The following is a 72,089-nucleotide window of genomic DNA, read 5'->3' on the forward strand; positions in this document are numbered from 1 at the left end:
GCTTATCGCATGATCGTGCGGAGGACATAATTATTGTCGATCAATTATTTCCCACAACCATTCCTCCCCCCTTTGGGACGCAGGCGACCGTCCCAAATTCCGCACGTAGGTGGAGGGTCGTCCTCAAGCTCTGGGGTCATCGGCGGCACGTAGCCAGGAGTCGAGTCAGGAGGACACTGCGCTGCTGCTACCTCAAGTTGTTCGTTTGGCGCTGCGTCGGGTACGGAAGAGTCAGGTGCGTCCGAATGCTCCTTGGATAGTTCCGTTTCAGCGGCCTCAACCGGGAGGGGGGCCAACAGCCTCACGTTGCGCTTGTAGATGCCGCTGCTTGTTCGTATGTCAGCGACACGTACGACGCCGTCGGGTCCCACGTAGGTTTTGACGACCAGGCCCATGGGCCATCGTCCAACGGGTAGGTTGTCATCACCGACTAGTACGATCTGGCCCGTCTGCAAGTTTGTAGTGCGTTTCGTCCACTTCGCACTACAACGTAGCTGAGCAAGGTACTCAGTTCGCAAACGGGACCAGAATTGCTGAGCGAGTTTCTGGACTCGCTTCCAGCGAGTTTTGACACCGGCCGTGTCATCGTCTCCAAGCGGGGCAGGAGTGGTGAATGAGTTGAATTCCCGATTGTTGTGAGTCTTGCGAAGCAGACTCAATTATCGGGCCGCTCGCACGAAGTTGCGGCCGTTGTCCGAGTAGATCGTGTCCACGTAGCGACACGAATCGCAGTAAAGCCGAGATGAATGCCGATGTTGGCGGATCTTCCACTACCTCCAAATGTGTGGCTTTGGTAGTGAAGCACACGAAGATACAAACGTAGACCGTTCTACGCTTGCCTGATCGAGCACTTGAAACGACTTCGAAGGGGCCACACAAGTCCACGCCAGTGTGGGTGAAGGCCGGAGACACGTTGACGCGAGCAGACGGCAGCTGTCCCATCTGCTGGGAATATTGTCTTGGGCGCGCTCGGGCACAAATTACGCATCTCGAGATTACCCCGACGACTGTTCTCCGCAGGTCTCGCATCCAGAATCTCGCACGGAATTCGGCCATGATCAGCTCAGTTCCCGCATGGAAGTTGTGCTCGTGCAAATGGCGGATGATTACACGGGAGAAGGGATGCGACTTTGGTACTAGGAAAGGTGCCTTGGCGTCGTCAGCCAGATCTGAGTTTCCTAGTCGTCCCCGCACACAGATGATCTTATCCCTTACTATCGGGTCGAGATGCTGCATCGAACCCTTGGGAGCGACTGACCCGGAGTCTTGCATCTCCTTGACCTCATTGGGAAAGCACGTAGCTTGCATCACCCGTACTATCAGTTGGAGTCCGTACTCCAATTCGTCGAGTTGAAGGGGTCCTGATTTTTTCTCCACGGAGGATTTGGGTGCGCGTAAGTTGAAGATTGCTCTACCGAGCCACGCGAAATGTCGTCTTGTCATGATGAACGAGTTGTGGTGCTTGTACTGGGATAATAAGTCATCACAATCGTTCCCCACCATGGCCGTCAACAATAGAGGAGCGTCGACAGCTTCCTCCAACGCAGTCACGTAGTTTAGTTGAGGCATAACTGGCCTTTCATCATTGACTATGAAACTCGGTCCGTTCAGCCAAAAACTCGCAGTCTCGCTGTTTATGAGCTTGTTGGCAGGAAGTCCTCTGGCCACGAGGTCTGCTGGGTTGAGTTTCGTCGGCACGTAGCTCCAATCCAGACGATTCGTGGCAGCGTGAATTTTCTCCACCCGGTTCTTAACGTAGACTCCCCACTTGGTGTTATCGGAACGTATCCAAGCCAGTACCACCTGAGAGTCAGTCCACCAACGGGTTTGGCTTATCCGGGTGCCAAAGGCGTCCTTTATTTTGGCATAAAAGCGAGCTAGGAGCAGAGCTCCTTGCAGTTCGAGTCGCGGCAAAGTCACCTCTTCGATGGGTGCCAGTCGCGACCTGGAGCACAGCAACCGAGATTGCGGGTTTCCTTCACCGTCCAGAAAGCGAAGGTAAATGGCGCATCCAAAAGCCTTCGTAGAAGCGTCGCTGAAGCCGTACATGATCGCGTCCTGAGGTTCGCTGGGCAGCGCCATCCTTGGGATTGGGAGCTGTCTGAGAAGCGGCAGGTGGCTGGCGAATCCGTTCCAGCTTTCGATCATGCGAGGAGATGCGGCTTCATCCCATCCGAAGCCATCTCGCCAGAGGTCTTGTAGCAGAATCTTTCCGGTGACTATCACTGGTTGGAGGATCCCGATAGGATCATACAGCTTGCCAACTTTGGATGCTAAACGTCGTTTCTCCAATGAACCCAAAGGCTCGTAGAACTCATCTTGGACTACGAGCTGGAACGTATCCTCTGTAGGGCACCAAGCCAGGCCGAGCAACTTGATGGCCTGCTTCTCACCAATCTGTAAAGTTGTATCGCGATGTTCCATCGGGATTTTGCTGGTGATCTCTGGTGAGTTGGATGCCCACTTTCGCAATGGCATCCCGCGTATGTTGAGTGCTCGCTCGACGCTTGTCCACGTAGAACGATGATTGGATGGCGTCAGCTGTCTGGGGATCGGAAGTCCGCACTTCCTCCCCGGCTTCGAACAACGCCCTGCAAGCCAAATAAGACGAAGCAGCCTCACCGTACGTAACAGTGAGGAGTCTGAATAATTGCATCGTGTCCTTTGGCTTGTCGCGCCACAGAATGCATTGCATCCAAGTGTCGGGCTCGGATACCCATACTTGACGGTACATCTTCACGATGTCGGCAGTTGCCACCACGGTTTGAGTACGGAAATCTAGCCAGATTCGGAATAAGTCAGGCTGGATCACGGGTCCTACGGCTTGGAGGTCGTTCAGCGAGATTCCCGTCGTCGATTTCGCGCTGGCGTCGAACACAACGCGTAGTTTTGTGGTAGTCGAATCTGGCTTGACCACGCAGGAGTGGGGAATCACGTAGCGTACTTTGGGGAGCTCCTCCGTTGATACTGGGCACATGTGGCCCAGCTCTTGGTACTCTCGCATGAACTTTCGATATTCTGCGTAGGTGGGCTCATGGCTGGCGAGACGTCTTTCTAGGGCTAGCAAGCGGCGTCTTGCTTGCCCCATTGAATCTCCTAGCTGGTTTAGCTCCCCCCGTAAGGGAATTTGTACGACATATCGTCCGTTCAAACCGTGGAGTCGGCGGCATCATTTGGGAGTTCTTCGATTCTCCAGAATCGTTCAAGGATCTCCTTCAAGTCATCGACGGACGTAGCTAGACAACTCTGTTCGTATAAGTCGGCTCAATTGTCGTCAGTAGACATAATCTTCACCCGTATTTGTTGAGTGATCGGGATTTTACTTCCCACGCCACTCAGCGTCAATCGTGCGGGTAGCATCCCTAACCCAAGACGTTTGGCCGCGTTCTTGGTGATTGCCTCGATCTGGCTGCCGGAATCGAGCACACATCGGATCCGTTGCCACATCCCCATGTTGTCCTGGATGAGTATCGCGACCGTAGCGAGTAGCACGTAGTTGTCCAGTAGCGGGATGTCTTCCGTTGGTGAAATGTCAACCGAGGCACGTCTTGATTGGCAAGAATCGGCAGCAGGATCACTCGATGAATTGGCGCCCGAAGGGGGGTCATTACCATCCTGTGGGGTGGATTCATCAGGACGAGGCGCAGGACAAGCACGATGATGCACGGAGCCGGAACGAAGCACGGAGCGGGATTTCCTCGGGATGTCGCGAGCACCAGGCGGCAAGTGGCAGGCACTGGGCGGCGCGGCAGCACGAGGAGGCACGGAGCAGGAACAAGAGGCGGCGCGAGCACCAGGCGACAAGAGGTAGGCACTGGAAGGCGCAGTAGCACGAGGAGGCACGAAGCGGGAGCGGCGATCCACGTAGCGGGGACGACTCGGCACGGCGCGAGCACCAGGCGGCAAGTGGCAGGCACTGGGCGGCGCGGCAGCACGAGGAGGCACGGAGCAGGACCGAGAGGCGGCGCGAGCACCAGGCGACAAGTGGCAGGCACTGGGCGGCGCGGCAGCACGAAGAGGCACGAAGCGGGAGCGGCGATGCACGTAGCTGGATCGACTCGGTACAGCGCGGGCACCAGGCGGCAAGTGGTGGGCACTGGGCGGCGCGGTAGCACGAGGAGGCACGGAGCAGGAACTGAGCGGCACGGTGATGTTAAAAGGAACAGAGTGGGCACATACCTGTACACAGCTTGCATGACTTGGCAAACCTTGGACACCGGGCGGCAGGCGACAGTCCCTGGGCGTTGCGGCAGCACGAAGAGGCAAGGAGCGGGAGCGGCGATGCCCGGAGCTAGAGTCACTCGGCACGGCGCAGGCACCAGGCGGCAAGCAGCGGGCACTGGGCGGCGCGGTAGCACGAGGAGGCACGGAGCACACACGGGGCACGAAGCGGGAACGGCGAGGCACGGAGCTAGAGTCATTCGGCACGGCGCAGGCACCAGGCGGCAAGCAGCAGGCACTGGGCGGCGCGGTAGCACGAGGAGGCACGGAGCGGGAGCGGCGAGGCACGAAGCTGGAGTCACTCGGCACGGCGCGGGCAACAGGCGGCAGGCAGCAGGCACTGGGCGGCGCGGTAGCACGAGGAGGCACGGAGCACACACGGGGCACGAAGCGGGAACGGCGAGGCACGGAGCACACACGAGGCACGAAGCGGGAGCGGCGAGGTACTAGACTGGAGCGGGGAGGCCCGAAGCGGGCGCGTGAGGGCACGGAGCCAGCAAGTCATTCCTATGTTAGCTTGGGGTGTGCGTGCAGCATGGTGTGGTGCTTCTTGCCACACACTTGGCACCTCCGCTCGCTAGGGCATGAATTGGCCGGATGTTCCTTCGAAAAGCAATTCATGCACTTTCGGCGGTCCATAATGTAGTTAATGGATTGCATTACGGACCGCGCGCGCAGTTCTGGGCACACGGTCGTGATGTGGCCCGCCTCGTCGCACGCGTAACACCGCCGCGTCCCAGCCCTCTGACCCCCCTTGCTTACCTTTGCAATGTTGCTGGTGGGAACAACGGCTGGCTGGGTTGCCGATGCCTTCCGCGCAGGCTTGGGGGCGATGACAGCGGGCTTCGGGGCGTCGGTTGCAGTCAGCACCGTCCGTGTTGCTCGCTGGTTTGTTCCACGCGCTCGATCCGTCCTGACCGCCGTATCCTCTTTGCGCTTGGGCTGGTAGTAGATCTTGTTTGCCAAGCCGTCCAGCTCCCCACGCAGCTCAACCCACGTAGGGATGAGATGCTGGTCCGCTCGCCGTGTCACGCTCGCAATGGTGTCAGCGTCCAGCTTCTCCATTACGAGCGCGACAATCAGCCCGTCTTCCACCACGGAGGTGGAGTCGTCAGCATCGGCGATCTGGCGGGCGGAGGCCACGGCCGTCTCCACCACGTCGATGATGCGCATCAGCGCGTTCGCCGATGGGGCACTCATCCGTGGCAGTTCTACAATCCTTCGAATGTGGCCCATAAATGCCACTCTTTTCTTGTAGAACCTCTCCTCCAGCTTGGCCAAAGCTTGCGTGAACGGCATTCCAGCGTTTTCGAATGCCTCACAACTATGCCTCGCGATGTCGCACCGCTCGAGGCACTTTACCAAGAAGGCGAACTTATCGGAGTCCTCCGTAAGCCCAGCCACGCGCTTCTCGAATCGGCTCGAGAACGCGGGCCATTCGGAGGGCGAACCCTCGAACTTGGGCAGTTCTATGCGAGGCAGGTGGTCTGCTCGCGATGGCTGCCCCGCCACCGTGGTGTCCAAAATGGACGGCTTGGAGGCGGCTCCCTCACGGCGCTTGGTTGCAGCCGCCATGGCTGCCGCATAAGCCTCCGTGAAGGGGCCCCTGCGCGGATGGGGGCCGGTGACACTTTCGACGCGCATCAGCGCGGCGTTCCCGTCCCGCCACAGGGACGCCAAGATGTCCACCTTCACGGCGGCCACCTCCGGTTTCATTTTCGCATCGAGGCTTGCGGCCACCTCCTTTACGCTGCCCTCTAGGGCGGTAAGTAGCCGCAAGGCCCCGGCCACGTTGCTTTCGTTATCGTTATTCATAACGTAATGTCGAGACAGAATTTTGCACTTTTGCACTTTTCACGAAATCACGTCGGGGTCACCAATGGATCAGCGTGAGCGTAAGTTCTGTTCGCACGGAGCGAAAAACCGGCACGAAGCACGAATACTAGCAATCACGCGGCGTTTTGAAGCGGCAGGGTTTTCGGAAGCAAGGCACGGGAGCCAAACTGCACGTAGCGGGAGTCAATATAAAATATCAATTTTATACTTCTTTGCTAAGAGCTTTATTTTCACGAAGTTGACGTGGCTTATCAAAGCAAGCGAAAACAGAAAAAAGAGGCCGTCGATCCGTTGATCGTCGGTTTTATAGTTAGAACGCCCCCCCTCCACTTGCTTACGCGTGGGAGAGTTGCCAGTAGCAAAAGCTCTCCCACGCACTCTCTCTTGTGACGTACCGGCACGCGCCCAGGTGGCAGCGGGAACTCAAAATTCCATGTCACGTCTACGTTTCTCCCGTCTCCATCCGTTTCCACCCCTCATTGGCCCACACTTTTCAAACGATGTGCAACACCGTTGATACGCTTAGCAGGCCATCCTACTCCCACCTTCGACCCCGGACTTTCGTACTCGCTCTTTTGGGACTTAGTCAATTTTTGAAATAGTTTTCATTTTTGCCAAACTTAAAGAAATAATGTCGATTTGATCAATGACCTTGTTGGTCATTCAAACTTAGTTGGTTCAATTTCAAACTTATTATAAAACTAATCAGATTAAACGTACTTAAAAAGCATGTCCATAATGCACTTGAAATGATTTCAGCACATTTTACAACGGAAATAAACATAGAAAAGAGATTATGCGTTCGATTCCATCATTTTCAATATGATTTACGTCCATGTATTTGAAAATAACAATGAAAATCAAATTCACACTTCGACCAGATTTTCAATCGCTCCGTGCCAAGCGAAACCGCCTACATCATTGTGGGATTTGGTTGTCCTGTGGACAAAGTTTATTGCGGGTGGATAAATTATTTTTATCACCGATTTTTCATGCAATTGTTGAATAGGCGAAACCTCAACCCCGTACAAAAAAAACATTATCAAATTAAAACAATTTTAGGACAGATAAACTTTCGCCACACGCGATTTCTGTTCAACGATCACACTTATTTTTGACCACCATAGTCTCAAACCCAAGCTCACAGTCAAGCTGTCAGGGGAGCGTTCAGTGATGGCAGCCGCCGTGACCGCTTGGTACGCGTCGAGTGCAGTGATAATAAAGTGCGTAAAATAGTGATGTTTTCAGTGTTATTTAGTGATCATTATCGTTAAGAGTGAAGATTTTGTACGTGGGCTTGCTTTGCGGTTCATATTCGGCCCGAAATTGGAAGTTGTAGTGTTGTTTACATCGCTACTCTTCCGCATGGTGAGGTACTGCTGCTGCTGGCGTCCGATCCGATCTCGAGGAATTCATCGGTGGAAAACGGAAAAAGATGAGTATTTTATCATATGTTATATTATTTATCCATGTTAAGTGTTTTATATCTCTTTTTATTTGCAGGAGCTGTTTTGTATGGAGTTGGTTTTGGCTACCACTTGACCTATGTGGGTCCGACGGCGTACCTCGGAATCGCGTTAAACTTGGCCGGATCACATTTCCAGTGTTATTTTGTGTGTTTAGTGATATTAAGTGAATTTTAATATTAAGAATAGTGTATATTAGCGTCGTTAATCAATTAAACAGAAAATAAATATATGTTGTGAACAATGTATGGAACTGGCGGACTTATGTTTGCATGATGACCATCACTACACAGGGTACTCGGGGGCCGCCATTACTGACCCATGCGCATGCGCAAAATCGCCCACGAGGGCATCTCAGACCCGCTGGTTGCGTGTCACAACCAGCGCCAAACCAGCGCCAAACCAGCGGGGTTTACAACATTTTTACGCGTCGCGTGACATTTTCTGCCTCCAGGGCGGTGATAAGCTGACATTCCAGCACGCGGTCCGGCACGTCACACGATCTTCCGGGTCGTGGAGGGGATTCGCATATTTGATGGTCGCACGGAGGACATCATCAATATGCGCTTATCGTATGATCGCGCGGAGGACGTAATTATTGTCGATCAATTATTTCCCACAACCACATATGTTGTTTGTTAGAATATTGTTGCAACGCAACAGGCTTTCTTTCCGCCGGCAGGAGAGATTAGACACACGTCTTTCTTGAACACTTCTATTTTATTTTAAAGAGTTAAAAAATTAAACGTACTTTCTCCGCTGCCCGAAATGAAAGACCCGTTTGTCATCTCCGGTGCATCTTTTATCGCTTTCGCATGCGTCACGCGACAACCTCGGCCCTTGACCTTTTAGCCGAGTTTCGGGATCGGGCGTTGCCCCATTCCCGATCAGCTGTGATCGCCGCTGTCCGCCCTCACTCATACGCCTACGCGCCACTGCACCGACTCTATGCGATCTATGGGAGCGATCCCGCAGCGCCCTCTTTATGTCATCATTAGAACTATTTCGATCGGACCGTTGCAATACACAACACTGCCCCCCAAGTGCTTGAAATAGCTCAAGCACTTTCCGTCGGTCCGATGTCGAGCAGCGCTATTTTGACAGCCGGCCTCTCTAGTATTTTTCCGCTCGCTAGCCGCACGTGTACCCGTCGAACTTGTTTATCCTTTGATAGTTCAGCCTTTACGATAATTCCCTTCGGCCAGCATCCTCGTGGTAAATTGTCGTCTACAACAACCACTACGTCGCCCTCCTTCAGTGGATTTACTTTGCCAAACCATTTCGTTCGTCTGGTGAGTGTTGGCAGGTACGATAACACCCATTTCTTCCAAAATTTATCGGCGTGTAGCTGTGAGGCTTTCCAGTTGTTCCGTAGTGCTTCCGGCGCATCGTCGAATGTGGTTAGCGGTTTTACTCCCGATGATGAGCCCAGTAGAAAGTGGTTCGGGGTCAGGGGTTCATCTTCCTCACTATCCAGAGGTACGTGGGTTAGCGGGCGTGAGTTGACTATGTGCTCCACTTCAGTCAACCAGTTAACGAGGGTAGCATCCGTTGGTGTTCGTGTCAGCTGGATATTATTCAGTGTTTTCTTCACTGACTGCACTAGCCGCTCCCATGCGCCGCCGAAATGTGGTGATGCTGGTGGGTTAAAAACCCATTTAGTATCACGGAGGTTTATCTCGTCGATCAACTGATCCATGTTCACCTTGTCAATCGCTTCCTTCAACTCACGGCTTGCGCCGTTAAAGTTAGTGCCCCTGTCGGAAACGATCTCTATCGGGGTCCCTTTGCGCGTGAGGAAGTTTCTTAGTGCCATGATGCAGCATGATGTGTTAAGTGAGTTAACCACCTCGATGTGGATTGCCCGGACCGTCAGGCATGTAAACAGAACTCCCCAGCGCTTTTCTGTTTTTCGGCCGTTAACCACTGTCATCGGTCCGAAATAATCGATCCCGGTGAAGGAGAACGGGCGGCAAAAGGCTGCCAGTCGCGCGGTGGGTAAGTCGCCCATCATTGGAGGGTCGGGTAGAGCACTACGAACTTTACAAAACATGCATTTGCTTCTTACCCGATGACAGGCACTCCGCAACGCCGCTATATCATATTTTTTCCGAACCTCGTTCATCACGGTCTGATGATTGGCGTGTCTGTAGCGGCGGTGGTAATCATCGATCACTAGGTCCGTGAGATGACCGTTCTTTGGGAGAATGATTGGCCGCTTGGTTTCCTCGTCTACTTGCTGACAAGCATCAATCCGGCCTTTTACCCTAAGTATTCCCTTTTGGTCCATATATGGGCTCCTTCGGTAAAGAATACTTGATTTTTCAATTATTTTTTCACCCTTTTTAGCTTGTGATGTTTCGCTGAGGCGGTGATATTCCTCTGGGAACGCTTGCCGTTGTGCCTCTCTGATGATCGATACTTCGGCCAATTGCAATTCCGTGTGAGTTAGATGGCCGCGCTCACGAGCGGCTTCCGGTGCACGTAAGTTCATGATGAAGCGCCAAACTAACGCGACTGACCGATGAAGCCTTGTCCAGCGAGAAAAGCGATCGAACTCGATGCACGGCTCGACGGCTTGATGCACGGTGACGGTGTGGCGTTTCTCTTCTTCCGTTGTCAGGTGCGTCATCCTTTCTATTTCCCACTCGTCCTGTGGTCTATGTAGGAATGATGGTCCAGCAAACCAGCGGCTGGTTGTAAGATGTTGGTCCAGCTTGGACCATTTGGTGCAGTCGTCAGCGATATTCGACTTAGTCGAAACCCACTGCCACTCGTCGGGTTTAGAGTCAGTCAATATTTCGCCAACTCTCTGCGCTACGTACGTGCTGTAGCGCCGATGATCGGAGTTGATCCAGCACAGCACGTCCCTAGAATCCGTCCAGAATATCCTTCGGTGAACTGGGATACGATGACTTTCGCTGAGGGCTTTTGCTAGCCGGAGCCCGATGACTGCTGCTTGTAGCTCCAGCCGGGGAACGGAGACGTACTTAAGCGGAGTTACTCGGGTTCGTCCTCCGATCAGAGCTACCTCTATCCCTTCACCTGCCTGGAATCGGAAGTAGGCAACCGCTCCAAACCCATCTTTGCCGGCATCCACGAACACGTGAAGTTCGAACACGTGATGATGAACGAGAAGATCCGGTCCTGACAGCAACATGGAATTAAGTGAAACGCCATTCACCGACGCAGCAGCATCCCACACTACGCGAACCTTGCCTGGCTTGTTGGGGTTGACCACTGGGAAGATCGGAAGGTACCAGGTGCGAGGGTGCTTTGTTACTTTTTCGCTTTCCAGCAGCTTCCGAATGTAACCTTTTCCCAGGTGGTCTGAGATAATTTGGTTCATCCTGTCGCGCAAGAATGGTTCGCGTTCCATACGTCGTTCAAGGCAGTCAATACGCCATGAAGGCCATTGAACGATTATTGGGGAGCTTGACATCATCAAATCGCCAGAGCAGTCCTGTCTCGAAGCGATCTTTAGCTAATCTGGTCAAGCTGTGGAGAAGATCTGTTGCCCGCTGCTCGTTTTTGCAAAGAAGTCGAGAATTAGTATATTTCGGACTTTCTAATTCGAAACTTTCTTTCAGCGCGACATCCATGCGAGCTTCCAAGTCGTCACATTCGCACAGACTGATGTGGTTAACACTTAGCTGTTGAGGCTGTCCACCTCGTAGGCCGCAGCTACCGGATAGTACCCAACCCAGGCGGGTCTCGATTGCTATTGGCTCCTCCGCCGCTCCTTCCACTGCCTGCAGCGGGCGCATTAGGAAGGCACTGGAACTTCCGATTAGGATCCGTGGTTTTGCGCTGTGATATGATGCAACTGGCGCCGCCGACAGATGAGGATATCTGCTCACCAGTTTCTTCATGCTCACAGATTGCGAACACAAATCCAATTTGTCGACACTGCGTACGCTAGGTATCCAGTACTTTTTATCCTCTGGTCCGGCGCCGGATACCTCGATGGCTAGCTCTACTGATCCCTGCTCCGTTCTCTGCTGACCGCCCGTCCATTTAAGACACATAGGTCCTGGTCGACCTTCCAGACCAATTTCTGTTAGTAAATCATGCTCGATCAGATTTACTTTAGAACCGTCGTCGAGCAAGGCAAATGTACTTAAGCTTCCACCCGGTCCGTGTATCTTAATCGGAAGGTACTTCAGCAAGGCGCCTCCTTCTGCTAGGTGTGTCATTTGGGCTACTTCCGGTCGAGGTTTCGATTCACCCGTGGAGTGGAGTGCTCGATTATGCTTGAGTGTGCAGCCTCCTTTACCACAGGGTTGTATGATCCGGCAGGCTGAAGAGTGAAACTTGAGACAGCTCTTGCACAGCTTGTTTCTTTTCACATGTTCCCACCTTTCGGTAACCGGCATGGCCCAGAAAGCTTCGCATTGCAGTAGCGACATGCAATTGCCTTCCTCGCACGGACATTGCGTCTTCACCTGCTTCGCTTTGGAGTCTCCCACGGTATGAACGTTGATCCGTGCGACGTGCTTTTTTTCCTCGTGGGGCGAGCGATAAGTGGAGGTAGGTTTTGTAACTATCAGTGACGCGTTTTTTATTTGTTTCATCCACTTACCGAACTCTTCTAGTGTCACAGTCTTTAGCGTCAGACTATGAAGGCCCCATAGCAATTTTACCATTCCGGGAAGGCGTTCGACCAGCTCCTGCAGGATCGGACCATCGAAACGGTTTTCGACGCCACTCGTTCGCACCGTTGAACAAATCTCCTCGACGATCAGTCCGAAGTCGATGAGCGTTTCGACCTTATCCGCCTTCGGTTGTGGAGCTTTTCTTATTTGGTCCAGTAGTGAATCCACGATTATCTCCGGTCGCCCGAACATCGTTTGGAGGGTGTCCATAACTTCTTTCAGATTCGCCGCATGCCGCAGGCGACACTGCACAGCCTTTAGTGCTTTACCTTTAAGGGCCTGCTGCAAACGTAGAATATTTTCTCCGCTGGAGTACCCGCACATCCGCGTGGTTTCGTTGTAGCTGGCTAGAAACATCGGCCACTCCTCCGGGTTGCCGCCAAAGGCAGGAAGTTTGCCGGAAACCGCTTGTCGCGCCGACAGTTGAGCTCGGCTTGGTTCACCATCTGCCGACTGGTACATCACCGTCGAACTTGGTGGATGGTTCCAGGTCAAGGTTTCACTTCCCCTGGGCTCCATTTCTTCGCCATTTTGGTCACCGGCCATTTTTTGCGACGTGGCCTGCAAGATGCGTTGGAGCTCTTCGTTGTTGGCATCGATCGCCATTTTGAAGATTTTTGAAATCTCCTTTATCATCGTGTCGTCCATTTTAGATGGTCGGAGCGATGATGATGCTGCGGTTGGATTCTCCGGTGTCGGGGAACGCAGTGTGAAGGGGGTCCCGGGAGCCAGATCCGCCGTAGTTTCTTCCCCTGGCACGATGCACCGTGCACATTGCCAGTCCCGGCTGAATACGGAGTCGTCCTCGTTCACGCATCGCAAGTGGTACCATACGCCGCATTGGTCGCAAGTTACCACGCCGTCCCTCGTCGTACCGGAGCACACACCGCACTTTTCTTCTTCCATTCTATTCTTACTGTCTTGTCTTCGCGCACTGCACTTACTTCCGCACGCGATTTGCACTATGCTGCCCACTGATCGTGCCGTCGGGTCGAGCAAGCGCAAGTTTATGATCTTCTTCTACTTTTCTTCGCACACCGCCGTCGCTGCCCACTAGTCAGGTGCCGTCGGGTCAGCCACGCGCGATTTTTAACTCCTGCGCGATACCGCTCACTGGTCACTTTGCCGTCGAGTCGGCACGCACGAAATTTATGCTCGCGAAAGAACTTATGTAGGGGTGGATGGGGTAATACGCACCCCTTAAGAAAAACTATAAAATTTTCTATTAAGTTGGCTCTTGATTGTTGATTTTATCACTGAATAGGATTCATAAAGGTTCAAACTAGTTACCAGTTGAAGAATGTTTGCTTTTTTAGCTAAGAAAATCGTAATTTTTTCAGTTTTAAAAAAGTTCAATTTTTGATCGATCTGTATCTGGTTGAGGCAAAACGCACCTGTGCTAGGGGTAATACGCACCCCAACAAAGGGGCAATACGCACCACAACAAAGGGGCAATACGCACCATAACAAAGAGGCAATACGCACCACAACAAAGAGGCAACATCCAACGTCAAATAAAGATAGTTTGTTTACAAACTGGTGCATTTTACCCCGACATACTGGGTGCATATTGCCCCCATTCATAGTTGAACACATTTTCAACTAAAATATGAGTAAATCTGTATTTTTTCCGAAATTTTCATGAACAGTCTCAAGCACTGATTCTCAATTCACTAAATTTCGTATTCCTCGTGGGTAAATATAGGTTTTTGCACTTAATATTCCTTAGCGGAATGGTACGTCACATTATAACAAAAACTGTCTGAGCTGAGAATGATTTTGTTTTGCGTTTATTTCGCGTTTCTGTTGATGTAGAGCTGCCAAACTCACAGGGTGACCATATTTTAGATTGATCTTACAGGGTGACTACTTTTTACGCGTAAAAAACTCGTCTTTCAAGGGAAATTGGAAGGGGTGCGTATTGCCCCAGGGGTGCGTATTACCCCAGCCACCCCTAGAAAGTTTAATTTTTTAAAATGTTGCAACGCAACAGGCTTTCTTTCCGCCGGCAGGAGAGATTAGACACACGTCTTTCTTGAACACTTCTATTTTATTTTAAAGAGTTAAAAAATTAAACGTACTTTCTCCGCTGCCCGAAATGAAAGACCCGTTTGTCATCTCCGGTGCATCTTTTATCGCTTTCGCATGCGTCACGCGACAACCTCGGCCCTTGACCTTTTAGCCGAGTTTCGGGATCGGGCGTTGCCCCATTCCCGATCAGCTGTGATCGCCGCTGTCCGCCCTCACTCATACGCCTACGCGCCACTGCACCGACTCTATGCGATCTATGGGAGCGATCCCGCAGCGCCCTCTTTATGTCATCATTAGAACTATTTCGATCGGACCGTTGCAATACGCAACAAATATATTGTAACAAGCATTATAAATTTTATGTTATCATACCTTGCGCAGCTTGCAAATTACCAACTCTTTTCCTCGACGACACTGTGTCTTTCATAAAAGACATTTGGTCCAGATATTCATCATTCCACAAGGGTTGGCTTGTTTCTGCTGCACCTGACCCAGTTGGCTCGTTTTGTTTTTGTTTTTTGGTGTAGGTGTCCCTCATATATCTCCATCTATTCCTTCCTGCTTCGTCTAAACAAATAAACAGTAGAGTTTAAAAAATATCTAATATTAAATTTTATTTTCTATCATATTAGGTTTTTGTCAACCGGAATAAGCTACCGGGCGTTGGCATTCACGTTTAGAATACGGTTTCGAAAATAATTTACGAAACGTGCGATGCCATATGGGACACACTACATGAAGAATTTATGCCGTTCCCAACAACCGCAGCACTCAAGCAGGTCTCACAAATGTTCTACGAACGATTTGGTTTTCCTAATTGTGTTGGCGCCATCGATGGAAAACACATCAGGATAAAATGTCCTAACAATAGCGGGTCTAATTTTTTTAACTATTAAATTTTTTTTTCGATACATTTACAAGCTGTGGCTGATGCCGACAGACGGTTTATTTTTGTAGATATTGGAGATTATGGCAGACGAAGTGATGCAGGAGTTTTCAATAGTTCAATATTATATAGACTATTAGAAACTAATAGGCTAAATGTTCCTTCACCAACACCACCCCTAGGCACAGATGAGGAGTTGCCCTTTGTACTGATTGGGGACCAGGGCTATCCATTAAAAAAGTATTTATTGCGCCCCTACGCTGGTAATAATCTAGATCCTCAAAAAGAATTTTTCAATGAGAAGCTTAGTAGCTCAAGAAATGTAGTAGAGTGTGCATTTGGGCTCCTTGTAGCTAAATGGAGATGCTTGGAAACTGAAATACAGCTGGACCCAGACAATGTTGATAAAGTGGTCAGAACAGTTTGTTTATTACATAATACAGTCGACTCTCGATAATTCGAAGTTGGAGGGACCCAAAAAAAAGTTCGATTTATCGAGAGTTCGAATTATCGAGAGTGGTAGGAAATAACATTTATAAAACACGTCTTATAAACACAGATTTTCTTTATTTAAGGTGAATATGTAAACAAATGAATTCTTATTTATAAAAAAATTCGACAAAGTTTTCAATTATAGTTGTATTTACATAAAATAATCTGTAATTTTTTTTTGTTTCAAAGCATTGTGTTTAAATTGGTCTATGACCGGGCCGCTACACGAACCGCAAACTCCAACCGAGAACTTAAAAACCGTATAAGTTTACGTCAAAATCTTTTCGGTTCGTGTAGCCGCGTTTTGTGGTACCAATGCTGTCGCCAGTCAATGCAAGCGAAAAGTTTCTGACAGTCTATGCATGTGTCAGTCTCTGCTGTTTTTGTTTTTGTTATCAGTTAGCTCAAAAAGCTGCCTTCGAAGCAAACAAGATATCATCTTTAGTTAACACAAAAAGTCAAATATGGATAATCTGTTGATGAGTGAAGAGTGGCTAACAACCCTATCCAGGGTCATCGAGTTAAGTACCCAAAACTCTCAACTCAAATATATGTAAGAACCGTAATCTTACACTAACCGTTCATATTTTTCATAAAAAATGTCCGTTCTCACCTGACGCGCGTACAATCTCTTTGATTCGGTTCCGCTCATCTTGCCTTGTTTACCAGCGAATTCCGGATGAATATTTTTAGATGAAATTAGCTGGAGAATTCAAAACCACATATATTAACAATAACAAAAATACAATCGCACACACAATTTGAGCACGAAAGTCACTTTACTTTTTTAGTATTTCGCGGTTATTTGTTGTGCTACTTTCCCACTTGATCCTTACGTGGTGCCGCTTATCATTCGAGTGACTTCCCGCTCTCCGGTTTGCCAAACCCTTTATCTCGGGAGCCCTTTGTTGTTATCCAGCATCCATCACATAATCCCCTTATGCATTTGCACCGGGTGCCACATTGCCGAAAAAAAAACCTGCCAAGTAACCTTAAAATCCAACGGAAATGTAATTTAGTATCATCACAGGCAGAGACGAATGACCGAGGAGGTCAAAGTCTGTGAAATTAAAAAAAAGTTTCATCGCAGGGAAATAAATCTCAAATTAAAAATTATAGCTATAAAATGACAAAATATTACCGTAACTACAAAAGAAACACGTAAATTTATCACCATATGTTCGTTTATTTTGTTTTTGAGATTTGTTATGTTTACATTTATTTCTTTTTCGTCTTCTTCTTCTGACGCATTTGAGTTTTCGGTTAGCTGCCAACAACTTCGCGGGTGCAGTTTTCAGCTCACGGAGCTGAAAAGTTTTTGACGTAAACTTCTTGGTTGTTCCCCTCTTCTCGCCGAAAAGTTTTTGAGTTTGCGGGTCGTGTAGCGGGGCTCTGACATTTTCAATTGTAAATATTGATTGAAAAACAACGTCATTGCTGACACCTGACTGGAGGCAGAAGTCTCGTAGCTTTTTTATTGATCTTTCTGCTTCTTTTACCGTTATCGGTGGCAGCTCCTCGGATTCGTCTTCGTCGTCGTTTTCTTCGTCTTCTACGGCCAAAATATCAGCATCCGATAAAGAGCCCCACACGGCGATGTCATTGTCGACCTGTACGAACTCGGCGAATGTAGAGTCTTGTAATGGGAGTAGGGACCAAAGATCTTGCACTTCATCCAGGTGTTGGTCTGGTTCTGGCACTTCCACAGGACTCTTCGTTCGGAAGCCAGAATGTTTGAAGCAGTTCATTATTGTCGATGGAGTGACTGTTCTCCAAGCCTTTTCTATCATTGTCATTGCTAACAAAACACTAACATTTACGCTCTGTCGATTTTCAATGTTTTCTATTGTGGTTTTTACTATTTCCCGACGGTAAGACGTTTTGAAATTGTGGATTATGCCTTGATCGAGCGGCTGAAGCTTTGATGTGGTGTTTGGCGGAAAGAATTGCAATTTTATGTTTGTTAAAGAAGGAGCATTATTATGCACAGTGCAATTGTCTAAAAATAACAAAATATGGCGTTTCTCTCTTTTCATGTCGTTATTTAATGTAACCAGCCATTCATTAAATAACTCTGTTGTCATCCACGACTTTTTGTTTGAACGGTACCCTACTACCAATTTTGAATGAACTCAGGCCTGTCCCCGTGGATCGGAGCGAGACGCAGCGACTGACTTATGCTCCGTCGCATTCGCGCTGCAGCGCCGAAATTTTTCAACCCGCTCTTGAGTGAAACTTCCCAACTACCCATTTGAATGCTATAAACTCGAGTTGAGCGGGTTATAGCCGGCTATCTGCAAATAATAGCCGGCAGCGACAACTCCCCGCGATAGCAGCGTCTTCGCGGGCTATTTCAGTGGTGAGCGCGCGAGAACCCCAGGGCCTTGAGTTACTTTTCCTCGCGGTGTATTTCCCAACCAGCCTGGATTTGGGTTCCATTTGAAAATTGAGCATCGCGGAGAAAACTCCATACAAAAAAAACCAGCTCTCTCGGACTTAGCCGATTTTTGCGATGCCACTCTCGATGATTGCCGTCCGCAGATGCCGCGATAGTGGCGGAGACCCATCGCTCGTGGACTTAGCCAAATTTTTCGATGCCGCTCTCGAACATAGCCCGCCGCAGATGCCGCGATAGCAAAGGAGCGTCCTTTTTGTGCGATAGAACGCGCGCGACGATGTGCGTGTGAATGTTTTTTTTCCCGTTCACACGGCGCATCTCACACGCAGAGTGATTTTGACACATCGAAGTAAACAAAGCAGCACGGTAAGTTCGCTAAAGTTTTTCGCTGATAATTACATGTTATTTTTACATTTCAGCTGCTACATGGCATTATTTCTTATCTTCAATCAACCCTCAATCGATCAACCTTCGATTCAAAGCAGTTTGCGACGTAATTTAGCTGCAGCGTCCAACAATATCATCATGACGAATCCTTACCTGCCGAGATGTAAACAATCTGGTAAGCAATGAAATGAAAGTGTTTCATCCGAATTATTTTATGATTTCTGGTGTTGTATTTTGTTCTTGCAGTATTACGAATGCAAACTGTATCTTTACTGATGGTTTATTTTGGTTTCATCAGTTGCACTTCATTCAGTTACGACGGGTTTACTTCAGTGTAGCATTCGATTCAAATCGCCATCGGTTTGGGCATGCATCAATGCATAATCCCGCATCGTAAACAGTCAGGTAAGTTGAAAGGAAAGTGTTCTTTATCCGCGATATGGATTTCCCCATATCACATTGTGTTCTGTGATGTCAGCAGCGCATCTGGTGTAAGGTTTATATTCTGTGCAAGCAGCGTGATTATCATTCCGGTGGGTTGGTTTCGACTCAGAACACTTGCACGTATCCTGCCCGGTATACATGGACATAGGTATCGTTGCGTTGGATAACGCACCGAAGAAACTTCTTGAAATATGCAGGTGAGTTGTAATGTGTATGTTTGCTAGATCTTATAACGTTGCTAATGTTTGATCATTATTGTGTTTTTACAGCTAATGTCGTTGCGCATCCTTAGTACTAGCAACGCAAAACAGGAATTGCGTTTAGTGGCCATCCAGCCGGATTTTGGTTTGGTGCGTTTGGTGATCAGACGGAAAAACTATACTAGTGGGTGAGTATATTGCTCTCGCTGTTTCAAACAATTAAAAAAGCAATGTGGTGAAGTGTGAAACCAACATTGCTTATCAATAGCAGTTCAGTTTGAAATTAATGTAATATGAATCTACTTTTCCAGCTGCATTCGATGTCACATGAAGGAGCTAATGACAGTTTTTTCGAAACGAACAGCTTTTTTGCAGATGTATGCTTTCGTAGTGCTAGAGGTACGGCTTTGCCGAATATCAGGTGAGATTAATCAAGAGATAAAAAACGTTTCGAAGCCGTCCTGCCATATATAAACCCTATTGCTCTACTTATTTTAAATTTCAGCTGCATCTGCATCTGTTTTGTTCGTCCTGTATTTTTCTCATAACGAAGGCGTTTGTATCAACTTGTAGTCAGCATAAACATGTACGAATGGTGTAACGTTTTTTTTAACAACAGAGGAAACAGGTACATGGTTGCTTGCATCAGAAGTAACCATTCGGATTCAAGCAGGTAAATAAAATAAGTAATAAAATTGTTTTATTCTTAATAGTTAGTTAATAAGCTTTGATTTAATGTTATCATTCTTTTGTTCTAGCAACACGTAAAGTGGCACGATGTGTGTGAGGATTCGCACCCTTTAATGCATTTGAGCTTAACAACCACACTACACGATAGTTCAAAGCCACCACGTGTTTAATTTTCTCTAGTTTTACTTCTTTGGTTGGCTTCAGTTTCATGAAAAGCATCTTCGGCGACATTACAGTACATCGGAATATTTCCGGAAATTATTTAGGTAAGTCATCTTCTAAAAGACGTATTGGAATAATACCATACATATGCCGTAGGATACGGGAAAGTGTATTTCCGATTTTATATACTCACTAAAATTATTGAAACATTTTAGATAACCCGGAATTCATTAAACGTCCTCCACTTCAATGCATGATGCTGATGTCTACAGCCTTCAACAATACCGCCAGTATCATAACTGGTAAACGGAAAGATCGTCTGGTAAGCTGATATTCTATCATTTAAAACATTTGGGGTAATAGCTTTGAAAACTTAACAGTTTTTATATTAATTTGGTTCCGTTTAATGCAACAGTTTTATTACAAAAAATCGAGTCTATGTAATAAGAAAATATTAGATAAGAAAAATCAACATAAGATTCTTATACCTAAAGAGTGAATTAATGGATGTTGGAAATTTCGTATATCAATTTATTTAATTGATATCTTCAACATTCTATAATAACAATGCCTTGTTCATATCATTCAACAATAATATCAACTCGATTACGATTCTTTAAGGCAAATTATTATTTATCCTTTTTTTATTTTACATTCCAGACTCGAATGATGATCATCACTGCATTTGATAGAGATCGTAAGTCTTGTGTGTTCACCAAAAAAATGGTAAATAAAATGAAAACCAAGCTAAAATAATTTTCGTTCATCGTATTTATTCGGCGCACGGGCTGTGACGTCACAGCCAAGCGTCGGAGTGAAAGAAACAAATACACCGCGAGGAAAAGTAACTCAAGGCCCTGGGGTTCTCGCGCGCTCACCACTGAAATAGCCCGCGAAGACGCTGCTATCGCGGGGAGTTGTCGCTGCCGGCTATTATTTGCAGATAGCCGGCTATAACCCGCTCAACTCGAGTTTATAGCATTCAAATGGGTAGTTGCCCAACTACCCATTTGAATGCGATAAACTCGAGTTGAGCGGGATCTAGCCGGCTATCGGCAAATAATAGCCGGCAGCGACAACTCCCCGCGATAGCAGCGTCTTCGCGGGCTATTTCAGTGGTGAGCGCGCGAGCACCCCAGGGCCTTGAGTTACTTTTCCCCGCGGTGTATTTTTTTCTTTCACTCCGACGCTTGGCTGTGACGTCACAGCTGTGACGGGCTAGCCCGTGCGCCGAATAAATACGCTGAACGAAAATTATTTCCTTTTTTACAATTTATTTACCAATTTTTTGGTTGCTTACAGTTGAATTACGCGATCTTCGGCAAACAATGGTAAATCTGAAACGAAAAAAAGAAAACAATTGAATAAATAAATGTTTATCTGTAAAAATCGTCATTGAGTTGATATTATAAATTAACGCCAGCAGAGTTGTTATTGATTATTTACGATATCAACTAAACACAGTTGATACAGGAAATCACCTGTAGTATCGGATATTAACGATTTGTTAATTGATCTTTTCATACGATAACACAATTTTAATATTATTCAACATAAATTTCACGGACTTAATTATTTATAATGAAAACTGTTTACCCATGAAATGAAAGCAAGGTGTTAGCAAATTGGTGCTTTAAAATTTATAAAGCTTAACTTAGGGGTATGATCCTTATTACTATGATAGTAAATATAAGAAATAGCTTACCATATGATCTGCCGCTATGATGCCGATCCATCCGCTATGATGATGTTGAGGATCACCAAGTGGTGCTGTTGAAAGTACCAGACATTAGGTCATTCCCAAAATTTCAAACGCGCACCGATGAAGAAATTATCTAGAAAGTTTCGAATATATTAGTTACCAAATAAAGTTTTACCCAATTCAATTTGTCTTATAGCATTTAACTTAAAGAAAAGAATAACATTTCAATAAATATCAATGCAATGCCTTTCCGATACTATCACGGCCCATTGATATTCCAACCATCTCAGATAAATTGTTTGTGGCAAGTCTAATTGGTTTATTAAGTTTATAATATATTTAATAAGTTTATAATATTTGATAAAGTTAATATCAATTAAAATAAAACAATATGCACCTTATTTGGAAAAAAAAACTTTAGGCTCTAAGTGGATGGATCATATAATCAAAGGCGTATGTGATGGTTGCAAAGTTATTATGAATTAGAGTGGATTAAGACAGTCATCCGTTTCTTAATCGTAGTTTAAACAAGCGATAAAATTATAGCTTACCCATAGATCTCCTCGTCACGTTCGTTTACTATACTTATCGTATCGTTCGAATCGTATGTGGTTTTTCTACTAGGTCAAACATTCCAGGTACATCGTACATGAGTTGATGTAATACACGGTGGATGATCTAAATTTGAACGAAGAATAGCTTAGTTATGTTCCAAGATGCGTAGCACTATTTATTTAAGATAATATAAAAATATGAAATATAACTAACCTGATTGTTGCACGCAGCACATCAAGTAAAACTTATTCACACACGTTAAAAACATACGTTTTAAGTAAGTGCCACCCTGTTAGTTGCCCGAAGAAATAACGTGTGAACGATGCCCAAGAGACCTAAAATGATTGAAAAAATATATAAGATAAGGTTTAGATTGATTCATCATATGTTTACGGGTTGTAATTGGACACGTAACCCTACAAATATCATGACCAACGTGATCATACCTGTTGATAACCTGATACAAGAAGAACCTAAAATGAAATTGAAATCATAGCAGTGTATAAGTAACATTGACTTAACAAATCAAGATTATCGTTGATAAATAGCATAACATACCTCAACAAATATTTTCACAGCATCGCTTTTGTTGCGCCCAGTATTTCCGCTTTAATGCAGCATCACCTGGAATAATGAAAACGTTATTTGAACCGAGAACTTTTCAAACATATTCATGCATTGTAAGAACACGTGTTGCAATGTTCATCTCGTCACCACTGCAGCACAATTCTCCGATTTAAACCAACAAGTATACGCAGATGAAAGTTAACAGTTTTTTAACTGAATAACTTACCTTGATGATTCACGGCATAAATCCGTCGCATATCATAGAAAATAAACTTGACGAAGCTCGTATCAAATATCGGTTCGCTTAGCCAGGGAGTAATAGTAAATAATCCCTTTCTTCGTTGCCCACTGGAAAAATCCGGATAGAACTTTTGTCGGAGTGGGGCGGCATGCTGGCGCTGCCTAAAAAAAAGAAAACAACAAATCATCTATAAAACATTTGTATATATATCTTTGCCGGTTCAACGGACAGATGAAGTTTGGTTCGTTTTTGCATGACTCTACTGAAATATCGTGTCAGGCAGATCCTCCACAACACGTTATTGAAAGAATATAGGCGAATGTTAAAAAGTAACAACTTAAATAAACCACACAGTAAACATCAACAAGTAATGGAAGCAACCTGTCAATGCAAGAAAGGTTCCGATAGATAGGATTGATAGGTTATCAATTTGATTAATCAATCAATAAATTGATTAAATTGATAACCTTGGTTGCGATGAAATATTTCACCTTAATCAAACAACTTTAAATAGCGATGGCCGTGGTCGGCATTTTTAAAATTGAAAACCTATCGCGCGTTAACGTCGTGTTTGTCAACATTGTTAAGAAAACTGCCCCGAATTAAGCTTTGTCGCGAATCAGTAAAGTGAATTAAACTCAGTTACGTTAGATAAACAACTTAAATGGAAAAGGTACGTGTTTTACCTCTTCTTTGTTTAAAATGAATAATCCAAAAATGAACATTTCTTTTAGAACACTGACTGCTCAAGCTACATTGAAAAGCTGACCCAAGCAGGCTTCAGTGTTGTTGCCGTCGATTTGCCGCTGGAAAAATGTTCTTCTAGCCGCTTGCCTCCGGTGTCCAGTTTAGTGGAATTATCGGTAATTGACGAGGTAAAGTGCAGTGAGCCGATACTAGCTTTACCTGAACCTGAGACAACTACTTTAACGGAAAATTCTTGTAATACGACATGCAACTGCGGGCACCGAATTTCGGCCTTAGAAAAAGAAGTGCAATTGTTAAAAAGGAAGTTAGGCGTTGCGGAGAGTAAATTAGAGATGGCAGCGTCCATTATGTGTAGGAGAGAAACAGCAGAAAGTGACAATTTCGAAATTAGCCCGATGAATAGCGAAAACGAAATAATAGAAATGGATAGAAAGTTACACGACGACGCTACATATCGCGAAAGAGTTTTAAATTTTCTGAAAGGTCGAATCATTACTGACGACGTTCCTAACCGTTTACAGGAAACAATCGACCTTATGTTCTCCAAAAAATTGTTTGCGTCTTGTAGTTGGACTGGGGTTAGTAGAAGCGCCACCCCTAAAATTAAGTTTCGTAGTTTTAGCGATATTTTAATTCTTCTAAGAGAGGCTTCAGCGAGTAATGGACGGACGTTGAAGATGAAAATATTTTTTAAATTTATTCAAGATAGGTTACAAAGGGCTTCTAGGAGGGAAAAATTATGTACCGGTGTAAGATTTCCCTCCTGCAAACAGAAATTTAGTGAAGATGATTTTGAGCAGCTCTAAATAAATGAAAACCAAAACTGTAACGATTATTAAATTATAAATCTTTATATTTAATAATATCACTAACCTAGTTCTAAACATAATTGCGCAAATGATTAATTGTAAACAAAGTCATGAATTGTGTAAAGCTCCGTTAACATGTAACCTAGGCCGTTTAAACTATTTTTAATCTATCAAAGTGTGCAATAAAGGAGTGAACAATGCACTATTCTCTTGGTCAAGATTAATAAAAACTAACTTACATTTTATATGGTCCGGAGTATATAAAGATGTTTCTACAGTCAAGTCAGTGATGTATCCACAAGAGACTAATAGAACCGAGGAGAGATGTGGTTTGTCAAAATAAGCATATTTTTTTGTTAATTTTTGTCCAGCTATTTTTATCCCCGCTGGTGTTTTTATGGCAGTAGAATATTTAATTATTTCAAAATTTTTCGTTAAAAACCAGCCGTCTCTATTGCCATTTTTTAGAATAAAATCGTCAAAGTTTACTTCTATACTATTTCCAGATTTTGTCAAGTATGCGCTTCTTGGATCATTTGGTTGATTTCCTGTCCTAATATTAAAATTATCTAATTCCGAAAGTCTATTTGCTACTTGCTGCAAGCCTCTGTAGCCGTTACGGAGCATATTTTTTATATGCTGTAACTCGTTTTCGAAAGGGTATGCCGACAAGGTTCCTAGTGCACCAAATTTGGCCACTTCGTCATAGACGTGTACCAAATTATGCACGTTGCTTGTGACATACCCTTCCGAATACACTTCGTTGAATTGGGACACAAACTGGATCAACATTTGTCCAGCCTGTTCCCACTTCCTCCTATGCACATTAGACGATAATAATGTTATCGCACAATAAAACAGCAAGAAGTGCTCATAAACTACCTTACTTACATTATTTTTTAAAACTACAATACTTCCATAGTGTAAGAAGGAACTATACTCGGACCCTTTCCAATTCTGAATGTCGTTAAGGGTCCGGAATTTCCTATGAATCTCACTGGGAAGCACTATTTTTGTAAGCCTAGTAGATATTTCTTTCGCTTTATCCGACGACCATTTTGCCACGTTTAAAAATACACCCGCTCGCCACCCCTGCAATAATTTTCGCATCACTCCGAGATCGATTAGATGCAATCGATCGGAAACGATGACATCCTCGATCATATCGAAATTATCCAAATCTAGGAGTGGCGAGCGAGTACGGTGGTGGTCGGGATAAGTTTCGTTTCTAAAATCTAAGTCCGTTCTCTTCGAAGCAGTAGTGCTTTCGAAAACGACTGCACCTGTTTGTGCACTTTTGGTGCCCAGCGCAGTGCACTTGAGGCATCCTTGTCGCGCGTTGTGGCTGGCAGCTCCTGCAGTTAAAAAAAAATGTTACAAAAGTTAAAAAAAAATTCTTACTATATTTCAATACCATACCTTTGACCATTGCTCTGGCAGGAGCATCGGCGATGACGCACCGAATTGCTACGGTGACCGTTTGCCCTCTTATGGTAATTCCCGTGGCCAAAATACCATTCATTTCATCCACGAAACAACGAAGGAAGCCCTCCATGCTTTGCGGTTTTTGTTGGCCACTATATATGGCCACTATCATTGGAGCTTCTTTCGGCAATTCGTGGATAGAAATAAGAATAGGCCAGAATGCTTCGCGGCTGCTTCGATGTAACGGAATGCCATCGATCGAAATGTTCAATGATATATTGGAAGGCATTATCACAACGCTGAAAGAAAAAATAAAAACATTTAAAAACAAAGCACTTCTAAGACCATTGATCAAACTCTTACCTTGATCGCTTTTCCAGGCATTTGTGTATACCATTGTACCACATTCGGCCACCTGCAGTAGTTGTGATGGTTGCAGGTATCCTGTTGGTGTGCAACAGAGTACGCGCATCCTTGGGCAAAACTAAATGCGTTTTTTCGCGGATTAACTCCAGCAGGAGGTTCAGCCACACGTGAGGAAGGCTTGATAAAAGAGCCCAATATCTAAGACCTTCCTCGAAAGAAAGGTTTTTAAATATTGATTGTCTCTTTGCAATCAACTCTTCCTCATCCTCGCTGCTACAGTTGCTGCTGGGCTCCACATCACTGTCCATTTGTACATTCCCAGCGGCTTCCACTTCCATTGGTTCTTCGTCATGAACCACTAAAACATTCACTTGTGATTAATCATCACACTTATTTTTACACTTTCCATTCACTTACTTGGCAATTCGACTACAGCAACGGCGTTTTGATCGTCTTGCGATCTAGCTAGCCTAGCATCGGTCATCCGGGATAACCGTCCACTACCGCGCATACGACGAAAAACAAACCGGCTTCGTTGCATGGTTCTAAATATTTTTATAATTAACAAAACACCAAGCAAAAGTTTGTATGATAATACTTACAACGTTTTTAAAAGCGTAACAGCCTTTATTTAAAAAAAAAAGCGATGTAAAAAAGCGAAAGCGTCTGTTGCTTGGAAAGATCACACTGCAGAATGGCGGTATGAACCATAGCTTTTAGACTTTTAGATTTATTTCGTCAATCTCACACATATCAATTAAAAAATGCATTGAGATAGCAAAAAAAAAGTATGCCCACACCTTAATTATTAATTATGTCCATTACACTTGTGTGTATTTTGTAAACTATTCAACACATGTTTAAATGTAACACATTGGCCGACGCATAATTGACATGACACACCATAAATAAACCGAAAATAATAAATACCTTAATAAAGGTAAACAAATCACAACCGGTTCATTTTAAGATTAAGAAAAACGAACATCGAACAAGTTTAGAAAACCGTTAAAAATTGCGATTACTCACCTGATAAAGATAAGGTTTTTCCTGTCCGCATGGCATCATTATTTTCATCTGGAGGAGCTTTTTCACCATCCACCTGGAGCCGCTGATATACTCCGGCTGATAACCTGTATGGAACAGAACAGTACATCATTATATAATAAACCACATTAGTGCTTACTGCTGTACTTAAGACCTACAAATTGCAGCCATTTAAACTTAAACACGCACTTTTTTTAATAAAACCACTTCACAACATAACTTACCTAATTGCTTACATTTCCCTGCCATGGATCCAGCGCCACGATATGGCTGCGCACTTCGATCAGCTCGTCCGGAACTTACCATCCAGCGGTAAATACTTCGAGCACTGGTTCGCAACGTACGTTGAATGGTTGATTGTTGGTTGATAGAGTAAAATGTTACCTTTTAGCAGCTGAAATATGAAAATAATACGTAATTATCGGCGAAAAACTTTAGCGAACTTACCATGCTGCTTTGTTTACATCAATGTGTCAAAATCACTCTGCGTGTAAGATGCGCTGTGCGAACGGGAAAAAACACCCACACGCACATCGTCGCGCTCGTTCGATCGCATAAAAAAGCGCTCCTTTGCTATCGCGGCATCTGCGGCGGGCTATGTTCGAAAGCGGGATCGAAAATTTTGGCTAAGTCCGCGAGCGACGCGTCTCCGCCACTATCGCGGCATCTGCGGACAGCAATCATCGAGAGTGGCATCGCAAAAATCGGCTAAGTCCGAGAGAGCTGGTTTTTTTTGTATGGAGTTTTCTCCGGCCTGCTCAATTTTCAAATGGAACTCAATTCCGGGCTGGTTGGGTGGGTTGTTTCTTTCACTCCGACGCTTGGCTGTGACGTCACAGCCCGTGCGCCGAATAAATACGATGAACGAAAATTATTTTAGCTTGGTTTTCATTTTATTTACCATTTTTTTGGTGAACACATAATACATTTACGATCTCTATCAAATGCAGTGTTGATCATGATTCGAGTCTGGAATGTAAAATGAAAAAAAGGATAAATAATAATTTGCCTTAAAGAATCGTAATCGAGTTGATATTATCGCTGAATGATATGAACAAGGCATTGTTACTATAGAATGTTGAAGATATCAATTAAATAAATTGATATACGAAATTTCCTACATCAACTCAGTATCGTTGATATCCACCAATTACGATGTGTTAATTCACCTTTTGGATATAAGAATCTTATGTTGATTTTTCTTATCTAATATTTTCTTATAACATAGACTCGATTTTTTGTAATAAAACTGTTGCATTAAACGGAACCAAATTAATATTAAAAACTGTATAGTTTTTAAATCTATTACCCAAAATGTTTTAAATAATAGAATATCAGCTTACCAGATGATCTTTCCGTTTACCAGTTATGATACTGGCGGTGTTGTTGAAGGCAGTAGACATCAGCATCATCCATTGAAGTGGAGGACGTTTGATGAATTCCGGGTTATCTAAAATGTTTCAATAATTTTAGTGAATATATAAAATCGGAAATACACTTTCCCGTATCCTACGGCATATGTATGGTATTATTCCAATACGACTTTAAGAAGATGACTTACCTAAATAATTTCCGGAAATATTCCGATGTACTGTAATGTCCCCGAAGATGCTTTTCATGAAACTGAAGCCAACCAAAGAAGTAAAACTAGAGAAAATTAAACACGTGGTGCCTTTGACCTATCGTGTAGTGCGGTTGTTAAGCTTAAATGCATTGAAGGGTGCGAATCCTCACACACATCGTGCCACTTTACGTGTTGCTAGAACAAAAGAATGATAACATTAAATCAAAGCTTATTAACTAACTATTAAGAATAAAACAATTTTATTACTTATTTTATTTACCTGCTTGAATCCGAAAGGTTACTTCTGATGCGAGCAACCATGTACCTGTTTCCTCTGTTGTTTAAAAAAACGTTACACCATTCGTACATGTTTATGCTGACTACAAGTTGATACAAACGCCTTCGTTATGAGAAAAATACAGGACGAACAAAACAGATGCAGATGCAGCTGAAATTTAAAATAAGTAGAGCAATAGGATTTATATATGGGAGGACGGCTTCGAATCGTTTTTTATCTCTTGATTAATCTCACCTGATATTCGGCAAAGCCGTACCTCTAGCACTTCGAAAGCTTACATCTGCAAAAAAGCTGTTCGTTTCGAAAACACTGTCATTAGCTCCTTCATGTGACATCGAATGCAGCTGGAAAAGTAGATTCATATTACATTAATTTCAAACTGAACTGCTATTGATAAGCAATGTTGATTTCACACTTCACCACATTGCTTTTTTAATTGTTTGAAACAGCGAGAGCAATACTAGTATAGTTTTTCCGTCTGATCACCAAACGCACCAAACCAAAATCCGGCTGGATGGCCACTAAACGCAATTCCTTTTTTGCGTTGCTAGTAATAAAGATGCGCAACGACATTAGCTGTAAAAACCATAATGATCAAACATTAGCAACGTTATAAGATCTAGCAAACATACACATCACAACTCACCTGCATATTTCAAGAAGTTTCTTCGGTGCGTTATCCAACGCAACGATACCTATGTCCATGTATACCGGGCAGGATACGTGCAAGTGTTCTGAGTCGAAACCAGACCACCGGAATGATAATCACGCTGCTTGCACAGAATATAAACCTTACACCAGATGCGCTGCTGACATCACAGAACACAATGTGATATGGGGAAATCCATCGCGGATAAAGAACACGTTCCTTTCAACTTACCTGACTGTTTACGATGCGGGATTATGCATTGATGCATGCCTAAACCGATGGCGATTTGAATCGAATGCTATACTGAAGTAAATCCGTCGTGACTGAATGAAGTGCAACTGATGAAACCAAAATAAATCATCAGTAAAGATGATGCAAGAACAAAATACAACACCAGAAATCATAAAATAATTCGGATGACACACTTTCACTTCATTGCTTACCAGATTGTTTACATCTCGCCTGGTGCGGTTTCGTCACGATGATGTAGTTGCACGCTGCGGCTAAATTACGTTGCAAACTGCTCTGAATCGTAGGTTGATCGATTGAGGGTTGATTGAAGATAAGAAATATTGTCCTGTAGCAGCTGAAATGTAAAATAACATGTAATTATCAGCGAAAAACTTTAGCGAACTTACCGTGCTGCGTTGTTTACTTCGATGTGTCAAAATCACTCTGCGTGTGAGATGCGCTGTGCGAACGGGAAAAAACACCCACACGCACATCGTCGCGCTCGTTCGATCGCACAAAAAGGACGCTCCTTTGCTATCGCGGCATCTGCGGCGGGCTATGTTCGAGAGCGGGATCGAAAATTTGGCTAAGTCCGCGAGCGACGGGTCTCCGCCACTATCGCGGCATCTGCGGACGGCAATCGTCGAGAGTGGCATCGCAAAAATCGGCTAAGTCCGAGAGAGCTGGTTTTTTTTGTATGGAGTTTTCTCCGCGATGCTCAATTTTCAAATGGAACCCAAATCCAGGCTGGTTGGGTTTGCATGAAAAATGAAATAAAGCGACGGATGGAAAGCATAAACCGTTACAGTTTGAACGGAAAGTTTATTTACCGGCACCAGCGCTGCCACCAACGGTAGAACATTTTCCAATGTAAACAACATTTACGCTTTCAAATCTATTATCGATTAAAGAGAAGAAATAAAACAAAATTGCTCCTTAATGGTTATTCCTAGCCAAGTGCATCATTCAGACAAAAGATAGTTCCACTAAATACCTATGCAATAATATTTATATCATCTCAATTGCCTCAGAAATGATTGTGTTTTAGATGATCCAAAATGTATGATTTCAAAAGCATTCGAAGCATTCTCGTGCGGTCTCTTCAAAGCAACACTCGATAGAATAAAGAATCCTTCGACAGAATATCTATATGTGGGAAAGTTTTCATTTGCGTTATTACAAAATCGTATAAGTGTTACATACCTATAATGACAACGAGAAAATAGACAAATATTATTCAATTTAATGATGACATTTATCCGTAGCTCGGAACGATCTGTTTGCGCATGCACATGCACTTGCATATCAGCAATTACAGCGCTGGAAAAACAAATTACAAGTTTGCTAGTTGCTGGCTCAAGTTATGTTCTAAGAAGGGTGGATGCGATATTTTTTTCTCCCGCATTCAATTTTTACTTTTCTCCCGCAGTTGCTACCATTGCTACCGCTGCACGTTTTACACCTGTGAATAAACGAATGCATATCAAACTAACATATGATCGGCTATTCACAAAGTGTGTCTATTATATTCAAAACATCAAAAATATATCCCAGCGATACATTGATCATTTGAATCAATGATCTCGAACGCCAACTATTGCGAGGTGTTTGATGTTAAGGATTCATGTTCGCCATTTGATATTTGAAATATAGAATTCTTTTTCGAGTTTTGTCTTCGGGCGTGAAAGAGGTCCAAAAGTGGGGCGTTTAATTTTTTAAATAATCAACATAGACTGTCCTTATACCGATTAAATCTTGATTAGTGACGAACGTTTGCATTTCGGGAATATTACAATAACGTTGGCATTTAAAAAATGAGACAAATTTTAACGACTTTTCATGAAAAAACGGAACACGTTAGCAACTTTCTGTTAAAAGCAAATTAAAGAGTAGAATTTCGTTTAAATTTAAAACAAGTTTGACAACAACCATCTACGTTTGATTGTGTGTTAAACATCCAGCTTAATAGCGGACCACGTGACCAACGATTATTTAAAACCAGATGGCGACAAGTGGCAAAAAAGCCTAGTATTTGATATTACTGTTGAAGCTTGTTACAGTATTTTTAAAGCGAAAATTTAATTTTTTTTAAATATAATAAATTTTAAAAGTGAAAATCAGCGAGAAGGATTTGCCCAAAGTCGCTGTTCTTCCTGTCAAGACTTCCGGCGTATGGAGAAGTGTATAGTGTGCAGTGTCTTCCGGAATAAATCAACTTTATCAGAAAACACGATAAAGACGATTCAGTGGTTTGGACATACATAGCCACAGTAAATCATGCGTAAAGAGGATCGGAGGAGTTGAATGGGTCAAAAATAATTGAAATATCCCGCACTACTCACCTTGCTCATGGCTATCAACTACAACCAATCGAAAAAAAACATTTACAACTACTGAAAACATTCCCAAATGGTTGGTTTGGTTGGCTACCGCAAAAGTTTCGGCCAAGGCCAACTGGCCGTTGGAAGTTATTTTGAAAGTACTAAAAATATGTAATCTTCAATAAAATTTGAATTTGAAATTTGGTTGACTTTTTTCTTATCGTCAACGAAAATTTGTCTAATTTTTAATGCAAACGTCGTGGTCGTGTTTCTCAGTTCAAATGTTAATTACAAAGTAACGGTAATCTTTTTCCGGCAGTGATTAATTTTCTATCCGCTTGAGCAGTTGCTACACGAGTTTATGTATTTATATTAGGGTAACCAGCATTAAAAAAAACGAAAGCTTTTGACCAAGGAGTGTCATTAACCTGCTCTCTTTTAAACTGTCAATACATGATTTCACCTTATGCTGGGAAACGATTATGTTTCCGGCGGAAGAAGATGTTGGAACGTATTTTGCACACAAAAGAAGCTTTTGATAAGAGCTAGATGTTTATCCGTTACTTCCGAATGCTGTGTCCAATCGGTGTATAGATCTGTGTGTAGATCTTTACTAGTTTCCAAAAAACGTAATCTCATGAAACAATCAAATGTTAAGCAATGAAAAATGCGATGCGACATCAAAATCTGAAAAAAAAATCATTTCAACTTGCATTTGGATGCAGTGGATGTGGGTAAGCTGTGCAATTATTTTTAACCAGATTTTGGCATGGCCTTTCTTTGTGAAAGTAATTTCTTATCTGTAACATATTGCAAGCTAGGTATGAAGCAAAGTTCCTCGTGGAGGAAAAAGTACATCTTTGATCATTCGTATTGTTCTTTGCTCAGCATCCACTTTCGTTTTGCATGTTCTTAACGTAAAAAGCACATGGTACACAAAAGCATGCAACTAGCGCCAGTTTGTATTGAAATTTAAATCAAACATTTTGCGGTCATATTTTAGTACCTTTTATTGCATATTAAAAATGTGAGGAACAAATGTAATGAAAACAAAACTAAATTCCATGCGCATATGTTTATTTAATGCTGCGCGAAAATATAACAAAAATAATCATACGGTGCGATCGGTTGTCGCCACACAAGTGTGGCAAAACAAGAATCAGCTGGTTCTTGTTAGCGGTTCTATTTACAAGGTCAACGCGCGTGCGTTATACACATGTGTGTATCAAGCGACGCGTGCGTGTACTGTCACGCAAACACCAAAGCGATTAAAGAAAACCCTAGTTAAACCCGAGGGTGTACAAGAATCTCGGTGGACTACTGGAACAATTCGAGATTAACACCCCACACGCTTCGGACTGGCAGAATCAAATGGTAAGTAAAAACTTTAATAACAAAGACAAATATATACATCTTTCACCCTCTGGCAACATATCAACTCCCAAAGCCGAAGGAACGGCGGAACACCTGCTACCAGGCGAGCAGAACACATCAGGAGGTTACAAGAGGGACCGCAGAGGAGAGCGAGGCAGCAGAACGAGAAAGGCAGAACAGAACAGAAGAAAAAGGAACAAACGGAACAAGAGTTGTGGAAAAGGCTTTTTTTGCTAAGTTTCAAAACAAAGCTTACAGCGGCATCTCGTGGCAAAGCTTACAGCGGCTTTCTACAGTCGAGACACTTTAATTATTTCATGAACTGCGGTGCTGCTTCGGAATGAACGGAGCTGCTTTAATAGGAAAAGCAGCTGAATACTCCACAGAAAAGCAGCGGTCATTTTCCATAGCGAAATGTTGCCTGGGTAAGTGGTAGGAAAGGACTTTATACCCTTAAAACATCTCGGTTTGGCAGCCTTTCCTATGACCAGAGGTTGTAGTTTTTCCGATCCGTCCATGTTTGTGGAGAGTAAAACCGTTAACCTCTCCTTACTATGTTTTCCGCCGTGGCATTTTTCATCCTTGAACGTCAAGGTTTTGTCTGGTAAACACTTAAAAAATAGTCCGGTTTCATCAACATTAAATATGTTCCGTATATCGAAAGAACTAATGAGATCGACAAGTGATCTTTGCCACTCGTTGGTAACCCCATCATTCACACTTGCACTTTCTCCACATATTTTTTTGAAACAAATGCCATTCCTTTTTATAAAATTAGTTAGCCATCTGTCACTGGCTGAAAAATTCAGCTTCAATTCGTTGGCGAAATATTTAGCCTTTTCTTTTAACAAAAGGCCGCTCACTGGAATGTTTTGTCCTCTACATTCCCGTATCCAAGTCACCAAACTCTTTTCAAGACGAGGAAACTCGCCTTTACAAATTCGCGTCTTCGCACCGCAGAAGGATGATGCTTCTAAGATCTTCTCCTTATTCTTGATGATCGTCGACAGCGAGCTGAGTGGGATGCTAAAGGCCCTGGCTACGTCTATCTTCTTTTCACCACGTTCTACCGCTTCGATGACCCTCTTCTTCTCTACGATAGTCAAAGACTTGTACTCTTTTACCGTCGACATGTTACCGTCACAGAGTAAATTGATACTGATTTCCAGTTGGTTATCACTTTATTGACCGGCGCTTTTTCCCCAAAAGTTGTTGCTGTCACCGAGGTCCGTGGCTATGGTTGCTGAGTTATGAACTGGAAATAAGTTTGCGTGTATTGATTTACGCTATGCCTTTACCCACCGTTTTCGCTAACTGTTTTTTCTTTACTTTTCTTTGTGCACCTTACTACAAAGCATGTGTGCCCCAATGTCCGTCCGCCCGTCTACACCATGCAGTCTAATTCGGACGAAAATCTACGCCCCCGTTCAACAGAGTGTTAAGCGACGGCTAGACACAGCGGTATTCGCACGAATATTCCCGCCGTCCAGCGGGAATCCCGCTGGATGACGGGAAACTCCATATGAAAAAAACGGATTTCGTTCCCGCTATGTTTAAAAAACGCGAAACTACGACCCGGCGGGAACGGACGCATTTGCTTAATTGAAACGTTTCATGAAAAGTTTCATTCGCTTGCTACAACAACGTCGGTATGGGCAACGTATATGGATGCGACCGATGTTGTTGGAGAGAAACCAAAATGCGAGTAGTCTTCGACGCAAAATTTTGGAGGAGGAACTCAACAACACCATTCATAAACTTTATATTTGATAATGACTCACAATTCCACTTTTACCTGCCGCCAATTTAGATCACGTAAACAAACTAAAACGTAAACAAAGCTTCACTTTGACAGATCGGACGAATAAGCTCGTTCCCGCTGGATATTCTGTCGAATCTGGGCTACTTTTTCCCGTTCCCGCCACCGGGAATTCCAGGCAAGTTTAAACAGCGGTTTACATGGCACCCGCGATGTGACGCGTTCTATCGTTTCAACTCACTCAGAACTTCGAATTGTTGCGAGTTGAGTGGGTACAGCTTCGAATTACCGCGTGAAAAGAGCAACCTAGCTTCGAATTTTACTTCGAATTATCGAGTGTACCAAATCGTATTGTTTTTTTTCGAAATAGTGAGAGTTTTTCAAGGGACTACTGATATACTTCGAATTATCGAACGTTTGAGTTATCGAGAGTCGACTGTATTTGTATAAATGAAGCAATACCAGCGGGTCATTCTCCAACATTACCAAGCTCAACCACTAATGTAGGGAGAACGTACAATCACCCATCGCGTGAAGCTTGTAGATTACGAGATAGTTTTAAAGACTACTTTTATGTAAATAGAATTGTTATAGACTAATGATATAAGTTATAGGTAAGTTTAAGAAATATTTTTAGAAATAGATAAGGTACAGGTATATGTAAGTTTAGTAAAGATAGGTTGTATAGATCTATGGTAGGTTAATTTGCTATAAATAACCAGTAGCTTAGTTTGGAAACAGTTAGTTTTATCAATGGATTCGGGTTAGGTTAACACGTTTAAGCGCTACGTCGGGCCCGTGGGGCCGATAGTGTTCTTTCCCGTAAGCCGGCGTCGGTCTGCTCGGACCCGTTAGGTAGACCGGTGTTTCTACGAATCGCTGGCAGAACGGAAAGTAGTGCAATTTGCGCATAGCGCTTAACGTGTTAACAAGTATGTTTAAGCTCAATGTATGCAAGACCAATTCACAGATCACATTCGGTATGTCATATCTCCCTCCCTGTGTGCTTGACCTGAAACATACCGAAGGATGGCATAGAGAATTATGCTATGCTGAAATTTAAATATTTACCAGTTGTTCCTAGTATATCACTAATCGGACGCCATGCTGCTACTTTGGCTTTCAAACTCTTATAATTGACATCAGCTGGGCACCACAAACATTTATGAGTTTGAACCAAGCTAATAAGCAATTCGTCGTCCATCATTGTCGCTTTCTGTCGTTCTACTACAAGGTTTTACTCGAATGTACATGCTACGCAACAAACATACATTGGTTTCATTTCTTCGAAATTCATTCTTTTATTTCCATTCGTTGCTACTTTCCCATCCATCGCTTCCCGCCCGAATTGACACATTCGATTGACAGATGCAATTGACAAACGCAATAGTCTGCGGCAAGAATCAAACTCGTTTGATTTTTTAGTACAGAAACCGCAAGGTCGTGCGTCTGCGGTGACAGCCCATGACAGCTCCTATCTCTCCCATGTGAAAAAACGCAACCGCATGCGGTTGCGGAAAGCTGTGACCAGGGGTTAACCACTGCACACAACTCTGGAGAGATCTGCTGGAAGCCTGACATTAAGTCTAAAGTACTGAAGTACTTGGCTCTCCCTAATTGATCTAAAATTGTGTCAATCCTTGGTAATGGAAATTTGTCAGTCACGATTTTCTTGTTTAATTGTCGAAAATCTACAACTAGTCTCCATTTTTTGTTTCCCTCTTCTGATTTTTTCGGTACCAGAAGAATTGGTGAGTTGTATGCTGAGACAGAATGTTCTACAATGTTGTCTTTCAGCATTTTATCGACTTGCTTTTTGATTTCATCTGCTTGTGAATGAATTTGTTTGTAATTCGGAATGTCATTAGGTACGTTACATTGAATTTGAATTGAATTTGTTGTGTATAAAAGTTGTTAGTTGTCATCGGATCATCGTTTGGACATATGGCTATTATAGCCGGTCCTAAAGGACGAGCCCCTTCATAGGAGTTCGGACAGAGTTGGTACGCCTCTGATTACGTGTAAGGGAACAAATTGTTCGACTTAGCGTAGGAGGATATACCCCGACTCGCATATCGAAAGAAGAAGAAGGATCATCGTTAACACAAAAGATGTCTGAGTAATCAATGATCAATTTTTCAAGATCTTTCTGTGCTTCTAATGGTGCTTTGCTAAGTTCAATTTGATCAAGAATTGTTTGTACTCGGTTTAAGTTGCTACTGTTGTTGTTCATGAACTTGAGAATGTTGTAATTTCTCAGTGGTTCTGTTTTTGGTTTAAATGAATTCAAACATAAAATTACATTTTCTTCGGTTGTATTAATGAATTTAACGTACTGTTTGTTTTGTGTGATGATTGTGTTTCCCCAAAATATGCCTAGTTTAATTTCTTCTGCTTGTACTATTGAATCTTCTTGCACATTAGCTAATTTAATTTTTCGAATGACTTCACTTCTAAATGGCAAAACTACTCGATTGCTGGCCCCTTCTTCAATCGGGTGCGATATAAATTCACCTTTATGATGAAATTGAAGTAACCAATGTTCGTAGTTAATGTTGCACATGAATTTTGTCAGAAAACCTTTTCCAAGAATTCCATCTGCATTAATGTCGATGGTTGATGGTAAAAGATGAAACTCATGTTCAACCCAGTTATTTCCAAATTTCATTTTTGACGATGTTGCTGCTATTGTTGTAGTTACTGTGTTGCTAAGATCTTTCAGATTGATTTTCCTATTGGTGTTTATTAGTTGGTTTTGATTGACTTTGTTCATTTTGAATCGAGATATGTTTCCACCTGTATCTAAAATAAGTATGCTGTATTCATCTTTTGACATATTCAGTTTTACTTTGATGTAATTGCTAGCTGATAAGTTTATTGCATAAACTGGCAATCTTGCTGAGATTGCGGCTGCTGACCTAAAAAATGGTCGGTGTTGCCGTTGGGTGTTTGACGCATATTTGTTCCCATATACGCATCGTTTCCCGAAGGTTGATTCATTTGCTCACCTTCCTGTGCAATGGCAAGGCTGATGGTTAACATGATGGAGCATAAACCACACACTAATTCAATTAATATGTCCTCTTTACCTAACGTATGCGATTGATTGCATATTTTGCGTTTTTCTAGCACGTACAAAACCGAGAAAACTTTTTCACTGCCTACTGTACCAAACAAATCGCCGAAAAGAAGACGCTAAAAAATAACCTCTAACTGACGGGTATTCGATAATCAAAGATTATCATTCTTTTTATATTAAACAAATTGACCCACCGAACTTGCGCAGCGTAGTTCGGTGTAGACAACAATACAGTTCTCCGGCTTAATCTCTTCTTCTTCTTCTTCTTCTTCTTCTTCTTCTTCTTCTTCTCTTCTTCTCTTCTCTATATCTATAAAAATGAATGTTTGTATGTTCGTGATGCTAAAACTCAAAATCGGCTGGACCAATCTTGATGACGTCTTCGTATGATTTGTTCCTTTTTACCCAAGGAAGGTTTAAGAAAAAAGAGAATTTGAAAATTCCCAAGGAAAAGCCGGAAAAAGGGAAATTCAGTAAAAACGGTTTTTTTCCATATAAAAAAAAATTACCTTCTCTGACTAAAATGATTGGACTTATCCCAACAAAGTCTTCTGATGATTTGTTTCTTTTAGCCCAATAAAAACAATACAAGTTAGAAAAATCCTTAAGAAAAGCCAGAACCCCAGAAAACTCGAAAAATGCTTTTTTCCGTAAAAAAATTGAAAAATGAGTGTTTGTTTTTTTTAACGCTAAAACTCAAAATCGGCTGAGCCAATCTTGACGATGTAATTTGATTATTTGTTAGTTTTTATTCATGGAAGGTTTAAAAAAAGACAACTTTAATATTGTGTAAGGAAAAGCCGGATAATGGAAAGATTTGTGAAAATTGCATTTTCCATACAATCAAATCAAATATACGATGTATAATTTAAACTAAGAAAACCGCTTGGCCAATCTTAAAGAAGTTCTGGGATTTTTTCCTTCTTACCCATACCGATTACAATTGTGACAAATAATGAGTCCGAATTCGCGGATCATCGAATAATTTAATCTCGGATCATCAACAAGCGATCGCCTAGATCACGTATATTTGGTTCTGATAGACGTTGAATGTATTTTGTTGAGTGACAGAAAGAGCTTTCTTGCTAAACACATATGAATTTTGAGTATTTAAGTTCAGGGAAATCTATCAATCAAGTATGCAAGTACGTCGCCTGATATGGCGGGGGGATATGGCGTTTTTTGGCATTAACGGAAAGGACTAAAGTATCTATACTTAATAGAAAGATTATTTCGATGAAGCCATAAAAAGTCCCGTTGATTGTGAGATACGTATAAAAATGACATCGCCGAGGATGCTTCACATCGCTTTTGAACAAAAAAAAATGGAAAAACTGGAATTTTAAAACATTCTTTGGATTTGTCGGATATGCTGCGACTTAAAGATGGATCTGTTATTGTTATGTATCGACATCTTCATGCACCGAATCTATAAAGCCCCCCTTGAGTTTCAATACTTTGTTATTCCAATATTAGCGTATTGTTAGTATGGAACGAAGTCAGTTGAGTTCCAATGCTTTGTTATTTCAATATTAAAAAATTGGACGAGGCGAAGTTCGTTGGGTCAGCTTGTAGTATATAAAAAACCAAGACATTATAATAAAGGCCCGCAGTTTTCACCTGGAAGTGCCAGGGAGATCTAGAACCGATCGTTGTTGCGTTTAATTGAAAGTCCGTTTCCCCCGCCGTTTGGAAGTCCGCTTCGCATCTAAATCGGTAGAAGCCATTCTGCCTGGCCACTCGGTCCTCTTCAAACGTACGTGAAATAATCCGATGTATTACGTGCGATATTTTATGTTTTCTAAATACGAGGGCTGACAATAAAGTAAGGTCTCTAATTTTTTTTTTTCATAGAAAATGACATTTATTTACAAAAAGCGATACACCATTGGAAAGGCCAAGGTCTTGGCTACTTTTCTACATAATCGCCATTTTTTTCCAACACCTTGCGCATCCGCACGATGAACTTGTCTATTCTGGCAGAATACCACTCTCCGTCCGCCTCGCGCAGCCAGGTGTTGACCTCTTTCTGAACCTCCGCGTCACTTTCAAACTTCTTCCCTCCGAGATGTTTTTTTCAGGGCGAGGAAGATGTGGTAGTCGGTCTCCACCAAGCTTCTCTTCCAAGTCCCTAATGGTCGCACGGCGGTTTTTGAGCATTTCTGCCTCCACTGCTTGAACAATCGCATACGAGACCGACGGTCGGCCACTTCTCTCCTCGTCTTGAACATTAGTGCGCCCGAAATTGAACTCGCGGCTCCACTTACGCACGTTTTTTATGTCCATACACTTTTCCCCGTAAACTTCAACTAGTTGACGATGGATTTCAATAGGTGTCACCTTTTTCGCACTCAAAAACCGTATTACAGAACGCAATTCGCACTTGGACGCTGACGCAAGGGGTACCTCCATCGATGACGGCTGCTCAGCCAAGACTGAGCGGTCGGGGAAGCCTCACCCAGCAGCAAAGTGGTAGTGGGGGAACCAAGGAACACGGCGGTGTTGCCAGATTTCGCCTAGCGCGTGATCCGGCGAAGTTACAGCGTTGGAGACCTTACTTTATTGTCAGCCGTCGTATAATATATTAGATTATATTTTGTATAATACTTCTTAGAAATATTTCTATTATATAAATACTTTATTAGAAATACGTTTAGGCATGCTAAGGAACGTATTCACATACCCGAAGGAACTACAACTTCTTGCCACGAAAAATAAAAAGAAAAAGATTGAACTTGTACCATAATTCTACTTTTTGTTTTATATTTTTTATAAAAACATTTATTCAAGTGTGTACCAACATTTTTCTTATATACTATTTTTAGGACTACATGTTGGACTGTCATTAACATAATGACACATAGATAGAGTTTACAAAGAACATGAAAGGACGTCTACATCAATCGCAGCATCATTGTTTCCAATGATGTGGATGATGTAGTTTGAAAAGACGGAGAGTATTGTACTACGTATGCCCGCTCTTATCCTGTTTACTTATTCATGTTATATTGACTTTTCCACGACTGTGTGGAATAAAGGCACGAATAAACTACCTTCGTCCTCCATTTTTATGTTAACAAACTTACATCTTATTTCATTATACGATTGTGTTGTTATATTAACTGTGTTGCAAAAGCCTTTATAAATATAAATGTATCTCGAATCAAAAGGTTCTACAAAGAACTCTTCTGTTCGGTGAAGTTTTTGGCCAGTAATTTTAAGTCCACTTTGGTCCACGATGGCTGATACAAATTTAATCATTTCGCCGTGTTTTGATAGAAACCAGCAATTCTTTGGGTCATTTTTCAAAACCAAACCTGGCCGTACGCAGGCTGTGACCCGGCTACCATTTATCTTTAGTTTAGGTTTTTTAATTTCGAACGCTCTGGAATTTTCTGATCGAAACTTTTCTAATTCCGACAACCTATTGATGGCTTGGTCTAAGCTTTTATGCCCGCTTCGTATCTAGCGCTTCAGGTGGTATAATTTGTTTTCAAACGGGTACGTCAAAAACGTTGACAGTGGTCCGAAACGTTCACATTCGTCCAGGAGGTGCTGAAGGTTGTGAACATTACTAGTCATCATCTGTTCGCCGTAGACGCTAGGGAACTCTTGAATGAATCGTACAAGCAGCTCCCCAGCGATGGGCCAGTATACTCTAAACGGCGATGAGGACAACAAGGATACAGCCCAAAAATATTTCATAAAATGATTGTACTGATGTACGTCCATGTTGTCCCTCAACACAACAAAGCCGGCGTAATGGAGGAATGACGCGTACTCTGATCCTTTCCAGAACTGAGAGTAGTTCACGGATCGCAGATTGGAAGATGGATGCGGGCTAGGTCCTCCGTTATGTTTCTTCGTTGTTCCTCGGACCACTTCCGACTGATGGTACCCTTCTTCCATAAGCGCTTAGTAACTCCCAAGCCGATTAGATGAAGGCGATCGCCAACAACGACCGGTCGGTCCGTTTTTCTGCCCCCACGCCGGTAAACACCACCTTGTGATAACGGGCCACATAGCGCCCTTTTGTGGTGCATTTCTGGCAGCTGGAGTATCCGTTATGGCCAACTACACCTGAGAACAAGATGTAAAAAAGAAAAATTAAAAATGATTACGACATAAGTAAACTGCAGATGTAAAATATATTTACCCTTTATAAAACACCGAGCTACAGTATCGCCAATGGTAGCGCGCAGCCTCACCACAACCCACTTTCCATCGATGCTTAATCCGTGCTCGAGAAGTTTGTTTATTTCATGACACATGGGCCCCAAATACTCGTTCACGTTTAGTGGTTTCGTGAGTCCGCAAAAAAACCATGACCGGTTCTTCTGGCATCTCGTGTATATTGTATAAAATTGGCTAAAATTGCATATTGCTGCTATTATGCAATGGCAGCCCATCGATTGAAAAATTCAGCGATATTTCGCTGAGACGGATTTTCTTAGAGCTGCAACCATAAGATCATAAAATTTTTAGCATTCACCCAAATTTTATACCCTTCAAATATGTTACTTACCGAAAATAGCTGTACAGCGATTTTCCGATTCCGTTGTACCAGAACCGCCAGCCGCTAATTTCAACTATCTCCGTCGATGGGCTGTCAGGGGTTCCGAGGAGTGTCTGGGCAGTTTTAGGAAATTTGGCGCCCGTTTTGAGGAAAAGCCTCAAAACCATGTTTACCGAATGGGTAGACTGGTTAGTGGACAATGCCCAATACCTCAGTCCCATTAACAAAGGCAAAACATCGATACAGTCAAAGTTTTCCTCGTCTTCGTTATCGTCATCGTCATCGGAAAAACTTTCATCTTGATCGACGACGGAAGGTTCGACCTCGACGTCAAGCTCCGGACGAAGTTCCTCTTGTTCCGAAGATCTGGAATGCGCTTCTGGCTCGCTTGATGGAATGGCTGTAGAGCCAGAGGAACCCGCTCCAGCTTGCAGCAGCTTTTCCCGAGCCACAGACCGACGATACAGCGCACCAGTTGTCCGCAAACGTTTAAATTCTTGCTGCATTTTTTTCACGATTTTTTTATTCAACAGTTTATCTCACAGGAAAGCACTTTCAAAAACTGATCACGCGTGACTTGCTGATAACACTTCCAACACGAGTCTGAAGTCTGTATGGATGCAAATTATTGTGACGCTCTATCGTAATTGATCAATGGTAGAATGCGCTCTCTGCCAAAGGTCAAAGCTCCTGTGTAGTTGTCGCACACTGTTTTGTGGGATCCGTCGGAAGAAGATCAGCAGGTGCAAATCGAACGAGATACACGTGCTTATCAAAATCGTTCGATTGATAGTTTCTAAGTGTGCATGAAGATTCTAATGGTAAATGTGCCTTTCTCTTCTCTTGCAGAGGTCTCTATATACGAGGTGATGGGATCTTTGCATACTAAATTAGAAATGATGGAGACAGAATTGTTACTGATGAAGTCCAAAAGAAAATTTGGCGCATGGTCATTGAAAAATGGCACCGAGGCTTCTCCGCCTGCCTCGATCCCTATGCGTAATGTCCCAGTGACATAATGACATAATGCATAATGACCCAGAGCGCTGAAAAAGTACAGCACCGTCCATAACGTTTGCATAAAAAATAGACAAATTTTAATCGTTGATAAGAAAAACGTTAAACAATCTAATTGAATGAAGTAGATTTTTGTTGTAGAGTTACATCTTTAAGGCACTTTCGAAAAATATTCTGACGGCCTTACGGTCCTTGGCCGAAACTTTAGCCATAGCCGACAAAACCAATCGTGTAAAGATGTTTTTCAGTTGTTGTGAGCCATTCATGACTAAATGCTACTCCTGTTGGACTTTAAAATGTTGCAATGGGTCCTACGATGCTTTTTGCGCATGATTTACTGTGGCCAGGTATGTCCAAACAAGTGAATTGCACTCTGTATGATGTTTTCTGAACGGAATAAGTTGCTTAATTCGTGATAGGAAGAACATACGAAACCCAGAACCCAGAAACCAGAACACAAACCACTTGTAACCCATAGAAGGAAGAACCTTGACTTAGGTTACAATGTTGCATAACATGCGAGTCAATGTCAACCCACTCTTAAGTTAATGAGTCATAAATTAGAAAGAACACAACTCCGACCTTCGAGGCGCTAACGGAGCATAGGCATGTGTCATACGACATCTAGAGAAAGCGTGAGAACCGCGCGTCGAACCGAGCGCATGACGAAGTGTCTCAAAGCGGAACCAGGAAAAAGGTCTTTCTCCAGGCAAAGCAGGAAACCTAAAAACAGATAACATTAAACAGATGACCATTGTAACAAAGAAACCTTTACTATAAAATAAAGATCACGACGAACGAAGGCAAGTCAGTCCCAGTTCAGTCATCCAAGAAACAACGCAATTTCGCGACGCGAACACCCCGGATTACCGCAGCATCTTCACCAGAACTTAATCCGAAAGAGAAGATTACAAGCACCTGCACCTAAAACCCTTCTGAAGAAAGGATATCATCTTACAAGCGGCTTTGTGCAAATCTTTTTCGCATCTTTCAGCAATAATATCAAACGTAGCTGGTTTAATGTTTTGGCTACGGTGGCTTCAATTTAAATGTTGAAGTTGTCAAACTTGTCCTAAATTTAAAGAAATGCTACTCTTTATTTTGATGTTAACGGAAAGGTGCTAGCGTTTTCCGGTTTTGCATAAAAGTCGTCAAAATTTGTCTATTTTTAAATGCAAACATTAGTTACATGTTTTTGTTGTCTTTAAGAGGCTCACAATCCTCCTCCTTCTGCTTTAAATAGCCTACCTCAACTGGTATTGGCGACGATTTGGCGTCCTCCAAGTTAAATCTTTTGACAAGTTTCCGGATGTATCCTGACTGTCCTAACTTGAACCCATTTTTGTCTTTTTCAATTTCAATTCCAAGGAAATTATGTATATCTCCTAAGTTTGTCATTTTGAAATTATTTTGCAAATGTTTTAAAATCCCTTCAAATTCATTGCTTGTTCGGGTCACGATGACTAAATCATCTACGTAAATCAAAACGTAAGCAAAGGAATTTACATGTTTTCTGGTGTAAAGGCAAGGGTCTGAATTGCATTGATGGAACCCTATTTCTTTGAAAGTTTCGTCGACCTTTTGGTGCCATACACGCGCTGACTGCTTTAAGCCATACAAACTCCTATTCAAACGACATACCGTGTCTTTATCACCTGTAACGTACCCTTCAGGTTGTTTCATGTATATGGTTTCCGTTAACTTTCCATTCAGATATACGTTCTTCACATCAACGTGTTTAACTACCATGTTTTTCTAGCTAGCTAAAGTTAAAAGCACTCTGAATGTATGCTGTTTCATTACCGGTGAAAATATTTCATCGTAGTCTGTACCAAACTTTTGCGTGAATCCTTGCGCGACGAGTCTTGCTTTGTAGCGAATCGAACTATTATCCTCCTTCGCTTTGGTTTTAAAAACCAATTTACAGCCAATAGCCTTGCAGTTTGATGGTAGTTTCTCTAAAACCCAAGTACTCTTTCCCATGAGGGATTCATATTCTTCATTCATAGCCGCTCGCCATTTAGCAGCATTTTCTCTATGTAAGGCTCCATCTACAGTACGTGGATCATGCATAATAACTTGGCCGTCTGAATGATCCGCTACTAACCCGTGCAAGTCTGGAGGATTTATCGGCGCTACAGCCACATCACTATCGTTAGAAGACTGACGTACTACTGTTTCTGGACCTACGTAGTCGTTATAGCGTATCGGTAAGGTATGTGTTCTCTCACTACGTCTTACAGCCTTTTACGATGGATAGCATAAGTTGAAACGCGTTGAACGCCTTTGTAAACTCCGTTATCGCGTCTGGAAACCGGAATATGACATCTTGCAATCCTTCATCGCGTTTGTTACCTTCATTAATGATTCTTTAAACTCGAATATGATATTTGTAAACTTCATTATCGCCTTGTCAGATTGGAGGCCGGTTTGTTTTGGGTTTCATAGATGCAAATTGTGTACACATACATATATAGTCAACCATTCGAAAAAGACGTTACTGTTCACAAATTGTATCCACGCTGTGAATCAATTATTTTAAACGATTGAACGGTTCTATTGAATATCTGTTATGGAAATGGTATATTGTGGTATACACAAATCATAGGAGGGCCCATAGAAACGGAAATGTAAGATTTATTCTTACCAATCTAGTAAGCTTAGATGTGCTGCGGTGAAGGTAATTGCAAGTGAGAATTTCAGATTCCGTGATAAACAAGCTCAGCGAAGGAGAAACAGGATTGATTTGCCCACTGAGGAGTAGTGAATTGGAATTTTATTCCCCATTGAAACTGGAAAAGAATGACACGTTGGAGGCACTGGTCCTGCTGGGTGCATATGTGAAAACAAGCATGGTGTCAGCTCAAGACGATGAACAGCAACTTTCACTGCAACGACGGGATTTGATGAAATCAACAAGCAACGAACAAACCTACCGCTTTCTGAATGAGCCCTCATTATTCGAAGACGAGTCTAAGAAAGCTTTCGTCCGCTGGAGCTACCGGATGATGTAGAGCGGTGGATGGCCCGGAAACACGGACGGGTAAACTTCTACCTGTCCAAGGTGTTGACGGGGCACGGCTTTTTCCGCCAGTATCTCGCAGCCAAAAATTTTACCCAATCCCCGGGCTGTCCGGCCTGCCCTGACGCCGAGGAGTTGCCGGAACACGTGCTGTTCCAGTGCCCCCGTTTCGCCGGGGTGCGCAAGCGGCTCCTGTCTGGACATGGGCTGGCAACCGTTACCGCAGACAACATGCACGAACACCTGCTCTCTAGCACGGAGACCTGGGTTCGACTGGAGGAGGCAGCAAGAATCATCTGTTCCGAGCTCCAGCGGCTCTGGACCACCGAGAGGGAAGCCATCGCTTAGCGGCAGACGGCAGCGGCCAGGCGGCGAGCAACGGAACAAGCAGCGGTACGGGCAGCGGCCCAAGATCGAGCGAGAACGAGCAGGTTCGGTCGTGACCCCACTAGGCTAGGATCCAGGCCATGGACCCGGACACGCGGTTGGCCTTCCGGCGTAGAGCAAGGCAGCTTTTGGACAGCAGGCTACTCCGACGACGCCAACAGCGGATGCCAACCGGGGTTTACGCCAGCACCATGCAACGCAACCTGGCGCGTCTGCGGCTTCATGACGCAACCCCATAGCACCAGGACGCGGCGCAAGTGGCTCTAGACGACGCCGAGGGAAGCCTGCGAGAGGCAAGACGCCTCCACAGAAATGCACGCCAGTGCCAGGCATCCCGAGCGAGAGAACGATCCCAGCGCGGGAATGTTTAAACAAAAAAACGGAAACGAGGCCTAATAGGGGCTAGATAAGTAGAACCACGGCTCGATAGCCAGACGCCCGCCCCTATGTAGCACTACGTGTAGGTGTATGCTGTGTGGGGACACCAAAGGGCAAGAGCAGGGACTAGGGCGTTTATTTTGAGAAATCTGTGATACCCCATCTAGTCTAAGAAAGCTATTTATATTTTATTCATTTTTGTGGTGATCTATGTATAAATTCCTACAACCCACGCTAAAATGTTGCATACCATGCAAATAATCATGCAGGGCCTAGATTTAAAACATTTTCATACACAGTTCAAAACATTTTCAGAGGATCAGTTTATCTCAAACCACTGAAAACCATTGTTGTTTGCTATTTCGACCAAACTATAGTTTTTATTATATTCTGCAAGGATTCAAAGGATGATTTGATAAATCACTGGTCATTTACAGGAACTAGTTGCATATCACATTTACATTTAAATTTAAAGGCTACATAGGAACATCTCGATATTGTAAAAGTTTCGATATGCGAGTTTGGCATAAACGTGAGCCAACACTTCTTTTCCAGTTTCAATGGGGAATAAAAGGCCAATTCACTACTCCTCAGTGGGCAAATTAATCCTGTTTCTCCTTCGCTGAGCTTGTTTATCACGGAATCTGAAATTCTCACTTGCAATTACCTTCACCGCAGCACATCTAAGCTTACTAGATTGGTAAGAATAAATCTTACATTTCCGTTTCTATGGGCCCTCCTATGATTTGTGTATACCACAATATACCATTTCCATAACAGATATTCAATAGAACCGTTCAATCGTTTAAAATAATTGATTCACAGCGTGGATACAATTTGTGAACAGTAACGTATTTTTCGAATGGTTGACTATATATGTATGTGTACACAATTTGCATCTATGAAACCCAAAACAAACCGGCCTCCAATCTGACAGGGCGATAATGAAGTTTACAAATATCATATTCGAGTTTAAAGAATCATTAATGAAGGTAACAAACGCGATGAAGGATTGCAAGATGTCATATTCCGGTTTCCAGACGCGATAACGGAGTTTACAAAGGCGTTCAACGCGTTTCAACTTATGCTATCCATCGTAAAAGGCTGTAATGTTGGAGGATTAGGATTTTCGGTAACGGATTCAGCTTGACTATCGGAAACTGTAGGGTCGTAATCTAAGCTTGCAAACGTGTTACGTTCTGGCTCGTTACCAGTTTCTACTTCGGTTTCATGACTACCACTTTCGTTAATAAAAATAACGTTTCGACTTCTAATTACATCATTCTTTTCCGGATCAAAAAGTCTATAAGCTTTTGTGGTTTCGTCATATCCTACCAGAATTACCTCTTTGGATTTCCTATCCCACTTCAACCTCTTTTGCTTAGGAATGTGTGCCATCGCCTTGGCTCCAAATACACGAATGTGATTAAGACTAGGCTTGCGTCCATGCCATGCTTCTTCCGGAGTCAAGTTATGTCCTTTTGTGGGTGATCTATTAGTCAGATACTTAGCCGTTAGAACGGCTTCTGCCCAAAATGGCTTAGATAAATTCGCATCAAATAGCATACATCGCGCTTTTTCGACTATTGTTCTATTGAATCTTTCTGCTAGGCCATTTTGCTCTGGGGTATATTCTGCAGACGTTTGATGTTTAATCCCTAACTCTCTCAATCGATTTTGGAATAACCTATTCATGTACTCTTTCCCATTGTCGCTACGCAATATTTTTAATTTGCGTCCGGTCTCTCTCTCTCTGATATGGTACGAAACTGTTCAAAAGCATCAATCTGTCACTGTCACTGGTTGGGTCCGGTTGTGCCTCCCATTCGGCTCCTCTAAAATTGAAAATTTCATCAGTTAAACCGTGTGCTATTACCAAATATCGTTGTTCCTGTCCAAATATACTCATCGCTGTCCAGTTTCATCTTTATCGTCTGTCCTGTGTCATCGTGCAGGTTTACAAGTTGCTGTGCATCCCGCGGGTTCTTGTGATCGCGTCTCTTGCTTTGCCAGGACAATGGCGGCGGTTTGTTTTGCCTGTGCGAACGATCTCGCACCGGGCTCAGATGTGACTAGGTGTGCCATCTGCGAGGCTTGCTTTCATGATGCCTGCACCAAGATCCCGGATTCCATCCTGGCTGGTATCAAGCTACACCCCTGCGTCCATTGGAGTTGTCCCGGATGCACTAAGGTCCTCTCCAACCAGCGAAGCAGGGCCTTGAAGGAGGTCGGACTGCAAGCAGGCTTCCAGTCGGCACTCGGTGCACTCGTCGAGTCACTAAAGGAGGCCATCATTCCGCCGCTCACTAGTGAGATGCATGCACTGATTAAGGCCGGCTCATCTCACTCCACCAGCACTGCAGCGAATGTCATCACTGGCTGCATCGACCACAGCTCACCTTCATCACAGTCCTTCCGTCCTACCTCCTACGCCGAGGTTGCAAGCCATTCTAATGCACCGGCTCACAATGCGATTTCCGGCTCATGCGTTGCGTCGCCCAACTTAGTAGCCGCTCAGGGCCGCGTCCCACAACGGTTCTGGATTCATCTCATGGGGCTCGCCAATCACGTCACTGTCGACCAAGTGACTGCATCCGTGAGCCGGCGGCTTGCCACGGAGGATGTGCTCGCTTTCTCGCTCCTGAGCAGAGGAATTAGCCCGGCATCACGGCGAACTCTCTCGTTCAAAGTGCGTATCCCTGAATCCTGCCGTGAGAAGGCTCTCCGGCCCGATTCTTGGCCTACGGGTATACGTGTGAGAGAGTTCGTCTTCGCTCCCCGCTTGGACAATCGCACCCGTGCTCCCGACCAACGTGAGTCACCGCAGCCTCTCACCAACGCCTCCCGGCATGAAGTGTCGATCCACAACCGCACACTACTTCACACTGGTTCCTGCTCACCTTCGTCACCGCGCACTTCTGCACCATCGGATCTTGGTACGGTCACCACGCCTCGACGGTCCCCTCTGCAGCCCTCCGCCCCGCCCATAAACAGGCAAAGGATCCTGACTCGCAGTCAAAACATGCAAGTGCTGAGCCAACCCTTTCGCACTTAATGCTGGCCCGATCGGTGCACCGTCGTGTCCGGAATTGCACTGCTACTACCAAAACGTACGCGGTCTCCGGACGAAGCTTGACACTTTTCGCTTGGCTGTATCCTCGTCTGACTTTGATGTGATCATGCTCACCGAAACGTGGCTGGACGACTCCATCCCATCATCGCTGATGTTCGACGACACCTACGTTACATTCCGTTGCGATCGTAGCTGCGTAAACAGCTCTCGCTCTCGTGGTGGTGGTGCGCTCGTTGCCTGTTCCTCATCGCTTGCCGTTACCCAGGTCTGCTCTCCTTTCCCGTCACTTGAGGCTGTCTGGGTGCGCATCAAGCTTTGCCGCTCTGTCCTGCTCTTGGGTGCCATCTACATCCCTCCTGACCTGAGTGCCCGCTCGGCTACCATCGAGTGTCTCAATGACGGGATCAGCGCTTTAGCTGAGCAACTCGGCCCAAACGACGCAGTCCTCATCGCTGGTGATTTTAATCTGCCGTCTATCACCTGGGGTCCTGACCCTGCCACTCCGCCGTTCTTCCGTCCGATTAGTTTTGCCCAATGCGACGTTGCGTTCATCGATGGAATGAACATAAACGGACTCACGCAACTCTCTGGGATATGTAACGCCAACGGAAGACAACTCGATCTGATCCTGGGCAATTCCCCTGCCACCGAGGTACTTGGCTCCATCTACCATGCTGCTTTGCACCTGCTGCCTGAAGATATGTACCACCCAGCGTTGGAAATGTGCCTAGCGGTTCAACCTTCCTCGTCCGCAAACACCATCCATCCGGCTCCTTCAGTACGATTGCGGGAATTAGACTACCGTAAGCTCGATCGAGCCAAACTCGCCGGCCTTATTTTGGATCACGAATGGAGTTTCCTGGAAGCTGACTACACCCTCGACGTCGCGGCTGCTAATTTTACGTCTGTGATCTCGTCTTTCCTATCCTCCTGCTGTCCCGTCTTTCACCCCCCAACCCACCCGTTGTGGTCTGACGGTCACCTCCGTGCTCTTAAGTCTGATTTTAAGCGTGCGCTTCGTGCGTATCATGTCTCCCGTTCCCAGCACCATCTGCGTGTATTCAAGTACGCTGCGTCCGCCTACCGCAGCTATAACCGGGTGCGCCTCAGGACACACGTCCGGCGCATTCAGGGGAGGCTGTATTCCAATCCTCGGTCGTTCTGGTGGTTCGTCAACCAGCGCAGAGGCCACTCCCGTATCCCCTCCACTATGTCCTCGGGCAACCGCTCGGCCTCCTCTCCCCAAGCGATCAGTAACCTGTTTGCTGAACACTTTGCTGGGCTTTTTGTCGACCCAGCACATTCTACAGCGTCCCTCTCGTCTGGAGTGGCGAATGTACCGCGTGACGCAGTCCATGTCGACTCCGTGTGTATTGATGTTCGCTCGGTGATCGCTGCACTTAACAAGCTGGAATGCTCCTACTCCCCCGGTCCCGACGGCATTCGGTACTGATCCAGGCCAAGGAAGCGTTCGCCCCCGTCCTTGCTCGGCTCTTCTCTCGGTCGATCAGGGATGGGAGCTTTCCCGCCATGTGGGCGTCTGCTTGGCTGGTCCCGGTGCATAAGAGTGGATGCCGTACGTCCACCTCTAACTACCGAGGCATTTCCCTCCTTTGTGCTGTCTCTAAAGTCCTCGAGTCTATTATCCACTCTGCTATCCTTCCTTGTGTTCAACCTATTATCCCATCCACCCAGCATGGTTTCATGCCCAGACGCTCCACCGTTGCTAATCTTATATCCCTATTGCAAGTCCTGTACCCGTGTCTTGTTTCAGGGGGGCAAGTCGATGTCATCTATACCGACTTTAAGGCGGCATTTGACTGCTTGCCCCACCAGTTACTGTTAGCCAAACTCGAGCGGATGGGTTTCGGGGGGCCACTTCTGCGCTGGCTCCAGTCCTTTCTACAGGATCGGACGTACAGGGTCCGGTTCGAGGGGTCCCTCTCTGATCCGTTCACTGGCTTATCTGGTGTACCTCAGGGGAGCGTCTTGAGTCCCCTCCTTTTCACTCTTTTCATCTCGGATTGCGTCGGCGTTCTCCCTCCCGAGGGCTGCCTGATGTACGCCGACGATGTTAAGTTTTATCTTCCTGTGTCCTCGTCCAACGATCCTCTCTCACTGCAACACTTTGCAGACGCCTTCTCGGCTTGGTGTACCGTCAACGGTCTGGTGCTATGCGTGGCGAAGTGTTGTGTCATCTCGTTTGGTCGCTCTCCCGACAAACTGGTGCACAACTACCATCTCAGTGACCTGCCTCTTCCTCGTGTGACCGTAGTCAAGGATCTCGGGGTGTGGCTCGATGACCGGCTGACTTTCAGGTCGCATCTGGATTCAGTCGTCGAACGGGCCAGCAGGCTGCTCGGACTCATCGCCCGCATGTCAACAGAAATTCGTGACCCCCTATGCTTGAAGGCGTTGTACTGCTGCTGGGTTCGACCCATCCTCGACTACGCTTGCGTTGTCTGGTCTCCGGCGGGCGTCACAGCGATGGACAGATTGGAGGGGGTGCAGAGGAAGTTCACGCGTCTTGCCGTTCGGCGATTCCTGAATGACCCTTCTGCTACCATGCCTCCCTACTCGGTCCGGTGCCGCCTGCTGGGACTGGTCAGCGTCAAGGACCGCCACAGTCATGCACGCTCGTTACTGATTGCCAACATCCTCCATGGTCGCATTGACTCTCCCGTCCTTCTCGCAGCCATTCCTTTTTATGTTCCTTCCCACAGGCTGCGGGTCCGACCTCCTTTGCACATTCCCATACGCCGGTCGCTGTTCGCCCAGAATGACCCTTGGCTGCGCGCACTATCGGACTTCACGCCGTTGGTCACCTGTTCGATCACAACACGTCCTTTGCCAGTTTCCGTTCTCGTCTCTTGTCCACTGTCTCCTAATCCCTTTCCTCGGCCCCTGTCCCTTTTTACTCCCTTCGGCCATGTTTGTCCATCCGTTTAAATTCTAAGCTCGGACTTTGTATAGCCTACAGGGCAAACAATTTGAAAATAAATAATAATAATAATAATAATAATAATAATAACACTTCCGTTTCTGACTTTTGCCTTAGGAAATAGACTGAAATTCTTCTTGTTTTGTCGTCTATGAACGATATAAAATATCTTTTTCCTCCTAGTGACGTTTCTTCCATTGGACCGCATATATCTGTATGAACGATTTCTAAAACTTCTTGAGCACGACTACCTACTCTCGGAAATGGCAAACGACATTGCTTTCCTTTGGCACACGTAACGCAATTTTTGGTTTCGATGCTATTGAAAGTTATTCCAGAGGCTATTCCATCCTTTAATATTTTTAAACTGTTCATATTAAGGTGCCACGTTATCGCATCTACCATTTTGGGTGTAACCACCATTGCGAATTTGTTGTTCTTTTGTTCTAACGGGAATAGACCATTCGTAACATCGTGACTACCGGTTGCTATTGTAACACCAATTGAATCTATCACTTTTACGCCCCTGTTAGTAAATCGAACTTCTTTGCCTCGCCTAACTATTTGGCTGATCGATAATAAATTGTTCGATATTTCCGGAATGTACTTAACATTTTCTACCGTTGTATTCGTCAAACTGCCTTTCAGCTTCAACCTAATAGTACCTTTCGCAATAACTTGCATAGCTTGCTTGTCCGCTGCTCTAACAGTACCGCTTGACGCACATTCGCTTTCCAACAAACTTCGATTCAGGGGCGTCGGAACATTTTACAATCAATCGAAGTACCACGCACTATTGTCCGCACAGCTCATTATTCCCGTTCCCAGCACGGCGCTCAACGAAGCAGCATTCGCCGCGCAATTTCGGGCAATATGGCCGAATTTACCGCATCGTCTACACTTCGGTCCCTTCGTCTGCTTCGACGAATCGCCATTTTGTTGTCTCGGTTTCCACTGTTGCTTTGCTGTACCAAGAAAAACAGCCTTCTCCAATGACGCGTTCGATGAGCCTTCCTGCAGCAACTTAGCTTTTATAATGTCACCAGTTATCGCTGTTCCGGATTTTCTAGCGCCATAATTATCGGCTTGTATTCATCAGGTAACCCGGCAAGAAGCAACGTGCCAATCCACTCTTCGCTGATGTCGAAACCAATTCCACGCAATTGGTGTGCTGTACTTACTATGTCGTTCACAAATTTTTCCATAGAAGCACACGATGCCAACGTTGTGTTTATGAGTTTTCGCAGAAGTCCCACGCGCCGCGTTAGTCCCGTATCCTCGAAAGCCGCTTCCAGCTTCTTCCACACTTCCCTGGCTGTTTGCGCATCTTTTACGTGAACGTAGTTTGTCGGGTCCAAAAGCAAAATGATTTTTGCTCTCGCTTTCCGGCACTTCTGCGGGCTCACCTTTGATTCATCCTCAGGCTTTACCGCTTCCCACAGCTCTTCCAGTTCGAGAAAGGTTTCCACGGCAAACTTCCACGTGGGCCAATTTTCACGACCAAGTAGCCTTTCGATGGACGGAAGATTATTTGATGAACTTGTAGCCATTTTTCTTTATGGAATTGGGTCTGGGCCCATAACCAGTCTGGTTCGAGTTCAGACTAAAAGAGTATCCAAGGTTACATAATCGTAGTGTCACACAGGTTGCACAAACGTCAACTGGTTGACGAAATTGATACCCACGAAATTGATACCCACATTGCATTTTTACCATTTTTGAGGTATGTGGTAGTGGGAGAGTCCCCCTTTCCCCTTCTCCTAGATGGATGAAATTTTAACCCATGCTATGTCCCTATCTAAGCAGTATTTGTACCAATTTTTGTAAAACTTCGTTCAATAACTGTTCATCTATAATTGTTTTTCATTAATTTTAGAGGGTTGGTGTTCGGGAGGGGTAGGGAGGTATGGGGATATCAACAACCGAAGTTCAGATCATTCAATCCTGGAAAATTAGCTACCTTCCTGCCAAGTTTGGTGTAAATCGGCCCGGTAGATTTTGCGTGATGCGATCACATACATATATATATATATATACAGACAACGGTGACTTTTATATATTAGATATATATACAGACAACGGTGACTTTTATACATATAGAAGAAGATAGATTTGTAATATTGCTGTGATTTGTAATATTGCTAGTCCGTTGATTTTCAAACTATCGTGCTTTTTCCAAACCGGTTTGAAATTGTATCGAACATACCACGGTGTACTGTCAAGTTCGATGCATTTTTTAAGACAAAAATAAACCTTCAACTGGTTGTTTCTAGATGCATGCTCCGCTAGAAACAAACACTGAAGAACAGCAATCCAATAGACCAATAGAATCTGCAATAATCCCCCCAACTTTTAGTTTCTATTTGTCCCCTCATGTACGTTTCTTATACACAATCATCTTTTCGTATTTTTTCTAGAATAGTGAACCGTCATTTGACAGATCGCCAAATCGTTGTACTGCGACCGATGAAAAACAATAATTCAACTCCAGCGTCCGTCGGCGCGTTGCATATTCGTGTGTAATTAACTACACAGCGGGTGAACGGAACCAATTCGCATTGGTTATCTGTTTTGAGTAATTTTGGATACCGAAAGTGTTAATATGAGTTTATCGTAGCGCGTTGGTCTTCTTCAGATCCCGGACATCGTGCAATGGTCGCACCTTCGATTCTCGGTCTATATTGAGGTAATCGAGCCACTCTGTGCTGTTGGAGTGCCGCCATTTTAAAGAAAGGTTTAATGGCACGGAAGATGATAGAACACGTAAAACTCGGAATGCCTACTGTGGCATGTGGTGAATAGTTGGACTAGAAGCATCCAGTATAAAGAAGGTAATAGGGTCGCCGAAATGGTTTGTCATATTGGAAAACTTTTAGAAGAGTTGATACTGTTTGTCTGGGATAATTAGTTAGATGAGAAGATCGGATCGTAAGCTTTGGAAAGAATTAGTTTTATCTTAACCGCGATGAAATAGAATCGGCATTTTGGATAAACAGAGGGAACCGGGTGTGTTCATGACTGCCATCTTGAGCGACGTAAATCCTTGCTTGTGTGCGGCTATGAACCGGAAATACCTAACCTAACATTTTCGCCTTTCGTTCAGTTACGTGTCAACGCGAAAAGTTAGCCTTTTCGTTCAGTTGTGATCAATGTTATTTTGTGTGTTACACAGATAGTTCATTGTGAGTTTCACAGACAGAATTACAATGCGCTACCACGAATTTATTGGAACCGAAGGGGTGTTATCAGTAAAAGGATTAGCTCATAAGATTTTATTATTGCGCAGCGATTGTTCACTTTCGCGATCGTTAAGTCAGCAATGTTGATCGAAAAAAACAAGATGGCGACTGAACGAAAGGAATGCAACACAGTATCTGATGTTTTACGACTTCAGTTGGCTGCAGCTCGTGAAAGCGGAAGGATGTCCAATTTGTTGGAGTAGCTAAGTGCAGCTCAAAGTGGATGTTTTTGTACTTAACTAGTAACAAATAACGGGTGAAAGAAGAAAAGTGAGTTGTATATGTGAGTTTAGACAAAGTTTACATACTTTACTTTACAACGCTGTTTGACGGTACAAGGAAACGTCGAAGTTTGCTTTCATTGCCGGAGCAAACATATTTCTTATTAAACCTTGCCGACATCACACCATTTGGGTACCCGTCCCATAGAAGCCGCCCTTCCGCAACCTCTTACCATTTACCTTCCTTCGAATTGTCAAATGTTTGGGCCATTTGTTGTTGAACGTAGGATTCTGACGTACTCTTCCGCTCGAATCGACCCAAGCGCGTCCGTCGCTGCCATCCTTTTGGAGTGGAGTTGTTTCGCTGGTTTCGCTTGTCTGTCGGGATATTTTCATTTGTGAAAACAGCAGCAAAATCATTTGCGCACCGTCTGAGGGAATTTGATGGTCAGGATTTCCTCCCTCTTACCGACGGCGGTGGTGTATCGAGGCGATTGTTGCTGGAGGAACGTTGATGAGATGTTGTCGCCGCGCGTTGTTTCTTGCTGCAAACCCTTGAGGAGGTGAAGGCATGGTTAGTGTGTTGAGGAGGGACACGATAAGCGTGTGGGCAAGTGGTGCGTGTGGGGTTCGGTGGTTTCATTTAACGGGTTGAATATGAATGGTGCATGGGAACATAAAAACTGAACCGAGCGCTACGATACGACATTACCACACTGTAACGCGATTGTAATCTGATAGTAGACACATTTGCCATTCTTCGCCCGCACTAACCATGCGATGCAGATTTATCCTATCTTGTAATTACTTCGTGAGTAAAGTTGTATCCTTTGCAATCCGCACTCCCCAGTTTAGAGGTACGGTGGGAATCAGATGCAGTGGAGGTAAAAAAAAACCACAGTTTTCTATTCCTTTTGCTGCTCGTTTTCTTTGTTTTGTCTTTCTGTTGGTTTGCTGGCCATTTCTAAGCATGGAGAAAAAGTACGATTGTAAGCTAAGCAGCAGCTGTTAAGACTGGGGATACGCTTTTGAGGTATTTGACAGTCGGCCATCTTATTATTAATTTGCTTTTCCCTAGGCTCTATTGCCAACCGTACATGCGGAATGGTATCATTTCAGGTTTTTATTACTTTTGCTTTTGGCTTTCTACAGTTCTATTATGTCATGTAAGAACGGTCGAAAGGAATACAAAGCGGCAAATATTTAGAAAGTGAAAAACTTCGTGACAGTTCATGGTTGTTGGAAAAATTTTCATTTTGATCTGAGGGACCGCACCTAAAACGGTGTTGAGCAAAATAAGGTGATTAGTAATTCGGTATCATACAGATTAATTCGATCGCAGTAACCCGTGACAGTAATTACCATTTTGCTTGTGTCATGGTTGCGAAAATGTAAATGTTATCGACCGTTGATATTATCAGGATGAATATCATCTCATTATTTGAAAAGAATCCTTTAATATGATTCTATTTGAGCTACTTAAAATAATATCGATAAACATTTGTCGTTGATGAAAATTATTAAGTAAAACTTATTCATCTTTTAAATTAACTTTTCCTCATAAAGTGTTCCGGCAATAGAGTATTCTAAAAACTGTTCGTTTTTTTTTCAATTCAGAGCGACGGCGCTACCAGCAATAGGATGATCGCATCAAAACTTGCGTTTTCGTACAATGCCGCCATCTTGGAATCGTAATCCTCCTCATTCATCCCCGTTTTGTGAGGTTAGATTTCAATAGCAACTGCTAGTGCCTGTTCTCTACGCGTGTTATCGAGTGTAGGTTCTATAGTTTAGTTCTTTCTTAAACGTGAATAACTGCTAACTTCAAGCTTTCCACTCCATAACATAGGGATTGCAGATTTTTCTATGGTTCACTCGAACATATTGGGAGGGCACCCAAAAAGACGTAGTCTTTGCAGCTGCGGCGGATGTTACTGGCTGATCGTGCCCCGGTTGATTGCTCCCTTTGTCGGTGGTGAGATATATTTCTCGCAATCTACGAGGTACGGAACCAGTTGCGGTGGTGCCCAAACACCACCATCACGGTTGCGGATTTGTCGCTTAATGCACAGGCAACAACCCGTAGTAGATAGCGACAAACTAGGTGTTCAGCAGCATCAGCGAAATCGGCGTTTGGTACACCAAAAGAGGCAACGGCTATTCCGAGTCATTCCCTCTGATTGTGCCTACCGTACCACAGTTCCAGACTACTTCCGGAAGCGCCAGCAGCGAAGGGTCGGTCACAAGTTTTCGTTAAAGCGAACGGCAACTCCTGAGGTAACGCAACATCTTAAACGCTCTGATTCATTTGAAGAAATACCAGAAAACATTGCCGCAATCCAAAGTATCGACACATTTAAGCGAAATTACAAGGAATATTGTACGATACAGTGGACGATAGGACTGTGGTTTTCGATGTTACAGGAACGGCTAGAAGAGTTGGAACAAGGTGCCGACTCAACCAAAGAAAGTGGTTACTACTCTTCCCCAGAACCAATGCACGATGAGATGGAGGACAAGAAAAGTGGAGACAAAGGTACTCCGAAAAAGGCCTTTGAAGTGTCCGGTGAAAAATGTGTTGTTTCGCCATGTGAAGATGAGACAACCGCAACGAACGGTTCACTTCCGGGGCATAATGAAGAAAATGAAGTTCCTTTGGAGGATGCGTTGACTACTAACCGCACAACACCCCCCTCCACACTGGTCAAAGATACTACGATGGTTGAAGATATTGCTGGCGACGGAGCATTGGAGAAGATTGTGCCGATGGGAATGGTCACACCGCTTTCTACGCGGGGTAAAGAGAGCCAAAAGGATGAGAGTCCGAGGCCATCATACAGCTTACTGCATACATCCAAAAGCGGTATCCTCGACCCATCCTACACCTGTAATATCGAGCTAGAGCACAATATGAATCACAGAACACAATATGAAATGGGCAAATCCATTTCGGATAAACACTTTCACTTCGACTTACCTTACTATTTACGATCCGGTATCATGCATTCATGGATACACAAACGATGGGGATTTGAATCGATTGCTGCTCTGAAATATATCTGTCGTGAATGCAGTGCAACTGATGCAACCAAAACTAGTCATCACTAAACATGCACTTTGCGTTTGTAATGCTGCAAGAACAAAATAAAATACTGTTGGCAGTGATATTCGAATAAAATCTGTTGGAATTTTCGGTATCGAAAGAAACCACAAATTAGTGTCTTTATTCCGCCAATTATCACGCCAACGTTATCGCGAAGAGACCTTATGGTGGCTCGCGCAGCCCTTTTATCCCCTTCGTGGCCTAAGCCCCATCGCTGCTGCATGGGCCTCGGCCGCTGTCACATTGACTGCTGGTGCAGCTGACAGCGACGGTGTTGTGGTCTCATTCTAGCCGCAACATTCCCCCGGCCAGTGACAAAACAAAGTGTTGTCACTCTCTCTGTCCGTCCTGCTGTCGGCTGGCATCCAGAAAACCATGTGGTACGACTTCTAGAACGGCAATTTCGTGGCGGTCGACTTGTAGACGCCGCAATTCGTCGCTACCGGCGTTTCGTTTACCGTTCGTAAACCGGCGAACCCGTCCATACTTGGCCACGATGGTCTTGACGTCTCTCTGCCAGCTGCCCCGGGGTAAGTAACCATCAGCAGCAACCATTTCATCTTCCTTCTTTGTAGGTCTTGGCTTATCAACAACGGAGGTCGGTTTTCTCCCGTCTGCACTTCCTGAAAGCATATGGTTTGATGTGGTGCGTAAGTAGTCCAGGATATTGTTTTTCGCCAGCCCTTCGTTCGCTGGTTGACGCCGTGGATTCATCCGATGAGGCGCTGTCGCCTCCGATCGTACCGACAGCTCCCGGAACTGTTTTAAATTGGAAAACGCCACACCGGGCCGTGGGACCGGAACGGTAGCAGAATCGCACAACTCGTTCACTGCGATGCCGATCATACGTCGTTTATGTCGTCCTCGTGGGTGCTGCAATGAACGCGCCCTTGTGCTTTCGTGTTCGATTTCCATTTTTGTACTGTGGTCGGGCAATTGTGGCACCTCTGAAATCGAACCACCATGGTAAGGAGTACTTACGGTAGTAAATCTGGCGTATTCCTTCATGACCTCGTTAAAATTTCCTTTTTCTTCACAGCAAACGATGTTGCACAAGTAGTGCGCTAGTGGGACTCGAATGAATAGGTCCGTATACCGTCCAACCCAACCGGGACCTTTCCGCGACTGGCTCACCAAATCCTCCGACTTTTGTGATGAGTGCCGTGCCTAAATAACAATTATCAACCCCGATCAGGATCCGTGGGACTTCTCGGTCGTAGGACGCTGGTATGTCCTTTAGATGTTTGAACCGCCTCGCAAGCTCTTCTACGCATACGGATTGCTCACGGAGTGCAAGACTTCTCACAGTGTGTACCTTCGGGAGCTCAAAGATCGTTGCCGAGGGTTCCTTTCCCGAAATCCTTAATTTCACCCGAATAGAGTCCATCTCCCGTTTCACCGTATTCCCCGTCCATTGCAGGTTAACTGCATGCGACTCCCCAACAAGCCCCAGCTCGTCGATCAAGGAGCGATCAACCAAGGTCGATGATGCCCCATCATCGAAGAACGCAAATGTGTTGACCTTTCGGCCATCAACTCCATACAATACGACGGGCACGTATCTGAAGAGAGCGTCGTGACCGTTCATGTGCGTATTGCAGCGTTCGAGTGCGCGTCCCGATCCGTTTACTGTTGTGGTAGTGTGCGCGATCTCAATGTTCGTTCCAGTGTTTACATTAGTGATGCTCGTTTGGCCGTAAACAGCTGAATCCTCGTTTCGCTCCGGCTCCGGATGGTGCGTGCTACTGCCACTGTCGTTGTAGTGGAGTAGCCGGTGACGCATTCCGCGACATCCGTTCTCGCCACAAGTGTCCCGCACGCGACATGGATTGTTGTGGTAACGTAAGCATCTTTGGCAAAGTTTTGCCTCCTTCACCAGTGATGTACGTTGCCGCGGGGTAAGGTCGAGGAAACAGTTGCAGTGTACCAAGGACTGGCACCCTCCACTGCACGCTACGCAGCGGCCATCCTTCTTGGTTTCCGCGGTGTGGTAGTTCAGCCATGGTTGTCGCTGCTGTTGTTGTTGCCCGCGGTTCATGTTGCTGCGCAGGGGTGCTGTATCCGTCCTCGGGCGGTCCGGCGTCCTGCTGCTGGTAATAGTGGAAATTTCGCCGCTCACGGCCCTCGCAACTCCCGCAATCCACTTACCATACTCCGTTAGTGACACTTCCGGCAGGAACTCTTTTGTTTGCGCCCACTGAAGCCGTAGCGTAGGGGGGAGCTTTTCCGTTAGCTCCTTAAGCAATGCGACGTTACATTCATAGTCCCGTAAACCGGAAATGCGAATGGTTGCGCACATATTCCGCACCGCTTTCCCGTACGCCGCGACGGTCTCTAGACGCTCCACCCGTGGTCCCGGCATCCTTCGCACCTTGTCGATGAGCGCCTCAATGATAAGGTCCGTCCGACCAAACTCCTCGCGCAGCACGCTCATCGCCTCGTGCAGGCCTTCCGGGTAGAAAAGGAGCTGCTCCACCGCCTCGTACGCCGGTCCTTTGAGGGCCTTTTGGAGGCCGCACTTGTCGCGGCAAAGTGGCTCAACGAGTGATCCTGTGGTAGCGCGGTTCTGGCAGGTCGCGCACTCGGAGCTGTGTACAGGCTCGACGAGTGGCCTGGCGCCATCGCGTATTCGGGCTGCTGATCACTCGGAGCGGTAAATTTGGCCGGCACGCCATGGACCAAACCTCGTTCGATCGCGATGGCGAGCTCCTCCAGCTCCAGCTCCCGCTTCGAGATGTCAATCTCGAACGCCCGTCGCTCCAGCGCGAAGCGTTTCCGCGCCAGCTCCAATTCGCGATCATGGTTTTGCGCGCGATGGCGACGCTGCGCTCGCGCTTCCATCTGACCCCGCGTCACTAAGTGCTTCTTGGGTGTTCTCCATTGGACCGGCGACTCGCGATGTACACCCTTTGGTTTTATAACACCGTACGAATTCGCGAAAACACTTTTCACTGCGACCGGGTAACTTTAAACCTCTACTCGCGATGTAAACCCTTCGGATTTACAACACCGTTCGATTAGAGAAAAGCTTAATTTGTGGAATGTTAGCAGTGATTTGAAAAAAAAAGGATTTGTCGGAGTTCTTTTGGTAAGAAACCACAAATTAGTCTTTATTTCACCTTTTGATCACGCTAACGTATCGCGAATAGCAAATAATGGTGGCTTGCGCAGCCCTTTTATCCCGTTTTGGCTGAGGCTAGAGTCGGTACTCGATGGCTGCTGCATGGGCCGCATCAGCTGTCACTTTGACGGTGGCGCAGCCGACAGCGACGGTGTTGTGGTCCCGTTCTAGCCGCAACAAGGGTCGCCGAAATGGTTTGTCATATTGGGAAACTTTTAGAAGTGTTGATACTGTTTGTCTGGGATAATTATTTAGATGAGAAGATCGGATCGTAAGCTTTGGAAAGAATTAGTTTTATCTTAACCGCGATGAAATAGAATCGGCATTTTGGATAAACAGAGGGAACCGGGTGTGTTCATGGCTGCCATCTTGAGCGACGTAAATCCTTGCTTGTGTGCGGCTATGAACCGGAAATACCTAACCTAACATTTTCGCCTTTCGTTCAGTTACATGTCAACGCGTAAAGTTAGCCTTTTCGTTCAGTTGTGATCAATGTTATTTTGTGTGTTACACAGATAGTTCATTGTGAGTTTCACAGACAGAATTACAATGCGCTACCACGAATTTATTGGAACCGAATGGGTGTTATCAGTAAAAGGACTAGCTCATAAGATTTTATTATTGCGCAGCGATTGTTCACTTTCGTGATCGTTAAGTCAGCAATGTTGATCGAAAAAAACAAGATGGCGACTGAACGAAAGGAATGCAACACAGTATCTGATGTTTTATGACTCGTGAAAGCGGAAGGATGTCCAATTTGTTTGAGCTGCACTTAGCTACTCCAAATGGATGTTTTTGTACTTAACTAGTAACAAATAACGGGTGAAAGAAGAAAACTGAGTTGTATATGTGAGTTTAGACAAAGTTTACATACTTTTCTTTACAACGCTGTTTGACGGTACAAGGAAGTGCGTCGAAGTTTGCTTTCATTGCCGGAGCAAACATATTTCTTATTAAACCTTGCCGACATCACACCATTTGGGTACCCGTCGTCCCATGGAAGCCGCCCTTCCGCATTCTCTTACCATTTACCTTCCTTCGAATTGTCAAACGTTTGGGCCATTTGTTGTTGAACGTAGGATTCTGACGTACTGTTCCGCTCGAATCGACCCAAGCGCGTCCGTCGCTGTCGTCCTTTTGGTGTGGTGTTGTTTCGCTGGTTTCGGTTGTCTGTCGGGATATTTTCATTTGTGAAAACAGCAGCAAAATCATTTGCGCACCGTCTGAGGGAATTTGATGGTCAGGATTTCCTCCCTCTTACCGACGGCGGTGGTGTATCGAGGCGATTGTTGCTGGAGGAACGTTGACGAGATGTTGTCGCCGCGCGTTGTTTCTTGCTGCAAACCCTTGAGGAGGTGAAGGCATGGTTAGTGTGTTGAGGAGGGACACGATAAGCGTGTGGGCAAGTGGTGCGTGTGGGGTTCGGTGGTTTCATTTAACGGGTTGAATATGAATGGTGCATGGGAACATAAAAACTGAACCGAGTGCTACGATACGACATTACCACACTGTAACGCGATTGTAATCTGATAGTAGACACATTTGCTATTCTTTGCCCGCACTAACCATGCGATGCAGATTTATCCTATCTTGTAATTACTTCGTGAGTAAAGTTGTATCCTTTGCAATCCGCACTCCCCAGTTTAGAGGTACGGTGGGAATCAGATGCAGTGGAGGTAAAAAAAAACCACAGTTTTCTATTCCTTTTGCTGCTCGTTTTCTTTGTTTTGTCTTTCTGTTGGTTTGCTGGCCATTTCTAAGCATGGAGAAAAAGTACGATTGTAAGCTAAGCAGCAGCTGTTAAGACTGGGGATACGCTTTTGAGGTATTTGACAGTCGGCCATCTTATTATTAATTTGCTTTTCCCTAGGCTCTATTGCCAACCGTATATGCGGAATGGTATCATTTCAGGTTTTTATTACTTTTGCTTTTGGCTTTCTACGGTTCTGTTATGTCATGTAAGAACGGTCGAAAGGAATACAAAGCGGCAAATATTTAGAAAGTGAAAAACTTCGTGACAGTTCATGGTTGTTGGAAAAATTTTCATTTTGCTCTGAGGGACCGCACCTAAAACGGTGTTGAGCAAAATAAGGTGATTAGTAATTCGGTATCATACAGATTAATTCGATCGCAGTAACCCGCGACAGTAATTACCATTTTGCTTATGTCATGGTTGCGAAAATGTAAATGTTTTCGACCGTTGATATTATCAGGATGAATATCATCTCATTATTTGAAAAGAATCCTTTAATATGATTCTGTTGAGCAAAATAAGGTGATTAGTAATTCGGTATCATACAGATTAATTCGATCGCAGTAATCCGCGACAGTAATTACCATTTTGCTTGTGTCATGGTTGCGAAAATGTAAATTTTATCGACTGTTGATATTATCAGGATGAATATCATCTCTGTTAGAGACGATTGTCTTTAACGATGCTCTTCGCGGGAATAAATGCAAGGCACCAGCTTTTCTTGCCTTTTGAAACTAACTTTATTAAATAGTTCGATACGCCAAAAAATTGTCCGGCTTCTCACTGTTTCGCCTTGCAAAGAGATCGAAGGCGCGTCCTTCGATCCTTTTTATGCTTATCTAAAAAACATCGCCGTCGCGGCGACGTTTCCGTTCTGACAGCTTCGTTGGACCGATACATTACAGCGGTTCCAACATTCTCCCTCCTAGTGTGGCGACGGCTTAACTTTTGTTAACGTATGAAACAGGTGCTCGTGTCTACACGCAGCTTAATCGCCTGTCATAGAGCCCTGTCATCTGTCACCGTTGTCGCACTTAACCTAGCTGTCGAACTTGCTGTTGTGATACGCATCAAACCGCGTGTGTTTTTTCAACTTAAGTATCAGCTACCTCACAGGTAAGTTTACTAGTCACTACCTACATCTAACACTGCAATTTTACTTGCAGGTCTTACGTACACCCCCCCTGCCGTCTCTACTGTCGCCTGCCTGACTTGGCCGTCTTTGGCACGTACTACCGCGGTAATGCGACCCCTCGGCCAACAATTCCTCGGTAGGTTGTTATCCACGATGACCACCAGGTCGCCTTCCTGCATCGGCCGCACCGGCTCAAACCATTTAGCGCGGCGAGTCAACGTCGGCAAATATTCCGCTACCCATTTTCGCCAGAATAAGTCCGCGTTACGTTGGGCTGCTTTCCAAGCTGATTTCACTGCCGTTGGCTCATCGCAGAAAGGAGCTGGGGGTTTACTGCCGTCCGCACTACCAAGCAGCAGATGATTCGGGGTTATGGGCCCGTCCATATCCTTATCGACCGTGACGTAGGTAAGAGGCCTAGAATTAAGAATTAATTCAATCTCGGAAAGTGTTGATACTAATATCTCATCCGTAGGACGACGAGGAAGATTGAATTTCTCCAAGACCCGCTTCACTGAGCGGACTAGGCGCTCCCAGCATCCTCCAAAGTGCGGCGCCCCGGGAGGGTTGAAGACCCACTTCATGTTCGGCGTCGTGAACTCCACCATTACCGCATCCTGGTCCACTTCCCGCATGGCTTCTTCCAGCTCGCGCGACGCTCCGATGAAATTCGTGCCACGATCACTTAAAATTTCCAGAGGAGTTCCACGTTTCGAAACAAAACGTCGAATGGCAAGTATGCACGAGGCTGTTGTCAACGAGTGGGCGACCTCAAGGTGGACCGCTCTGGTGGTAAGGCAGGTGAAAATTACGCCCCAACGTTTCTCCACCCTTCTTCCCACAGACACTAAAAAGGGGCCGAAATAGTCTATGCCCGTATACGAGAAGGCACGCTGACCCACCGCGACCCGTTGGTACGGAATGTTGCCCATTCTTGGTGGTTCCGGCTTTGCATTATCTACCTTGCATCGCTGACAGGCCGCTCTTAGACGTCGATATTCGCTGAGCAGACGAGGTATGTAGAATCGGGATCGCAGCGTGTTTATCACTGTATTGTGGCAACTGTGCTTGTAGTTCTCGTGAGCATCTCTTATAATCAACATCGTTCCCAAATGGGTACGAGGCAAGATGATCGGTTGACGTGTGCCCTCGTTGATCCCGACACACTCCGATAAACGACCACCAATGCGTAATATACCGTTCTTGTCGAGCATGGGAGAAAGCTTGTATAGAGGGCTATCCTTGCCGATAAGCTTTTTCCACGGGTGCTTCTTTTGCTCCCCATGCTTTAAATTGGTGATTTCTTCCGGGAATGCTTCCGCCTGCATCCTTCGAAAGAGGGTCTGTTCCGCCGCCTCCAGTTCCTGTTGCGTTAAAGGGCCTCGCTCTACGGACTCCTTACGAACACTATGGCGTGTATTGTTTACGAAGCGGATTACATACGCCACCGCTCGTAGTAGTCTCTTCCATTTCGAAAAACGCTCGAAGTTTACGAAGGGGAGAACAGGCCGGTGATGTAAAAGGTATTTCCGGATTTCTTCCTTCGTGTTCTTTGCTGGAAGTTCGTGCGCTGGCCACTCGTTCTCTGGGCCCCATAGAAAACTCGGCCCGCGAAACCAGCGACTTGCGGGAGAGAGATCCGGCGTCGTTGTCCACTTAGTGCCATCGTCGGCGACGTTTAACTTGGTCGGGATCCATTTCCATTGGTCGGCATCAGTGGAGTCGAGCAGCTCTCCTACTCGGTGGGCTACATACTGGTGATATCGACGGTGGTCCGAGTGTAGCCAACTTAGGACGTTCCGCGAGTCGGACCAGAACAGTTTTCGAATGATCCTAAAACGGTGGGCTTTCTCGACGGTTTGTGCCAATCTTGAACCGATGACTGCCGCGGTCAGTTCTAACCGTGGAATGGATACAAATTTAATGGGTGCCACCTTGGTCTTTGAGCCGACCAGGCTGCATTCCGTAATCCCATTCTCCTCGAACCGAAAGTACGCTGCGGCCGCCATGCCCTGCTCGCTGGCATCGCAAAATACATGCAGCTCCACGGTCGCTCGGATTGACGTTAGCTGCCGGTAGCATCTCGGTATCGTTATCTCTGCCACTCCCGGAAGTACTTCTAACCATGTACGCCATTTCTTTTCCATCTCGCCATCAATAGGTGTATCCCATCCAACGCCTGCTCGCCAAATTTCTTGCAACAGAACCTTCAGGTACATTAGAAAATGTCCTAATAAACCCATGGGGTCGTATATGCTCATCTGTGTTCTGAGTACAGCCCGTTTTGTTGCAGGTTTTTTGCCAGCTAGAAGCTCTATATCATGTTTCGGCGACAATCGGTAAGTGAAAGTATCGGAAGCGGTGTTCCACCACATTCCCAAAACTTTTTCCGTTGCAAGATGACTGCTCAAGCTAACGTTCATCTCCTCGTTCGATTTTCCTTCTAGGTGCTCTACCACTGTCCGGGAATTGGACACCCAGTTTCGAATTTCGAATCCGCCTTGGGAATGAATATACCGAACTGTCTCCGCAAGTTGGATCGCTTCTTCTTGCGTTTCCACGCTGACGAGCATATCATCGACGTAATGCTCTTCCTTTATGCATTCAACCGCCCGGGGATACTCGCGTGCAAAGCGGTCTGCGTTACGGTTTTTCACAAACTGTGCGCTACTCGGGGAGCAGGCCGCTCCGAACGTCATGACCGTGACTGCGTAGACTCCTGGCTCACCATCCGGCTCATCACCTTCCCATAAGATCAGTTGACTACGCTGGTCTTCCTTTTTTATGGCCACTTGGTGGAACATTTCGCGTATGTCCCCGACGACGCCGATTCTGAACTCTCTAAACCGGAACAATACCGAGAGCAGGCCTGTGAGCAAGTCCGGACCCGCTAGAAGAAACGAGTTTAAACTAACTCCACTCACCTTTGCCGCCGCGTCAAAGACCATGCGAATTTTCCCTGGCTTGTGCGGGTTGAAAACCGGAAAGACGGGCAGGTACCAATCGTTACGATGCCGTTTCTCTAATTCCACATCGGTAAGTCGTCTTATGTAGCCCTTTGCTTCGTAGTTTTTCATTTTATCGGTGACTGCTTCGGCTAAATTTGGATCTTTTTTCATTTTGTTTTTTAGGCATACATACCGCTTCAATGCTGCAGCTTTATTGCACGGCAGCCTCACGTTGTCGTATTTCCAAATCAGCCCGGTCTCGTATCTGCATCCGATGAGTTTGGTCTCTCTTTCCAGCACCATCAGGGCTCTTTCGTCCTCCTTCGATTGAAGCGGACGCACGGACTTGTCGATCCCTAGCGACTCCAATGAGAAGTGTTCCTTTAGGGCCCGCGTCAGCTCTTCATCATCAGAGCAGTTGCAGGAGCGAATGTGGAACACGTGTGAAGGGCCTGAGGCGGCGAATCTCGAACACGGACCACCAATAACCCATCCAAGGCGGGTTTTGGATGCAATCGGTTCGTCACAGCCACCTTCCGCGTTCCGCAAGGGCTGACCGAGCCGACAATTGTCAACGCCAATGAGTACGCGCGGAACCGCATTCGCGTACGAGATCAGCGGGACACCTCTCAGATGGGAGAACTTGGCGTTCAGCTGTGATGTGTTGATCGACTGCGCCGGGAGTGCTAACGTTCGAACCGTATGCACGTTCTGGAGCTCATAGATAGCACAAGACTCGTCACGGCCGGACACTCGCACGCTCACCATGACCGAATCTTTCTCCTCCCGGGTCACGTCGGAAGTCCATTGTAAACTCATGGGGTGAGACACTCCGGTCAGCCCCAGTTCTTCAAGCAAACCGTGTTCCATGAACGTGGATGTGGAGCCATCATCGAGAAGGGCGTATGTTTCCACACTTCCTCGGGTCCCGTGGAGAACGATGGGCACATATTTCAGCAGCACGTCGTGAACAGAGGTATGGTGTGCGTTCACATGCGCCACGTTTGTCCCTTGTCGTCCCGCTGAGTGGCCGTCCTCTTGATGTAGTAGAACATGATGCATTGCACTGCATCCATTAGTGCCGCAAGCCGCTGTAACGAGACATTTGCCACGATGATACGATAGGCACTTACGGCACAACCTCCGTTCGCTAACGAAGGCTTTCCTTGCTTCCACCGTCGTTTGAAGGAACCTCGCGCAGACGGATAAGGAAACGCATGTCCCTCCGCAAAGGTAGCAGGCCGTTTCTGGGATCGAAGCGCTGTCAGCTGTCGGTGAGTATGCGTCCGTGTGTGTGTTGCTGAAAGCGCGCGTCGGCATAGAATGTCCTGCTCCGGGGTGCTTCTCTGGGATTCCTCGGGGCTGGAAACGCTGCACGTTGGTAGGCTTGTTTCGTTGGTAGCGCTCCGAATTGCCGTCGAAAACGCTCACGGGGACGTCCACAACACTGCACAAGTCATCTGCCAGCTCTCCAATCCACAGTCCAAATTCGTACAGCGTCACTTGCGGCAAACTCTTTTTGTGTCGTACCCAGTCGATGCACAAAGTCGGTGGCAAGCGTTTCACTAACTCCTTAAGTAAGGTTACATCGAACATGTAGCCTTGGAGCCCAGATGCTTGCACCGTTCCCATCAGCCGCTTTACTGCAAACCCGAACTCAACCAGGCTGTCCAGCTTCTCGATCCTGGGTGTTGGCAACTGCCTCACCTTGGCGATCATTAGCTCCACTATCAACTCGGGACGCCCAAACCGCGCCTTGAGCGTCAGGATCGCCTCGTGCAGCCCAGCCGGAAAGGTCAGTAGATGACCCACGGTTTCTCTCGCGACACCTTTCAGTGCGTGCTGCAACCTCAAAATATTTTCGTCGTCCGAATAACCGCAGGCTATGGTGGTTCGCACAAACGTCGCGATGAAAAGTGGCCACTCCTCGACGGAGCCCGAAAACGCGGGTAAATCTCGCGGATTTCCTTGGCGGGCCATGAACTGGCTTGGGTACGGGAGTGAAGTGCCGTTAAAATTTTGGTGCGGGAGTGAAGTGCCGGAAAAGTGCTGAGAAAAGGTGTTGTAGTGTGACGGTTGTGTGGTGATGTTCTGCAAGTAAAATGGTGGCGGTGCAAAATAGTTAGGTGGTTGACCCCGTGTTGTGCTATTGACCTTCGCAGCGTCACCGGCCGTCGTGAAGTCCATCGCGTGCCCAAACTCGAGCGGTTGATTTCCTGACGCCGACCCATCGCCTTTCACCTCCCCCATCCTCAACGACCGTTCCATCATCTGGAACCATTCCCTGTACTCCGGTTCCCGCGTCCATCTTCTATCGTACCCGGGCGGCGGGTTGCCCGTACTAGCGACGAGCATTTCTGAATGGCTCATCCGTGTCGCGTTCAAACGGTCCTCCGGCGCAGCGAACCTATCCGTTGCGCCCAGCCATTCCTCCGCTTTCTTTAATTCGGCCGCCGACTCTTTTTCTTCCGTGGCTTTCCTTGCGTCGGCCATTTCGAGATCCAGCATCGCCAAATCACGGAGCATCCTCCTTCTCCTTTCCTCTATACGAGACAAGCTCGTATCGCGTTCCGCTCCAGCATCGGCGGTCTCGTCGCTTGTCGTGGGAGTGCTGACCGTAGACCGTACTGTGTTTCGCTGCGGGGGCCCCGAACTCGCAGGATTCGCGTCAC

General features: G+C 45.2%; 3 protein-coding genes and 1 pseudogene across 3 annotated transcripts; 2 read left to right on the forward strand and 2 right to left on the reverse strand.

The window, feature by feature from the left end:
• Nucleotides 1-44: 44 nt before the first annotated feature.
• LOC131270710 (uncharacterized) lies at nucleotides 45-2,478 on the reverse strand. Its single transcript, XM_058272465.1, has 2 exons — nucleotides 678-2,478; nucleotides 45-589 (listed from the first exon to the last, which is right to left on the reverse strand). The coding sequence occupies exons 1-2, from the start codon at nucleotides 2,476-2,478 to the stop codon at nucleotides 45-47; spliced, it is 2,346 nt and encodes a 781-aa protein (XP_058128448.1).
• A 4,752-nt stretch (nucleotides 2,479-7,230) lies between these two features.
• LOC131270712 (uncharacterized) lies at nucleotides 7,231-9,469 on the forward strand (annotated as a pseudogene).
• Nucleotides 9,470-18,983: 9,514 nt separating this feature from the next.
• On the forward strand, nucleotides 18,984-19,649 carry LOC131270716 (uncharacterized). The gene is made up of 4 exons (XM_058272470.1): nucleotides 18,984-19,013; nucleotides 19,086-19,204; nucleotides 19,328-19,437; nucleotides 19,522-19,649. Exons 1-4 carry the CDS (start codon nucleotides 19,008-19,010, stop codon nucleotides 19,587-19,589), a joined length of 303 nt encoding a protein of 100 aa, XP_058128453.1. The 5' UTR covers nucleotides 18,984-19,007; the 3' UTR covers nucleotides 19,590-19,649.
• A 1,515-nt stretch (nucleotides 19,650-21,164) lies between these two features.
• Nucleotides 21,165-25,614, reverse strand: LOC131270713 (uncharacterized). Its single transcript, XM_058272466.1, has 2 exons — nucleotides 24,948-25,614; nucleotides 21,165-21,205 (listed from the first exon to the last, which is right to left on the reverse strand). Exons 1-2 carry the CDS (start codon nucleotides 25,612-25,614, stop codon nucleotides 21,165-21,167), a joined length of 708 nt encoding a protein of 235 aa, XP_058128449.1.
• Between the last annotated feature and the right edge of the window lie 46,475 nt (nucleotides 25,615-72,089).

This window comes from Anopheles coustani (assembly GCF_943734705.1).
Source record: "Anopheles coustani chromosome X unlocalized genomic scaffold, idAnoCousDA_361_x.2 X_unloc_5, whole genome shotgun sequence".
Lineage (NCBI taxonomy): Eukaryota > Metazoa > Arthropoda > Insecta > Diptera > Culicidae > Anopheles > Anopheles coustani.

Coding starts and splice junctions, on each gene's coding strand:
- LOC131270710 (XM_058272465.1), bottom strand. CDS start 2,478: ATGCCATTGCGAAAGTGGGCATCCAACTCACCAGAGATCACCAGCAAA. Junction 590..677: donor CGGACAACGGCCGCAACTTC/GTGCGAGCGGCC, acceptor CCCCGCTTGGAG/ACGATGACACGGCCGGTGTC.
- LOC131270716 (XM_058272470.1), top strand. Junction 19,205..19,327: donor CGGAAAAACTATACTAGTGG/GTGAGTATATTG, acceptor CTACTTTTCCAG/CTGCATTCGATGTCACATGA. Junction 19,438..19,521: donor ACGGCTTTGCCGAATATCAG/GTGAGATTAATC, acceptor TTTAAATTTCAG/CTGCATCTGCATCTGTTTTG.
- LOC131270713 (XM_058272466.1), bottom strand. CDS start 25,614: ATGATCGAGGATGTCATCGTTTCCGATCGATTGCATCTAATCGATCTC. Junction 21,206..24,947: donor CTTGACAAAATCTGGAAATA/GTATAGAAGTAA, acceptor TTTTCGTTTCAG/ATTTACCATTGTTTGCCGAA.